This window comes from Cajanus cajan, chromosome 9, assembly GCF_000230855.2.
Source record: "Cajanus cajan strain Asha chromosome 9, NIPB_CcT2T_4, whole genome shotgun sequence".
NCBI classification, from domain to species: domain Eukaryota; kingdom Viridiplantae; phylum Streptophyta; class Magnoliopsida; order Fabales; family Fabaceae; genus Cajanus; species Cajanus cajan.
Window position 1 is genome coordinate 8962098 of NC_138525.1, and position 72089 is coordinate 9034186.

At 38.7% G+C, this 72089-nt stretch overlaps 1 protein-coding gene, 1 non-coding gene and 1 pseudogene across 2 annotated transcripts; all 3 read right to left on the minus strand.

The window, feature by feature from the left end:
* Positions 1-24105: 24105 nt before the first annotated feature.
* Positions 24106-29207, minus strand: LOC109794014 (uncharacterized; annotated as a pseudogene).
* An 8978-nt stretch (positions 29208-38185) lies between these two features.
* LOC109813831 (uncharacterized) lies at positions 38186-54536 on the minus strand. The gene is made up of 4 exons (XM_083064110.1): positions 54510-54536; positions 41469-41921; positions 39129-41219; positions 38186-39082 (listed from the first exon to the last, which is right to left on the minus strand). Exons 1-4 carry the CDS (start codon positions 54534-54536, stop codon positions 38186-38188), a joined length of 3468 nt encoding a protein of 1155 aa, XP_082920236.1.
* A 5191-nt stretch (positions 54537-59727) lies between these two features.
* On the minus strand, positions 59728-59834 carry LOC145952242 (small nucleolar RNA R71). The gene has a single exon (XR_014429920.1). It is a non-coding gene; the product is annotated as a small nucleolar RNA R71 (small nucleolar RNA).
* Between the last annotated feature and the right edge of the window lie 12255 nt (positions 59835-72089).

Consider the following 72089-nt stretch of genomic DNA (forward strand, 5'->3'; position numbering starts at 1 on the left):
CTCCACCAACGTCAAAGGACGTCAGCCAAACATAAGGCATTGCTCAACTCAAAGAGAGAGCATCTGTGTCCACACCCCAAGGATTCAGAAATTACCCATGGGTACCAACAATGCAATGCAAGTTGGGGCACAGGAACCTATGAATGACTGCACATCCCCTAGACGGATCCCTGCGTTATCCAGCCCTCAGTGGCACAAAAATCAAAAACAATCGTCGAAGCAGCATCGTGGACTGTGGAGACAAAATCCAGAATCCCCAGCGGATAACAGCCTACACAGAGGCAGCAAAAATCAGAAAATCAAAAAGAGATACCCGAATAAGGACAACCGGGATACTCCACTTACGTCGAAAGGACGACAGCCAAGCATAAGGCATCGCTCAACTCAAAGAGAGAGCATCTGTGTCTACACCCCAAGGAGTCAGAAATTCCCCATGGGTACCAACTAAGCAAAGCAAGTTGGGGCACAAGAACCTATGAATGACTGCACATCCCCTAGACGGATCCCTGCGTTATCCAGCCCTCGGCGGCACAAAATCAGAAAAGCAAACCGTCGAAGCAGCATCGTGGACTGTGGAGACAAACTCAATTCAACTGCTTCATGTTAAGAAGCAGCCACATGATGAGTGGCAACCCTGGAGAGGGTAAACTCAACCGCCTCATGTTGAGAGGCAGCCATATGTTGAGTGGCAAAGTCTGGAGAGACGGTACTCACCTGCCTCATGTTGAGAGGCAAAGTCTGGAGAGACGGTACTCACCTGCCTCATGTTGAGAGGCAAAGTCTGGAGAGACGGTACTCACCTGCCACATGTTGAGTGGCAAAGTCTGGAGAGACGGTACTCACCTGCCTCATGTTGAGAGGCAAAGTCTGGAGAGACGGTACTCAATCATCGGTGATGTTAACACTGGTGTCTAGCTTCCGGCTCGGGCGGCGAGTGAAGTTAGGTCTGGAGAGACGGTACTCAACCATCAGCGTCATCAGAGGTGCGTTGGTGTTCAACTTCCGGCTCGGGCGTCGAGTGAAGTTGACCCTGGAGAGGGTAAACTCAGCTACCGAGGATGTCAGAAGCGCCGAGGTATGCATCAACCTGGAGAGGCTACTCAACGATTTTCTACCGGAAGACGCTACAAGTCGGAAGGATGGCATTCCCCGGACAATTGGGTCAACTCCTTTACTGGTCAACTGGTAAACTAAAAGGCCATTTGACCAAGTAAAGGGGGGGCAGCTGTAGACCCCTAAAATTGTCCGGGTCGGAAATAAGACTCGAAGACCCTCAAAGATCAAAGGAAAGTCAACCAGGAGGACTCCTAGAAGGCCAAAGGATGACTATCTGTAGGTTTAGAGGTCTTAGAGTAGCAAAAATAAGCAAATAGGAAGAAATAAGCTCAGTACGGCCTGTTTGAGACTCAGTACGGCCCGTATTGAAGTTTTGAACTTCAATACGGCCGTACTGAAATAAATACGGCCGTACTGAAGGTTTTGAACTTCAATACGGCCGTATTGAATTCAATACGGCCGTATTGAAGAACAAATCTTCAATACGGGCCGTATTGACCCCCAGTGCCCGTACTGCGCCTGTTTCCTATAAATAAGACGTCATTGGACGTCATTCCACACTTTTACACTCAGTTGTAACCCTCTTCTTGAGTATTCTGGGTTTTTTTGAGCAGTGCTCTGCCTAGAAATCACTCGGAGAGTTGATCCGACGAAGTTCTTGAGCCCCGAGCCATTTTGCTTGAGGATCGAACCTAGTCGAAGGGAAATCCTCCGGATTTCCATAGTTAAAGTTTTATAGGAGGGAGCGAGCGGGCTTGTAGAGCGAGGGAACGCCAAAAAGCTTCCCAGTTTTACGAAATATATAAAAGCACGCTTCAAAGGTTTCTTCTTAAATCCTTCCTTTTACTGCTTTCTGTGTGCATATTTAAACTGTCATCATGTAGATAGTTAATTTATAATTGCTTAGAATAAATAGGGGTAATTTAGTAATTTTACGCTGTTATTTTAGAAATAATCTGTCATAGGGAACCCGAAAGGGGCGCTGTGGGGTTCTAACACCTTCCTCACGCGTAACCGACTCCCTTACCCGACTCTGGTTATAATGGCCGAAGTCGATTTTTGAATCGATTGCCTTAAACTTCTTTTTCCAATGTTTTGAGTAAAACATTGGTGGCGACTCCATGAACCCTTCCTTTTATGAAAACCGCTAATCCATAGAGGGTCCCGCTTGGGATTAACATGGATTGGTGAGCCTTTTAATAAAATTGCTCATTTGACGAGGTCTCAGTTTGAGAATAAGTCATTCTAAGCAATCCATATTTTTTAAAACAAAAGAGTCCAACCATCCTTCGCGAATGCCGAAAGCCCCGTTTCGGGCCGGTGGCGACACTCCCAAGGATGAATATCTTATGCCCATTGCTAAAACTATGATAGACGTTGCTGCAGGTAATGAAATTATGAGTTTACTTGATGGTTATTCTGTATATTGTTAAGTCTCAATTTTACCTCTTTTTGGATGAGACTTATACAAGATTTAATGATCAAATTCTTCCATTCTTTGTATCATTGCATTATAATTGTTCTCATTTTGGTTTCTTTTGTATATGCAGGTATTCAAGTAGAGAATTGAGGAAAAAAAGGGTTAAAGGAGTGGAAAACCTAAGAAGCTAAGGAGCAGAGAAGAGGCTCTGCGCCGGGCTCAATATAATCTGCGCTGGGCGTGACAAAAACAGAGTATTTCATCTCTGCCAGGAATTAAGCCGGGCGCAAAAGGAATTAAGCCGGGCGCATTAAGCCGGGCGCAAAAGGAATTAAGCCGGGCGCATTAAGCCGGGCGCAAAAGGAATTGCGCCGGGCTTGTGCTGAGACAGAGAGTGCTTGACTTCTCTGGAAGAACTTGCGCCGGGCGTGAAGAATTGTGCGCCGGGCGCGGAACCCTAATCTGATCTCCCAGGCTCGTATTTAAAGCCATTTTCGGGGTTCTTTTCCCCTATTCACACATTGGGCGCGTTTTGGGAGCTGTGGAAGGGATTCTCGGAGCTTGAAGCCGTTCGTGTGTGGGTCATTCCTTCGGTTCTTCCTTTCCTCTTCCATCTCTATTTTAGTTTTCCCCTCTTTGTTTTGAGAGGTTCTATCCATTGTATTGGGGTTTTGATGTAACCAACAAACTCTATTGTAATCCTTTTGTGTTTAATGTTATTTATGTTTTGTTCCATTCCTTGTTGTGTATGATTCTATGCTTAATGCTTGCTTTGGCTTGATTACCCTTTGCATGATTTAAGGTTTCATTGAGTATTGGGAAATATCCTTGAAACTAGTTATGAACATATGCCTAGTGGGAATTGTACCTAGGGATAGGGCTTGACCCATTAGTAGTCTTAAAACCCTAACCGGTAATGCGGGTGGAGGTATTGAGTACTCAAGGGATTGATATTCAATATTTTGCACCTAGGCTCTTTCTCTAAGGAATTAGGTCTGAGTAAATTTAGGATTGACTAGGCAATGAATTCAACAAGAGATTAAGGATACATTAGTGTTACGTCCGGTGAAACCTGACCCCCACAACCTCACATTACCACAATACCATTCCTTACCTTTTCCACTCACAAAACAATATTTATTTACAGCTTTCATTCCAATAGTCACAATTTTGCATTCACTGCACAAACTATGAAATTGGAATTATTCTTTAGTCACGAATAGTCAATAAATGCTTATATTACCTTCTAATCCCTGTGGATACGATATTTTTACTACTTGTACGGCCGGTATACTTGCCGTGTTTGAGACCGTTGATAGAATTAAACGAACTTACAAATATTAACAAAAGTGTTTCAACGGAAATCTCAACATATATAACCAGATTTATATTGCAGCTAATGATGTATCGAAAACTGCTTTTCGATGTCTAGGTGCGTTGGGCGTGTATGAATGGGTGATGATGCCATTTGGATTAAAAAACGCAGCTGTTACTTATCAAAGGGCAATGAATTTGATATTCCATGATCTAATTGGTAAGTTTGTACAAGTTTATATTGACGACATAATTGTTGGATCGAAACAAAAGAAGGATCACTTATACCATTTGAAGTTATCTTTCGAGAGAATGAGAAAACACGGTTTGAAAATGAATCCACTAAAATGTGCTTTTGGTGTTACAGCAGGAGAATTTCTAGGATTTATCATACACTAGAAAGGGATCGAAGTGGATAAGAACAAAACCAAAGCTATCATGGATACTAAACCTCCACCGAACAAGAAGGAACTTCAATCTCTCATAGGTAAAGTATTTTTTGAGAAGATTTATATTGAATTTGTCTGGTAAAACTAAAGTATTCTCTCCCCTGTTACGTTTAAAAAAGAAGCAAGAATTTCAATGGAATGAAGAGCACCAGAAAGCGTTCGATGAAATTAAAGTTTACCTGGCTAATCCTCTAGTGCTTGCACCACTCTCTAAAGGGAAGCAACTGAAGTTGTACATTTCAGCTAGCGATTCGACTATTACGGGCAAGGGGGTTTTTGAGTTTTCTTATAAAGAGGAATTACTAATTTCCCCTTTCCTTTGTCCTGCTTCTTCGTTGTTGAAACCTGCAAGCAAGAAAGAAAGTTGACAAGAACTCGAAGAAGGTAAATCTCAAAAGGACAAGAAATGAATGTCAAGAGTTCTTACTGTCTTAGTACTGCCCGAATCCACTCTTTGTTTTTTCGAGGTCTCAATACTCTAAAATACGAAAATCCAAGTATTAATGAAGATCGGAAATGCTAATGAAAGAATAACTCGAAAAGAATTATACCTTAGAGCGTATTGAGACCTTATCGGTAGCGGTCTTCCATTTTTGACCCTTCAAGGATGTCCCCTCGAAATCCTCATCATCATTTTCCCAGTCGAAAGTCTAGTCAGCGTGTTACGGAACACGTTGAGGAATAGCAGCTGTAAAACAACATGAGAAAAGAAAGAGAGTGAGTGGAGTATAATCAAAAACTCGAGAAATTCCCTAGTTTTAGTTATTTACCAGGGGAGGATTAGTGTTATCGACCCAACATAAAGGCCACCATCTCCTTCGGGGAAAATCATACGGGGAACATCACGCATAAGTAACTCGATCCTTTACAGGGATTGCTTTATGTTCGAGGTAAAATGGGTCGAGCATTTTTACCCAAGGAGGGTAAGATATTTTGCTAAACCAAAAAGGGCGTTTGGAAGAGGAGGTATCCTCTTAGGGCAAAAATTTTCGAAAGTGGTTTTTCCTTTAGGATTAATTACCTTTTTCGAGTGAATGTTCCTCTGTATCATTTTTGATAAGAGACGGACGCATCGAAGATTATTCGACCAATGTTGTCAGGTCGATAACATACTTTAAAAAATTGCTCAAACTGATAAATAAGAATTCGATTCTTGAAAGTACCTGGTTGTTTGGGACCCTGCGAAGAAAATGGAGAGTTAATCAGCTTCTTTAAAAATGCATCAAAATCAAGAAGTTTATCTACATGATATGTACACCACCAGCGAAGGTAACATCTTGAGACTAAGAAAGAGGGGGAGAAACGGCATGGGGTGAGTCGAAGTTCATTGTCAGGTCGAAGAATAAACTGTAAAACTTCCTCATAGTTTCCTGTGTTGACACAGATGTCAGAGTCAATACTTTCTTTTCTCCTAAAGGAAGAGGCTTCATCTGACAAAGACCAAATTGGCGAGCAAACATTTGAGGCTGGTAGGGATAAATCCTAACATCTTTTTGCCTCATACCGAAATAATCATGTCCTAGGATAAAAATCTAGCCCAAATCTCGACAAAAGCTGGTCTGATATTCCAAGCTTGATTATTTTGTCGAAGCCAAGATGGACCTGTCAAGGTAGGTCGAATGAAGGGAGCCAAATCCTCACTAAATTCAGTAAAGCTTAGAATGGCTTTAATATATATTTCAAAATTATCAACTGAACGCTTTCGAGGGGTCAAAGTGGTTAGACGCGCACCCTCAAGGTCACAGGTAGGTGTAAAGGTGGAAGTGAGGGATAATTTTTTCTCGAAAATGGCATTAAGCCATAGTTGTAGTAGCCACAATGGTCCAGAAAGATTTTAAGGTCCAGTCTCTCGAAAAAGGATTTTAGAAGCTTCATCGAGGCAAGCGTATAAGGAGGCCAATAAAAGCTTACTTAAACAAACTTTCTTTTCTAAGTGCAAGGCTTGGGTGAGGCTGAAATAGTATTTTGGAACCTGAAGTCAAGGAGTACAAAAAACGCAGGCAGATAACCAGTACATTAAAAAGGCGATATGTTCAGAAGTCGAAACAGGGGTCCGAGGTTGCTCTACATGGGCATTGATGAAAGCCAGATATGTCTTCTTATCCCATGTGATGGAAAGATCTTTGATCGAAATCTCGTCCTCGAAGACATCTGGGTGGAATCGATCCCCTAAAGCGGTTAAACCAGTGATTACAGCAATGTCCAATAACGTAGGGCAAACGAATCCACAGGGAAACTCGAAAGCTCGCGTTTCCCTATTCCAGAAGAAAATTGCAGACAAAAGCATTTGTGGGTCGAACAGATGTAAGTCAAATTTCGCAAGCTGAATGAACTCAAAGATACCAGTTTTGACCCATGAGGAACTCATTGCACTTTCCACATGAAGTAACCATTCTAAATGCCTATTTTTAACCGGGGAAAAGCCCTAAAAATCTTGGTAGTGTCTTTAAACAAAGAAAGGTCTATCGCTGGTGAATGAATAAAGGGTAAAGTGGACGAATCTTCAGGTAACAAGGTGTTGCTGAATTTCTTCTTATTTTGACCAATAAATGGCCCTAGAAAAGCATGCATATGACCATTCTCAAGGGAGAAAGGAAGAAGTACCTGAGAATTATAAATCTTGAGGTTGGCTTCCTCCATGCCAGGAATTGGTATGAAGTTATCATTGCTCTCAGGGACAGTGCAAACTTGTGCATTGCTCATCAACAGAGGAATGGATTGAGTAGAGGTTGCAGTCGTCATTACAACCTAGGATGTGGCAACGGCCAACGTAGGGGACGAAGCAGAAACCATAGCCGGATCAGAAGCAAAAGCAACGATAAGAGACACAGTGGAGGCTATGGCGGCGGAAGTGGTGTAGACCCCTAAAATTGTCCGGGTCGGAAATAAAGCTAGAAGACTCTCGAAGACTGAAGGAAGATCAGCCAGAAGGACTCCTGGAAGGCCCTAGGAGGGTTCTCTGTAGGTCTAGAGGTCTTAGAATAGCTTAAAATAAGGAAATGGAGGGAATGAAGCCCAATACGGCCGTACTAAACTTAATACGGGCGTATTGAAGCTTCAATATGGCCGCAGTGAACTCAATACGGCGTATTGAAGTTTCTGAAACTTCAATACGGCCGTACTGAAATCAATACGGCCGTATTGAAGCTTCAATACAGCCGTATTGAACTCAATACGGCCGTATTGAAATTTCTGTACTTCAATACGGCCGTATTGAACTCAATACGGCCGTATTGAAGTTCAAAAATTTCAATACGGCCGTATTGCTCCTGTAGGCCGTATTGCGCCTATTTCCTATAAATAGGAGGCCATTTGGACGTTCCTCCACACTTCTGAACATAGTTTCAGCCCTCTCCTTGAGTATTCTGGGGTTTTTGAGCAGTGTTCTGCCCTAGAAATCACTCGGAGAGTTGATCCGACGAAGTTCTTGAGCCCCGAGCCATTTTGCTTGAGGATCGGACCTAGTCGAGGGGAAATCTTTTTGATTCCCTTAGTTAAAATTTTGTTCTAGGAGAGCGAGGAGCGAGCTTGTAGAGCGAGGGAACGCCAAAAAAGCTTCCCAGTTTTACTCAATATATAAAAGCACGCTTCAAGAGGTTTCTTCTTAAGTCCTTCCTTTTACTGCTTTCTGTGTGTTTATTTAACTGTCATCATGTAGATAGTTAATTTATAATTGCTTAGAATAAATAGGGGTAATTTAGTAATTTTACACTGTTATTTTAGAAATAATCTGTCATAGGGAACCTGAAAGGGGCGCTGTGGGGTGCTAACACCTTCCCCACGCGTAACCGACTCCCTTACCCGACTCTGGTTGTAATGGCCGAAGTCAATTTTTGAATCGATTGCCTTATCCCTTTTTCCAATGTTTTGAGTAAAACATTGGTGGCGACTCCACGAACCCTCCTTTTACGAAAACCACTAATCCATGGAGGGTCCCGCTTGGGATTAATATGGATTGGTGAGCCTTTTAATAAAATTGCTCGTTTGACGAGGTCTCAGTTTGAGAATAAGTCATTCTAGCAAAAATCATTTTTTAAAACAAATAAACGAGTCCAACCATCCTTCGCGAACGCCGAAAGCCCGTTCCGGGCCGGTGGCGACAGATGGCGACTCCACTGGGGAAGCCTCGAGAGTCAGTCCCATTTAGTGACAGATTAATTTTAACAAATAATAGTTAAAATTACTTCATTACCCCTCGCTTGTATGATAATATGTTTTATCTATTTGGCTTTTAATAACTGTTGTATGTTTAAATTTTCGCAATTGTTTGAAATACAAACTGTACACAAACCTTTGCACACAACAGTTCCCTCTATACCCGGGGGCATGAGTGGTAATCCATAGGGAGTGGATGTTAGTACGGCCGGTTGATGGGTCTATAGGAGCCTATGAGACCGTTGTCGGAAAGCATCACTCAAGGTGATAACCATGAACTCGAATCCGACGGTGCGTTGGAGCTTTCCATCGACCTACGATGAGAGGAATTGGGTCCCTATAATGGGGGCACCTTGGGGGCCTTTGACCAAGTGAGAACAGTTAGATCCTCCTTGAATATGCACTTTTCTGCAGGAGACCCCTACCTCGTAATTCGCTCGTGACTGTTCGTGGATGAGTGAATTGTGTGTGCATTGTTTATGTGACATTGTATGAGCATACATTGCATTCTTTAAACATACAACATTCCTTTTTTCAAAAAAAAAAAAATACAAAACACCCAAAAATACAAAAAAAATATATATATTAAAAAAAAAAAAAAAAAAAAAAAAAAAAGGGTTATTTATCCAAACCAAGCAATATCATGCATCATTTTAGGGACATCCCGAAAACATGATAATGCTTAGTTCAATAAACACAATGCATGCATAATCAACATCATCATCTCATATCATGCATATAGATCATGGAGGGATCTAGGTTTGCATTTCATACATCCCTCCTAGTAATTCATTAATAAACATTAATAAAAAAGAAAGGATTAATCGATGCGTATGTTCAAAGAATGGATCGCACGCCGTTCGTTATCAAGAGTAAGCCAACAACCGCGCCAAGCGAGCGCACATCAACTCCGTTGTTGGTAATCAAGACAGACAAAGGGGAAGGTCCAACACCGTTAAGGATCATCGCTCCAAGGCCTTTTCCCTACGAATCGAATAAGGCGGTGCCATGGATATACGACATCCATTCTTCTGCCGACAGCGATATCTCTAACATCGCTGGACTTGGGGGCATGACTAGGAGTGGCAGGATCTACACTCCCGAAGATCTTCATGATAAAGCTCCCAAGAATAAAGGAAAAGAAAAGGAGAAAACCGAGGAAAGAGAATCCGAGGAGGAGACAGACGAGCTGTTAAAGTTTATCCGACAGAGCGAGTACTCCATTGTGGATCAACTCCATAGGACACCAGCAAAGATTACGCTGTTGTCATTGATCCTAAGCTCCGAACCGCATCGGCAAGCTCTGTTGAAAGTCTTGAACGAGGCATATGTGTCGCACACTATCTCCCAAGACAAGTTTGAGGGGATTGTTAGTCACATCACGGCTAATGATCACCTCACTTTCACTGATGAAGAGATCCCCGCCGAGGGACCAAATCACAACAAGCCCTTGCACATCTCTGTAAAATGCAAGGAATATCACATCGCAAAAGTCTTGGTGGATAATGGATCTTCCTTGAATGTGATGCCTAAAAGAACTCTCGATCAAGTGGCAATCAAGGGAGTCCAAATGCGCCCGAGTAACATGATCGTTCGAGCCTTCGATGGTTCTAAGAGAGGAGTGGTGGGAGAGATCAATCTTCCAATCCAAATTGGACCCACTATCTTTAATGTCGAATTCCAAGTGATGGACATTACTCCGGCATACAGCTGTTTCCTTGGCCGACCTTGGATTCATGATGCAAAAGCTGTACCCTCTACGCTCCACCAGAAAGTCAAGTTCATAGTGGGTGACAAACTGGTGACTGTACAAGCTGAAGATGACATACTCATCAGCAAGCCAGCTGCTATACCTTACGTGGATGCAGCAGAGGAAGCTTTAGAAACCGCCTTCCAAGCATTGGAAATTGCCAATGTTGAAACGTTTCCCCGAGAAATGAAGAAGGTAGCTTACATGCTCACAAAGAACGGATACTTGCCAGGACAAGGATTAGGCAAGGACTCCCAAGGAATCCCGGAGCTACCCATTATCAAGGATAATCCGGGGAAACAAGGGTTAGGATACAACCCTGTTAAAGATCAAAGAACGAAGAGGAATCAAGATCCTTCTCGACGTTCTTTAAGCCAGATCTTTAGGAAGGCCGGTTCACAAGCATCAAGGCCGGTCGTCGTCATCAAGTGCTCTTCTCCTTCCGATAGGGATGTATAGACCTGATGACTATTAGAGATTACTCCTCGGGGACAGCCCGACCTCCGAGCTTCAATAGGGCACATGTTTCCTCTAGATTATAATAAAATCATTCTTCATCATTTCTTATTGCTTCTTTCCTTGCTTGCAATAAAATTCTAAACCACATTATTTAACCCTGTTTGAATAAGCATGAATGAGGTTAAAATCGTCTTAATAATCAATAAACCCGCATCATTTTTTATGTGGAAATGTGCATGACAGCTTGGAGCACCTTTTTCTTGGCCTCAATAAGTGCCATCATGGATAAAGAAATCCTAAAGATAATAAGCTCGGCAGAAAACCCAAAAAGGGGGCTGCGCAAAAATAAGAGCAAAAGACCCGCTAGGAATCCCACGAAAGGGTGACCTAGGCAAAAGTTAGGGTTGCGAAAATGAACAAAAACAAAGGTCCGCTAAAACGCCACAAAAGGGTGTTTTAGGCAAAAATAAGGACAATCAAATAACGAAAGAAATCCATGATGGTACCATGAACCGAATTCAAAAAGAAAGGTTCAAGGGAAGTTATCCAAAGTTGTCAAAGCACAATCATTAATAACAAAGATGTGCTTAACCTCATAAGTGTTTAATCAAACAAGCCTAAACACTTAAGCCTACCATTGGCCAAGCCATTCTTACAAAATCCATTTTTCAAAAAATAAAATAATCCCCTCTAAAACACAAACTTTTGAAAAATATACCCTTTCCTTCTTTTCTCTCTTGTCCCAACGATTTTTGAATAATCTAGTGGAAACATGGAGATATAGTAGTCAATAGGAGGGTTGACACATCTTCTAAAGGAAGGGAAGAATCATTTGGTTGATAACACCAAAATAATACGCATCATTCCTCGGTTACAGAAATCGGCAGCGCACAGCCCGTCTGGAGGAATGGCAAAATCTAAAAAACGCATCGGTTAATTCTTTTGAAAAAAGAATCAAATAGAATTAGGTGCATCACACTGCATACATGCATACAGATGATAGGTGTACTGGAAGATCACTTATTCTCTGTTTATTGAAAAAAAACAAAAAAACAAAAAATATAAACTTCAGAAAAAACAATGCGCCCGTACCATGTTCAGTACACCCGTACTAAAATTGGGGTTATGAACAAATTTTCAATTCAATACGGGCATACTGAAATGGATACGGCCGTATTGGCCATAAAGAAATTTTCAAAGACCTCTTCATGAGGCAATTGCATAAAATACAAAAATAGAAAAAATTGCTTGTGTATGACAGCAGCAAACAAAATGCAAAGATTCAGAAAATCGACAGCGTCATACAGAATAACTGAGCCTGGAGAGGCTTGCCGAAAGAATACTCTTACAATAACTGAGCCTGGAGAGGCTTGCCGAAACAATACTCTCAGAATAACTGAGCCTAGAGAGGCTTGCCGAAAGAATACTCTCAGGATAATTGAGCCTGGAGAGGCTCGCCGAAATAATACTCTCAGAATAATTGAGCCTGGAGAGGCTCGCCGAAATAATACTCTCTCAGAACAACTGAGACATTTCTGTACAGAAAAAGCCGAAAAACAACAGAAAAGGCAAAAATACAGAAAAAGCCAAAAATGACAAAAAAGGCAAAAATACAGAAAAAGCCAAAAAATGACAAAAAAGGCAAAAATACAGAAAAAAGCCGAAAATGAAAAAAGCAAGGATAAAGAAAATCCAACAAAAAGATTTCACATCTTTCAGAATAATTGAGCCTGGAGAGGCTTGCTGAAATAATACTCTTTCAGAATAATTGAGCCTGGAGAGGCTTGCAGAAATAATACTCCCCCGACTGTACAGAGTAAATGAGCCTGGAGAGGCTCGCAAAAATAATACTCCCCAGAGAAACCTCAGCTCGCGCTCAGAACAAATCCCCAGCAAGAGCTATCAAAGCAAGATCGACAAAATTCCCAATGGAAGAACGATCTCCCAAGCAGAATATCCAAGTCAAAGGACTTAAACTTCCTCAGTGAAGATAGCTCTCCAACTCAAGTGTTGAGTGAGGCTAAGCCTGCAGAGGCTCCTTAAATAATACTCTGGGATACAGAAGATCCCTCATTCCCCAATCGCCTACTCAGAGGCATCCCTGCAAAAGGAGAAAAATCAAAAAACATCAATAACCATTCCCCAAGCGGAATTTGGCACTCAGCCAAACACTGAACTCTAAATCCCCAGTCGCCTACTCAAGAGGCACCCCTTCAAAAAGAGAAAATCCAAAAAAGATCAAATAATCATTCCCCAAGCGGAATTCGGCATTCAGCCGATCATTGAACGTCAAGATGATCCGCCTAACAGAAGAGGCCAATCAAAAATCATCACAACAGAATCCCCTAGCGGATAACAGCCTACACAGAGGCTACAAAATCCAAAAAATTAAAAAGAGTCACCCGAATAAGGATAAACCGGGATACTCCACCAACGTCGAAAGGACGTCAGCCAATCATAAGGCACCGCCCACATCAGAAAGGGCATCCTTGTGTCTGCACCCCAAAGGAATCAGAAATTCCCCAGTGGGCACCAACTACGCAATGGAGAGTGGACACAAGAACCTATGAGTAACTGCACATCCCCTAGACGGATCCCTGCGTTATCCAGCCCCTAGTGGCACAAAATCGAAAAACAACCGTCGAAGCAGCATCGTGGACTGTGGAGACAAAATCATCACAAATCCCTGGAAAGGAGATATTCACGCTACCCCCGTCGTCACAAACACGGAGGTATGCAGCTTCCGGCTCGGGCAATGAGCGAAGCTATCTCTGGAAAAGGGGTACTCACCGCTTACCGTTGTCACAAAGGTATTTAGCTTCCGGCTCGAACAAAGAGTGAAGCTAAGCCTGGAGAGACGGTACTTACAGCTTCCAGCTTGGGCAACAAGCAAAGCAAGGCCTGGAGAGGCAAAACTCACACTGTTCACCGCCGTCACAAGGGTATTTAGCTTCCGGCTCGAACAAAGAGTAAAGCTAAGCCTGGAGAGACGGTACTTACAGCTTCCAGCTTGGGCAACGAGCAAAGCAAGGCCTGGAGAGGCAAAACTCACACTGTTCACCGCCGTCACAAGGGTATTTAGCTTCCGGCTCGAACAAAGAGTGAAGCTAAGCCTGGAGAGACGGTACTTACAGCTTCCAGCTTGGGCAACAAGCAAAGCAAGGCCTGGAGAGGCAAAACTCACACTGTTCACCGCCGTCACAAGGGTAGTTAGCTTCCGGCTCGAACAAAGAGTGAAGCTAAGCCTGGAGAGACGGTACTTACAGCTTCCAGCTTGGGCAACAAGCAAAGCAAGGCCTGGAGAGGCAAAACTCACACTGTTCACCGCCGTCACAAGGGTATTTAGCTTCCGGCTCGAACAAAGAGTGAAGCTAAGCCTGGAGAGACGGTACTTACAGCTTCCAGCTTGGGCAACAAGCAGAGCAAAGCCTGGAGAGGCGAAACTCGCACTACCACCGTCATCACAAGGATACTTAGCTTCCGGCTCGAACAAAGAGTGAAGCTAAGCCTGGAAAGACGGTACTCAACCATCAGCGTCATCAGAAGCGCATTGATGTTCAACTTCCGGCTCGAGCGTCAAGTGAAGTTGACCCTGGAGAGGGTAAACTCAGCTACCGAGGATGTCAGAAGCGCCGAGGTATGCACCCACCTGGAGAGGCTACTCAACATTTTTCCACCGGAAGACGCTGCAAGTCAGAAGGTCGGCGCATCACCCGGACAATTGGGTCAACTCCTTTACTTGTCAACCGGTACACCAAAAGGCCGTCCGACTAAGTAAAGGGGGGGCAGCTGTAGACCCCTAAAATTGTCCGGGTCGGAAATAAAGCTAGAAGACTCTCGAAGACTGAAGGAAGATCAGCCAGAAGGACTCCTGGAAGGCCCTAGGAGGGTTCTCTGTAGGTCTAGAGGTCTTAGAATAGCTTAAAATAAGGAAATGGAGGGAATGAAGCCCAATACGGCCGTACTAAACTTAATACGGGCGTATTGAAGCTTCAATATGGCCGCAGTGAACTCAATACGGCGTATTGAAGTTTCTGAAACTTCAATACGGCCGTACTGAAATCAATACGGCCGTATTGAAGCTTCAATACAGCCGTATTGAACTCAATACGGCCGTATTGAAATTTCTGTACTTCAATACGGCCGTATTGAACTCAATACGGCCGTATTGAAGTTCAAAAATTTCAATACGGCCGTATTGCTCCTGTAGGCCGTATTGCGCCTATTTCCTATAAATAGGAGGCCATTTGGACGTTCCTCCACACTTCTGAACATAGTTTCAGCCCTCTCCTTGAGTATTCTGGGGTTTTTGAGCAGTGTTCTGCCCTAGAAATCACTCGGAGAGTTGATCCGACGAAGTTCTTGAGCCCCGAGCCATTTTGCTTGAGGATCGGACCTAGTCGAGGGGAAATCTTTTTGATTCCCTTAGTTAAAATTTTGTTCTAGGAGAGCGAGGAGCGAGCTTGTAGAGCGAGGGAACGCAAAAAAAGCTTCCCAGTTTTACTCAATATATAAAAGCACGCTTCAAGAGGTTTCTTCTTAAGTCCTTCCTTTTACTGCTTTCTGTGTGTTTATTTAACTGTCATCATGTAGATAGTTAATTTATAATTGCTTAGAATAAATAGGGGTAATTTAGTAATTTTACACTGTTATTTTAGAAATAATCTGTCATAGGGAACCTGAAAGGGGCGCTGTGGGGTGCTAACACCTTCCCCACGCGTAACCGACTCCCTTACCCGACTCTGGTTGTAATGGCCGAAGTCAATTTTTGAATCGATTGCCTTATCCCTTTTTCCAATGTTTTGAGTAAAACATTGGTGGCGACTCCACGAACCCTCCTTTTACGAAAACCACTAATCCATGGAGGGTCCCGCTTGGGATTAATATGGATTGGTGAGCCTTTTAATAAAATTGCTCGTTTGACGAGGTCTCAGTTTGAGAATAAGTCATTCTAGCAAAAATCATTTTTTAAAACAAATAAACGAGTCCAACCATCCTTCGCGAACGCCGAAAGCCCGTTCCGGGCCGGTGGCGACAAGTGGATGCAGCAGAAGAGGCCATTGAAGCACGAAAGTAAAGGAAGGGACTTGGAAAGGAGGATGAGGAAGCAAAAACACTCAGAGGTCGCCGGAGAAGTAAATCAAGGAACAGGTAGGAGAGAATGCAGAGAAAGCTTGGGCGCGAAGGAAGATAATAGTGAAAGTATTTTAACCCTAAGGTAAAAATAAGATTTTGAATGTTTTTGTGGGCCTGAGACAAATGGGCTTGGCAAATAAATTCAAATAATTAATTTGAAAACTTGTAACAACCGCCAAAAGATATTTCCCCAACGACAAATTTATGGAGTAGAGTGAACACGCGCCGTCAGGGTAATCAATGTCCCATCAAACTGTCATTAGCTTTAAATGAGACAAGGATAGGTTTTAATCGAAGAAATATAACGTCACACTATCCAAACGTCAATAACAACCTTCGATAGGAATTCGAATCTTTCTGGCTGATGTACACATCAAGATTGAATTCCTAGGGGGCATTTGTTGAGACTACTCGAAAACCATAAGAGTCGAAAAGTTGTATTGACAGTGATACTCGAGAGAAATATAAACGTCAAATCAATACCTGCTGAGAACACATGAAGTCCTATCTATTTGTGCTTGATGTATAGTTGAATAAGAATAATAAGGACTACTCGAAAAATAGACGGAGGTTTATGAGGCTATCCTATAACAATTAGGTAGTTATGCGAGAGCGGTTACCAAAAAATAAATCGAAAGATAAAAAACACGTTAGAGAACGGTTATGGGAAGTTACGCTTTAAAGTACGTGTAGAGCAGTTATACACCCACGACCCATGCACACAAAAAGAAACTGCTCTCGAGAGCCTCTATAAAGAGGCAAAGTTTGGCTTTTGTGGAGGTCGGAAAAGTCATACTTAAACTAAACCTTCAAGCATTCTCTGCCTACACACATGGCTTCTATGCGAGGAATTACCGATGAATAAATCCGTGGGCAATTATTTTTATTAATAATTTATTTTAAAAATAATAAAATTAATTTATAAGTACTAATGATAAATAAAAAATAAATTAGATAAAAAAAATTAAAAAAACATATAAAATTCTTCTAGTTAAAGAAAAGTCTCTAAAAACACTATAGTACAAAAAAGACATTTGTTCTTTATATATATAGAAGTTAATTATTCTTTGATTAGTTACTAATTTTAATTTAATATATGTTTATACAAATTTTAAATATGATTTATTAATTTAACTATAATATTTATTTTTATATATAATTTATTATAAATTTTAATTATATATAATAAAAGTGAAACTTGTGAAATACACAGGCTAAAATATTAATATTTTTTAATTTATATAAATTTATAATATTATACTATATTGTAATTTGTGAAATATACTGAAATAAGAGGGATCCAAAGATTATACAAGTATGAGATTGTATAGTTGATAATAGGGATGGCAAAAATATCCGTATTCGTGGGTATCTGTAGGTAAAATCCTCTACGGATTATAAACAGATAGGCTAATTGGGCACCTGCGGATAATGGGGACGGATAATTTTTTACTCGTTTATAAATGGGACGAGGGCGGGTATGATGATATTCATACTCACGGGTACCCGTTTAATAATATTTTTTTAAATATCTTAATTATTCTTGTACCACATAACCCTAAAACTACATCCTCTCATCTTATTTTCTTTCCATAGCCGCACAGCCCACACATTAGTCATCAAGATTTATGTATTTTAAGTTATTTACTTTCCATTTAAAATTATGAGATTGAATTATTGTAGTTTTTTGATATTAGACTTTTACTTGTGAGATTGATGTATTTTAAGTTATTGATTATCTTGCATTTTAATTATTATTTCAACAAAATTAACGTTAAATACAAGTTTAAAATTAACATTGAATTTTTATTTTTAATATTTCAATGACATTAAATATAAACTTAAAATTATTTCTAATATAATTTTTTTAATTTCTTAAGAAATTTATAAATATCCATGGATATTCATGGATATCCGTGGGTATTCAATAAATTCATGAATACAAGCTTAATGGATACCCGTACGGATATGGAGTGGGTATGGGACTAATTTTCATCTCACGGGGTGGGGACAGGTTTACTATTACCCGCCCCTATGAGACCTTATTGTCATCCCTAGTTGATGATGACTTAAAGGAATTAATGTGTACTATCTATATAAATGAGATACATTTACTCTTTGGTAGCTTATTCCTTAAGAACTTCACAGTTAAACATACTTGACATTGAGTAATTTAGGGAATGGGTGACCTTTTGGGAAGTTTTCTAAAAAAATGCGAGTGACGACAAGTCATGTTGAAAAGTCTTGTGTTGATTTGTGGGGTTTGTGGGGTCAATGTTTAATCCTAAAAGCGGACAAATATCTCAAAAAGGGTTATCCATGGAGGATTCTAATCGGTGAAGGGTTCTAACCAACGAGGAGTTGTGTAAATGTCGTGGAGTGGAACTGCTAAAAGGCCAGATATGAGGGATGTTGCACTGAATAACGGTGTTATTTAATATAATTTTGAAATGATTTTTTAAAAATATTATCAACAATACCCACGAATTTTATCCGTGGGTAATTCTGTCAGAAAGTTACACATAGATTATAATTTGTGGGTAAATGTTTTAGACGAGCAACTTACTGATAGATTATTGTTCGTTTGTAATCCGTCGAAAATAAAGTGTTACCCACAAGTTTTTTGGATTACCCACAAATTTTGGTCGTCTGTAATTTCGAAATTTTTTGTAGTGAACTCGTGCTTAGTGTGGCTGAGGTCGGGAATACTTGGGATCTCATGTCTAGTGTGACACAATGCCACAGTCGACCTTACTCCAACCTAAGACGATTCTCTCTCCTCACATCTGATTCTCCTCCTTTGGCACTTGATGCCAATTTAGGTAGAGGCAATTCTCCCACCTCACGTATGACACCGTTCAAACCACGCATGAAGCCACTTCAACTCGAAATAATTCTCTCTCCTCACGTCCAATGCCACCAATTCTACACCCAACGTAAGCAAAACATAAGCCTTGTGTTGAAGGCACACCTAGTGCAATGATGAGTTATGCATTGGTAGACTCACAAAAGCGTCTCTCATTCACCTAAAAATTAGTAAACCAAGCATGCAAAACACTAACCAAAAAGTATACATCATCCTGAATTCATTTAACACCATAATTTCAACATGCAACAACAGATAGGATGAAACCATCAATTTCATACTCATATGCCCAAACACAACAAAACAATCATTCCATCTCAGATTCATTCACACCATCATGTATTTAACATCATAGAGTCAAATGCAACTCAAACTCCAACACCAATATGGGTTCTAACTTCTTTTACCTCGATTCTAAGCCAAATGAGAAAGTAGAAGAGGAAACAGAAGGGAAAATGAGCTTTGAGAAGATTCGCACCAACCCACAACCTAGATCATCGGCTATAAGCTTCAAATCAACACTCCAACAACAATCTTACGAGCTTAGGAAATCTAGAAGAAGATGAAGAAAGGTTAAAATCTCCAAAGCTCCTCCCTCTAGAACCTCCATAAAGTTCTGAAGAATATAAATTTATGAAACGTAATTCTTAACATAAAGTTTATATACTTCTCCCCTTAAGATTAAACAGGACATCAAGTTAGAGAAATTCTCTATCTTGCCTTGTACACTACGAGCTACTACCCCTAACTACTTTGCTTAAACTATGGTTGTTGCAAGGCCTCAAAATAGAGTAGATGGAGAGAATACAAGATACTGAAAATAAAGACTTTCTCATTCATTATTATTAAAAGATACAATAGTATAACTATTTATATGGAATTTTATAGCTATTTTTCTATTAATATCTCAATAGAGTAACTAATTTTATTTTATTGGATTATTATACAATAGAGAAAACCCACTATGTGAGGTTGGTCAGTGACCAGAGGGGGACACGACATGATGAAGAAGAAAGAAGAAGAGAAACTAAGAAAGTGAAGAATACAAATGTCCCTTTTATAGGAGATGACATTGTAGAGGAGATGAAACTATCTCTACACTCCACTCTGCAATTTTCTTATTTTGGGAACACCACTTCTTGCAAATACTTACTGTACATTCAAATCAGAGAATAAAATAAACCTCTCACCTAAACTCAAACATTTACTTCAAATATTAAACATCAAAAACACATAAAAAAAACAAAAGACTTTGCTTGACAAAAGACCATAATCACACTCCCAATAATGCTTCGTTTATGATATTTTTTTTCACTCTTACAGGTCATTTTAACACACAAGTTCCTAATACCACTATGTTAGGAATTGAGATGAACACTCATGCACACATACCCACAAAATATAGTGGAGAAAATACAAGAGATTGAGAATAAAGGCTTTCTAATTCATTATTATTAGGCTTTCTAATTTATTATTATTAAAAGATACAAGAGTACAACTATTTATATGGATTATTGTGACTATATTTTTCTATTGACATCTCAACAGAATAATCAACTCTTTTTGATTGGTTTATTATATAAAAAAGGAAACCCACTGTGTGGGGTTTGTCATTGATCAAAGGGGGAAGTGAGAAAGTGAACAATACATATGCCCCTTTTTATGAAAGATGACATTGTAGAGGAGATGAAACTACCTCTACACTTTACTTTGCACTTTTCTTTTTTTTGGGAACATCACTTTTTTTTTTCTTTTTCTCATTCATTATTATTAGAAGATACAAGGGTACAACTATTTATATGAAATTTTGTAACTGTATTTTTCTATTAACATCTTAATAGAGTAACTAAACTTATTTTATTGGATTACTATACAACAGATGAAACCCACCGTGTGGGGTTGGTCAGTGATCAGAGAGGGACGTAATATGATGAAGAAGAAAAAAGAAGAGAAAGTGAGAAAGTGAAGAATGTAGATGTTTTTTTTTTTTTTTTTTTTTTTTTTTTATAGAAGATGGCATTGCAGAGGAGATAAACTACCTCTACACTCTACTATGGACTTTTCTTTTTCTTCGAACACCACTTCTTGCAAATAGTTATAGTGTGTTTGGATCCGCGTTTAAAAACCATGTTAATGCAGAAGTAAGAAATTTTTACTTCTTATTTTCACGTTTTTGACATGAATTAAGTGTAGTGGACGTGAAACCAAACGCGCAATTACTGTATGTTCACATAGAAAATAAAATAAACTTTTCATCTAAATTCAAACTCAAACTCTTCATTTATTAAACATCAAAAAGAAAAGATTAAGCTTGGCATAAGCCACAATCACACTCACAACAATGCTTCAAGTCACTGTTTATGATTTTTTTTTTCTTCATTCTTATAGGTCCCTTTCACATACATTCTAGGTGGCTCAACGCATATTCTCTCACCTTTTGCATCCTTACCATGACTCAAAATACTCTAAAACCCCTAAAACAAGCAAGGTAATTCTTCGTGGAAACCATTTGCCATATGTAATGTAGGTAATGTTTCTTTGATGCTATTCTTTTTTTTCCTTTTCAATTTTGTGTGCTATTTGTTGTTGTTTCTTATTAATAATCCAATTTCGTTTTATTTTTTTTAGTACAACACAGAATTGATTATTGTGTGGTTAAGGCATAGGTCCATGACGGTCATTGGAGGGTTTGTTGTTTCACTCCTCTGCTTTTCCGAGTAAGTCATGACATTTGTGTTTCATGTTGTTTTATTTTCTTATGTACGAGTTAGTGGGTTTGGAAACTAGATCTTGCTAATGAATTAATATTTAGGAATTTTTGTTTTGGAAATCAGAGCTGGTACCTAGAGGTGTCAAAGTTAAAGGCAAAGCATGAGCCTCTTCAAAGGACCAAAAGGTGAATAGATTAATTCCATGCATGCAATAAGAATAAGTTGCTTCTTTTATAAAATGTTTCATATTTGATCCGATTGACTCAATCAAATTATTTGAAAAGGCTACTCTTTTATGGATAATTTATTTTTATTTGTTTCTCACAGAGTGTTCTTCTTAATCAACCTCTTGGAACTAGGAAGACATTATTAGCAAAAATAAATTCCCAGCAATATAAATGTTAATTTCTTACAGGTTCTAATATGTTACTTGTGTACCAAGTGCCTGATAGGTCTTTTGATTAAAAAAATGTATTTTTTTAATTTTTGGTTATATCTAGTGCTAAAGTCAAAAAAACGTCTTGCTTAAACCACAAGAATAATTAGGAACATATTAGGATATGGCTACTATCTTTAGGTATTGAGAACTTCCATAACACAAAACATGTTTTTTTTCCCCATAACTAAGTAGAAACTCTTTAAATTAATAATATCAGGACCGGAAAAATTTATTAATTTAGAGAGTTATTAATTTATCAATAAATTAATAATTATTAATTTAAAGAGTTAAGTAATTATACTGTACATATCAAATAAAAAGGCAAATTAGTCTATGCCTCTTAGAATTACGTTGCAGCAAACCTTGGGACTCAACGTAAATTAGTAACTTTTGAAGTACATATGCATTGAAAATCAATACGTAATGATTTTTGAAGTACATGTGCATTGGAAATCAATAATGACTTTTAAAGTACAGTAAATGTAAACAAGAGGAACAAATGTGTTCAATGTATTCTTAAGCAAGTTTGACATATATAAATTACATGAATGTGTTAGAGTATTCAAACCATATCTCACAAGATGGCTTCTCATCTAAAACGTGTTGCAAAATTAACTATGTCACATCAAATACATAAGGATTTGTGTGAGTATAAGAGAGATAATCCTGCAAGTACACAAAAAGACTTGCTTAATAGAGTAATATATTTTTTAAAGGAAAATAGACAACTATTGAATCATATTTCAATAGAGTGTAATATATATTTTTTTCAGTTTCTATGAATTATTAATTTATGATTTTCTTGGGACCGAAAATTATAAAGGGATCTCCTGAAAAATTATTATCTTATTATTTTATCGAGTTTTTCAATTTTTTACATTGATCCAAGTCGGGACCGGACAAATTTATTATTTTAGAGAGTTTATTAATTTAATGAGTATTAATTTAAAGAGTTTCTACTATAGCTATTAATTTCCATCATTTGTGTAGGCTTGCAAATTTTCATTGATGAGATCGATGCCATTTGTGGACAATGTTTCAAAGGGGTACAAGTGTTGATTGTGAAATTCAAAGAACCCTCGTGGAGCTATTTAACCAGCAGGATGGATTTGATAAGCTTGGAAAGGTGAATTCCCTTTTTATATGTTCATTTTTTATAACACTATTGGTTAATTAGAAAGTTTACTAAACATTTACATATCTCTGTAATCTGTATCGTTTATACCTATGTAATAGTTGTTATGGTTTGATGTTGTATTTCGGTCTAAATAATTTACGTGCCAAACATGATGTGTGATTCATGATCTAGCCCTTAAAGGGCAAATCATGATATGTTTATCATGATCCACCCTTACTTGTCGTACGTAAACAACAAATTCTTAAAATCACCCATTTTTCCTAACATGTTCAAGAAAACTCCAAATGTACTGCATACACATTTCGACTTACAAATCATCCATACAACTGCAAATTTAATGAAAACAACCCACATACAAATCCACAAACCCAACAAAAAATAAAGTTTTAGCTCCCCTTACTTCTAGATCAAAGAAAAAAGTGAAAGGAAGAAGAACAAACTCCTAACTATTACCAAAAGCTCCACACAACACAACCACGAATCTGATTCTTGGCTAGGGAGCTTCAAATCACCACCATTTAGCCACTCAATCTACTCTAAGGGGAGAAAATGAGAGATTTTGTGAAGTTGAAAAAGAAATTATTCTCTAGAAGTTTTAGAACTTCTCTCTTTAAATTATCTAAGTTTTTCTTAAAAATAAACTTATGAAACTTAAAGTTTTTTTTAAAAAAACTTATATACATTCCCTTATAGATCAAAATTGATATTTGCTAAAAAAAATCCTAAACAACTAAAACTTCTTAAGAATTTCTTAATTCTCATAGTTTCTAAACAATAGAACAACACTCACCACAAATCACTACAACTTATAATTTAACAAAATGAACAACTATTAAATAAAACATACCGTGTTACAACTTAACCTTTTAGTAAACAAGAATGTAATTAAAAATACTGTATTTTACAAAATTTCTTGTATTGGTCTAGATTGTCTTTTGATTTAAGTTCATAAATGGTCCAATAAAAGTACTGGTTACAATATGGCAAGACATCCAAGCAAAAGTTGACGACTTAAATGCTATACACATAGCAAATGTTTGTCTAATGTCAACACAACGTTTGCGAGTCTCCTTAACCGTCAGAAGCAACTTCGGCTTCTTGCATTCACAATAGCAGCCAAGATGCTTTATTTATATGGAATCATTGAAGCGGACAAAACCTCAATCGGCTTAACAGTATCCACTATACAAAACTGAAGGAAAATATTAGCGATTCTAATCTCCAATACCTTTGTTGTTATTGCAATAAATGAAGCTTTCTGCTTGAACATCAAAACTTTCTATACGGAAGCTCCTAGCCCTCTTGCATAATACTTTCACGAATCCAGCATATCAAGATTGTTACGACAATGAAAGTCAAAATGTATTCTATATGCCCTGTGCCATATACTGATTCAGTGAAAACAGTAAGTCACTTTTGCTTTCTCTGAAGACATTTTATTAGTAAACCAGGTCCAACAATTGTGGCAGTTAAGCTAAAACGACTTCACTAGCTATCATCTCTTGAGACGATCTTTTGAAGTTTTACTTGATTTGTTAACGTGCTATATATGAAGCATAATCTGTGACAAGTCCTTTTTCAAAATTAAACATGTCGACTTGACCAGAGCCTTCATGCTTTGAATGACCATCTAATAAAATGTTGTATGTAATATCATTTGGAGCCACCCCCAAAGTAAGCATTGCATCTAACAGCATTTTAGCATTTTTCATCTGACCTTGCTTGCACAGTCCATTCATCAGCGCATTATACGTGACAACTCCCGGCACATGCCCATTACTTTGCATCTCCTTCTTACAAAAAGCAATCAACAACCATGGTGTATGTCGGATCATCCGGTTTGAAACCAGCACTCATCATATCTCTCAACATTCTCTCCGCATCATCAACTCTCCCATCTCTACAAAGCCCGGAGATAAGTGCAGTGAAAGCTACATCATCGAGCTCAATCCCCTCTTCAACCATTCTCTTTTTTAACTCCAACGCAGATTCCATGTCCCCATCCTTGCAACATCCATCTATCAGTGTAGTGAAGGTGATCTTGTTAGGCTTCAAACCACTCGCACTCATCTCACTCACAAGCCGCCTCGCCTCCTTCAAATCTCCAGCCTTACAAAGCCCATGGATCAATGCATTGTAAGTAACCAAGTCAGGTCTAACGCCCTGAGCCAACATCATCTCAAAATTCTTCAAAGCCAAATCAACCTTCCCACCTTTGCACTGGCCATCAATCAAAGTGGTGAAAGTAATATTTAATATATATATTTAATATTTAATTTATATATATAAATTAAATATTTATTTAATTTATATATATAAATTAAATATTTATTTAAATATTAATATTAAAAAGTGAAAATATATAAAAAAATAAAATAATACATATTTATAAAATTAAAATAATAATATTTTTTATTTTTATTAATATTAATATTATTTTATTATAATTAGTATCATTATTATTTATTATGATTCTTATTATTTTTCTAATATTTATTATTATTTTTATCATTATTTATTATTTTTTTAAAATTATACTTATTAAGATAATTTTATTGTAACTATTATTATTTACAATAAATAATATTATACTCATTTTTAATCCAAGGATAAAAGTATAAATTATATATTCATCTATTAAATTTTTAATTTTTTATCTATCATTAAATTTAAAGTAAATATTTAAATTAAATTATTTTTAATTAATATTTTATAATTTTTTAACTAAAATTTATATATTTATCTTTTAACTAAATTAATTATAAATTTTTTTAATTTAAGGGCAAAATAGTAATCTTACATAATTATCAATTAAAAAATTTATTTTTATCTATCACATCAATCAATTCACTCACAAACTTTCACAAATTTTTTCTACACTTTCTACTCACTTTCCCTTAATCCAAACAACCTCACTTTCCACTCACTTTCCCTTCAAATCTTTCCTTTTCCACTTCCCCTTTTCCATCTTCAAATCCAAACAAAGCCTAAAAGTCAAAACATCGGGACTAACCCCCTCACTCTCCATAACACCCTTCAACGTATAAAACCCTCTTCCACACTCCCGCATCTACAGTACCCGCTGATCAAAGTGTTGAAACTAACAACCATGGGCCTCACACCCCTTTTGGGAATTTCATCGAACGCCAACCGCGCATTCCCCAAGTCACCAACTTTGCAAAACCCATGCATGAAAACTTTGAAAAAATAAACTCTTGGCGGGAACCCACGATCCAAAACCTCCAAATAAAAGGCCCAGGCCCAGGCCCAGGCCCGGGAGTGTTTACTTCCAACAAGCTTCAACCTCGTCATGTGCCGAAGCAGATTCTCGCAACCCTTAACCGGGAAAGGAAGGTTATTCTCCGTAACCAACCTACAGCAGTGAACAGCGTCGTGTAAGAACCCAGAATCAGCGTAGACGCAGATGAGAGCGTCGAAGAGGAGGCCAACAACGGGGTGGTGGCGAGGCATGGTTCGGAGAAGGGAGGAGAAAAGGGAAGAAGCGGAGTTGGTTCCTTTGCGGGAAACGAGGAAAGAAAGAAGAGAGTGTGCCTGAGGGAGCATGCAGTGGAGGGAGAGGAAGTGGAGCATGGTGTAGTAGGAATGGAGGGTGTGGCGGAAGGGAGGGCGAGAAGCGAGGTAGTTGAAGAAGGAGAGGAGTGAGCAAGGAGAGAGGGAGAGAGGGTTCAGAGTGATGAGGTTGCTGACGTGGCGCGGCGTCAGCGATGGGAGGATGCGTCGGAGTTTGGGGTTCTGAGAGTAATCATGGCGTTTGGTTTCGGACTCGAGAATGACTTCGGAGATTGCGTGTAGAAGGTCGTCGTGGTCTTTGTAGGAAGGGACTCAAACTCGTGACGATGACGCATTAGAAAATGTGGGGAGTTACAATTCGGTTCCTAAAAAATGATAAATTAAAAAAATGATTAGAATAATTTGATAAGATTAAGTCACCTAATCTACTCAAATATGTTAGAAGATATTTGTAGATGAATGAGTGATGATGCATTAATTGTGATGTGTGCATATGATGTAGTGTGAGTTGATTATTACTCATATGTCCTAGATGAATACCTTATTATATAGTATGATTATGGTGAATGTTAGAATTGTTTGGGTTTTTAGCTTTCAAACATGTTGATGTTTTGTTGATTGTCATATGATGTAAACCATGAGTCGTTGATTGCCTGGTTTGTATGTTAGTTAGTAGTATAAATGTTTTTTTTTTTCATATACTTATATTCTTTTAAAATTTAACTTAATTTTATATGTTTTTCTTATGGTTTAAACTGTGATGATCATAAATTTTCATGAGAATAAAGTAAGGTTAGCTGGAGTGGGTTTTTGGAAGTACTACTAGGTCATATATTTATTGGTGGCATAGCCTTTGATTACTTTTATTAGTTTATATAGACGTTACTTAATTGGCAACTTCAAATTTTATATTCGATACTTGTCGAATTATTGTATGTATACTTGCATAGTTATTTTAGTTATATTCACGTGTTTACATGTTATAGTGTAATATCTCATGATATTTTTGATAATAATCCTAAGTGATTAATTAATTATCTTTCCACTATTAGTAATAGATGATCCATAAGTGTAATAACCTTTGTGGATCGTTACACATCTTACCTCATATCAACAACTAATTAATGAATTAAATGTTCATCTAACAGGAGAAAAAATCGCAATATATATATATATATAAGGACAAAATGCGTGAGAAAAAATATCATTCAAGATAAAATTCATGAGATTGGATAACTTTTGAAAAAAATACAAATAAGCTAAAATAAATGAATTCAATATCATAATATATATATATATATATATATATATAAATAATAAAAATATGAAGCAAGTAAAATAAAAAAAAATATAACAATTCACTTACTCCAAAAGTAAATCTTAATACACTTACTACATATTCTATAACGTATATTCTATATTAACTTTTAATAATTTAACCGTTAAATTAAAAATTATTAATATATATACAAAAATTAAAAATATTTAATATTTTGTTTCATTAATTAAACTAAATAGATGGTCATAAAAATATTTTATACATTATTTCAATCTATATAATAAAAAATTATATAATTTTAATTTTTTTAAAATTTGTAAAGTTGATCTATACACAACAACTTTTAATTTAATAGTTGGATCGTTAAAATTTAATATATAACATAAGTTATTGAATGAAATAAGTTTACCAAAACCTACTCTTGCAGAAAGTAAATCTCTTCTCTCTCTTTGTCACTACAAGAAATTGTCATAAAGTAGTAACACACATCCTATAGTGATATTATACATGTTACTAAAAATAACTTTTACCTACACAATAACTACAATATAAGTTGATATATTATTAAAAAGTGTGGGTATAGGCTATAGTGACAAACAAAATATATTGTTAAATCTCATTCAAAATTAACACTAAAATTGTGTGTAACTATATGTCAAATATACATATACCTACATATATTGTACCTATAATGATACTTTTTGTATGTCACTATATGTAACATTTCTCTTAGTTTGTATATGTGTTGGTGCACACATGCATGTGTACATGTGTGTGGGTGAGTAGGCACTACTAGAAAAATTAAAATTAGAGAGGGAAAAAATCCGTTACTAATCTTCATAAAATTCGTCACAAATAAGTTAGTGACGGAATTTGTGACGGAAATGATTCCGTCACAAAATTTGGCGTCACAAAATATTTAGTGACGGATTATTTTCTCCGTCACAATTAGTGACGAAATTAAGGCATCACAAACAATATAATTTCCGTCACTAATTTGTAACAATATATGTTTAGAAATTAATAAAAATCCGTCGCAATTTGTGAGGGATTGAGAGGTATGAATCCCTCACAAAAATTTGATGAATCCCTCGCTATTTGAGAGGGATTAAATCCCTCGCTATTTGAGAGGGATTGAGAGGTATGTGAGTCCGTCACAAATTGTGATGACACAAAATCCCTCACAAAGAATCCCTCGCTATTTGAGAGGGATTGAGAGATGAAAGAATCCCTCACTATTTGACAGGGATTAATTCCCTCGCTGTTTGAGAGGGATTGAGAGATGAATGAATCCCTCGCTATTTGAGAGGGATTAAATCCCTCGCTGTTTGAGAGGGATTGATAGGTATGTGACTCCGTCACAAAATCCGTCACAATTTGCGACAGATAAAATCCGTCACTAACTGGGTTGTGAATCCCTCACAAACTGGGCATCTTTGATGACTAAATTTGTGATGAATAATTGCGAAATCTGTCACAAACCGTTGTACTGAATGAAATCCATCGGTGATAAATAAAATCCGTCACAAATTGCAAATTATTTTTTTATATATTTGTAAAGAATATATTTTTCTCCTATAATTGTGATTAATAAATAATTTATTAATTAATCAAAGAAGTTGAATTTATTGTGTAATTGTTTAAAAAATTAACAAAATAAATACAACAACAACAACAACAACAACCAAGCCTTTATCCCACTAGGTGGGGTCGGCTATATGGATCAAACGACACCATAAGGATCTATCATAAATCATTGTAGACCCCTAAAATTGTCCGGGTCGGAAATAAAGCTTGAAGACTCTCGAAGACTGAAGGAAGATCAGCTAGAAGGACTTCCAGAAGGCCCAAGGAGGGTTCTCTATAGGTCTAGAGGTCTTAGGATAGCTAAAATAAGAAAAGTGGGAGGAATGAAGCCCAATACGGCCTCCCAGAGGTTCACTACGGCCGTATTGAGTATTTTGAACTGCAATACGGCCGCGGCGAACTCAGTACGCCCGTATTGAAGTCTTTGAACTTCAATACGGCCGTACTGAGTTCAATACGGCCGTATTGAAGTTCAAAACTTCAATACGGGCCGTATTGACCCCCAGAGGCCGTATTGCGCCTCATCCCTATAAATATGACGTCAATTGGACGTCATTAGACACTTTTACACTGAGTTTTAACCCTCTTCTTGAGTATTCTGGGTTTTTTTGAGCAGTGCTCTGCCTAGAAATCACTCGGAGAGTTGATCCGACGAAGTTTTTGAGTTCTGAGCATTTTGCTTGAGTCTCGAACTAAGTCGAAGGGAAATCCATCGGATTTCCAAGTCAAAAATTATTTCTTCTAGGAGAGAGCGAGCGGGCTTGTAGAGCGAGGGAACGCCAAAACGCTTCCCAGACTTTATTAATAGAAAGCACGCTTCAAAGGATTCCTCTTTAAATCATTTCTTTTACCGCTTTCTGTGTGTACATATTTAAACTGTCATCATGTAGATAGTTAATTTGTAATTGCTTAGAATAAATAGGGGTAATTTAGTAATTTCGCACTATTATTTTTAGAAATAATCTGTCATAGGGAACCCGAAAGGGGCGCTGTGGGGTGCTAACACCTTCCCCACGCGTAACCGACTCCCTTACCCGACTCTGGTTGTAATGGCCGAAGTCGATTTTTGAATCGATTGCCTTAAACTCTTTTTCCAATGTTTTGAGTAAAACATTGGTGGCGACTCCATGAACCCTTTTACTACGAAAACCACTAATCCATGGAGGGTCCCGCTTGGGATTAACATGGATTGGTGAGACATTTAATAAATAAATTGGATAAGATCGACAAGGTCTCAGTTTGAGAACAAGTCGTTCTAATAATCCAATACATTTTCAAAACTAAAATAAAAGCGAGCTCGACCGTCTTCGCGACCGCCGAGGCCCGTTTGGGCCGGTGGCGACAGATGGCGACTCCACTAGGGAAGCTTCGAGAGTCAGTCCCATTTAGTGACAGATTGTTTTTAACAAATAATAGTTAAATATTACTTCGTTACCCCCTGCTTGTATGATAACATGATTTATTATATGGCTTTAATAACTGTTGTTTGTTTAATTTACGCAATTGTTTGAAATATAAATTGCACACAAACCTTTGCACACAACAGTTCCCTCTATACCCGGGGGCATGAGTGATTAACCATAGGGAGTGGATGTTAGTACGGCCGGTTGTCGAATGGGTCTATAGGTGCCCGTAGACCGTTGTCGGAAAACATCACTCAAGGTGATAACCATGAACTTGAGTCCGACGGTGCGTTGGAGCTTTCCATCGACCTACGATGAGAGGAATTGGGTCCCTATAATGGGGGCACCTTGGGGGCCTTGGACTGGTGAGAACAGTTAGAACCACCTTGAATATGCACCATTTCTGCAGGATACCCCTACCTCGTGATTTGCTCGTGACTGTTCGTGGATGAGTGAATTGTGTGTGCATTTTTTATGTGACATTGTATGAGCATACATTTGCACCTTTTAAACATACAACATTCTTCTTTTTAAAATAAGAATAAATAGAAATAAAGATCTTCTAGTACATGGTGTTAACATCTACCTTCATTGCATTCATATAGGTAGTTTCCCTTTTCACCCAAAAAATATACAAAAAAATATACAAAAAAGATACAAAATATTCAAAAATAAAAAATATTATTTATCCCAAACCAAGCAATATCATGCATCATCTTAGGAACATCCCAAAAACATGATAATGCTTAGTTAAATAAACACTATGCATGCATATTCACCACCATCATCTCATATCATGCATATAGATCATGGAGGGATCTAGGAGTCATTCATTTCATACATCCCTCCTAGTAATTCATTAATAAACATTAATAAAAAGAAAGAAATAATCGATGCGTATGTTCAAGATGGATCGCACGCCATTTGTAATTAAATGCAAACCAACAACTGCGCAAAGCGAACACACGACAATGCCGTTGTTGGTAATCAAGACGAATAAAGGGGGAGGTCCGACACCGTTAAGAATCGTCGCTCCAAAGCCTTTCCCCTACAAATCGAATAAGGTTGTGCCGTGGATATACGACATCCATACTTTTGCCGACAGTGATATCTCCAATATCGCTGGACTTGGGGGCATGACTAGGAGTGGAAGGATCTACACTCCCGAAGATCTACAAGATAAAACCCCCAAGAATAAAGGAAAAGATAAAACCGAGGAAAAAGAATCCGAGGAGGAGACTGATGAGCTGTTAAAATTCATCAGACAGAGCGAGTACTCCATTCTGGATCAACTTCACAAGACGCCAGCGAAGATCACTTTGTTGTCGTTGATCCTAAGCTCCGAACCGCATCGGCAAGCTCTGTTGAAAGTCTTTGAACGAGGCATATGTGTCGCATACTATCTCCCAAGACAAATTGGAGGGGATTGTTAGTCACATCACGGCTAATGATCACCTCTCTTTCACCGATGAAGAGATCCCCGCTGAGGGACCAAACCACAACAAGCCCTTGCGCATCTCCGTAAAGTGCAAGGAATATCACATCGCAAAAGTCTTGGTAGATAACGGATCTTCCTTGAATGTGATGCCCAAAAGAACGCTTGACCAAGTGGCAATCAAGGGAGTTCAAATGCGCCCGAGCAACATGATCGTTCGAGCTTTCGACGGATCTAAAAGAGAAGTAGTGGGAGAAATCAATCTTCCAATCCAAATTGGACCCACTATCTTCAATGTCGAATTCCAAGTAATGGATATTACTCCTGCATACAGCTGTCTCCTCGGCCGACCTTGGATTCATGATGCGAAAGCTGTACCCTCTACGCTCCACCAGAAAGTCAAGTTCATAGTGGGTGACAAACTGGTGACTGTACAAGCTGAAGATGACATAATCATCAGCAAGCCATCCACCATACCTTATGTGGATGCAGCAGAGGAAGCTTTGGAAACCGCCTTCCAAGCATTGGAAATTGCCAATGTTGAGACGTTTCCCCGAGAAATGAAGAAGGTAGCCCATATGCTCACTAAGAACGGATACTTGCCAGGACAAGGATTAGGCAAGGACTCCCAAGGAATCCCGGAGCTACCCATTATCAAGGATAACCCGGGGAAACAAGGGTTAGGATACAACCCTGTTAAAGATCAAAGAACGAAGAGGAATCAAGATCCTTCTCGACGTTCTTTAAGCCAGATCTTTAGGAAGGCTGGTTCACAAACATCAAGGCCGGCTGTCGTCATCAAGTTTTTTTCTTCTTTCGATAGGGATGTATAAACTCGATGACTATTACAGATCATTCCTCGGGGACAGCCCGACCCCCGAGCCTCGATAGGGCACATGTTTCCACTGTGATTATAATAAAATCATTCATTATTATTTCTTATTGCTTCTTTTCTCGCTTGCAATAAAATTCTAGACCACATTATTTTTAACCCTGTTTGAATGAACATAAGTGAGGTTAAAATCGTCATAATAATCAATAAACCCACATCATTTTGTGTGGAAGTGTGCATGACAACTTGGAGCACCTTTTCTTGGCATCAATAAGTGCCATCATGGATAAAAAGAAATCCTAAAAATATAAAAGAAGCTCGGCAGGAAACCCAAAAAGGGGGCTGCGCAAAAATAAGAGCATAAGATCCGCTAGGAATCCCACAAAAGGGTGACCTAGGCAAAAATTAGGGTTACAAAATAATGAACAAAAACAAAAGCCCGCTAAAACTCCACAAATGGATGTTTTAGGCAAAAGTTAGGGCAATCGAAAAATAGAATAAATCCATGATGGTACCACCAATTGAATTCAACAAGGGGCTCAAGAAAAGCTATCCAAGTTGTCAAATCACAAACGTTAATAACCAAGACGTGCTTAACTTCATAAGTGTTTAATCAAACAAGCCTAAACACAATAAGCCTACCTTGGCCAGCCATTCTTACAAAAAACCATTTTTCAAAATAAAATAATCCCCTCTAAAACACAAACTTTTGAAAATATATCCTTTCCTTCTTTTCTCTCTTGTCCCAACGATTTTTTAATAATCTAGTGGAAACATGGAGATATAGTGGTCAATAGGAGGGTTGACACATCTTCTAAAGGAAGGGAATGATCATTTGGTTGATGACACCAAATCTCAATATAATACGCATCATTCCTCGGTTATAGAAGTCGGCAGCGCACAGCCCGTCTTGAGGAATGGCAAAATCCAAGCAAAAAATGCATCGGTTAATTCTTTTGAAAAATGAATCAAATAGAATTAGGTGCATCACACATTATACATGCATACAGATGATAGGTGTACTGGAAGATCACTTATTCTCTGTTTATTCAAAAAAAAAAAAAATCAAATCAAATCAAATCAAATCAAATCAAACTTCAGAAATAACAAATGCGCCTGTATCATGTTCAGTACACCCGTACTAAAAATAGGGTTATGAACAAATTTTCAACTTAATACGGGCGTACTGAAATAGATATGGCCGTATTAGCCACAAAGAAATTTTCAAAGACCTCTTCACGAGGCAATTGCATAAAAAAAAGAAAAAATAGAAAATCGCTTGTGTATGACAGCAGCAAGCAAAATGCAAAGATTCAGAAAATCAACAGCATCATACAGAATAACTGAGCCTGGAGAGGCTTGCCGAAAGAATACTCTCAGAATAACTGAGCCTGGAGAGGCTTGCCGAAAGAATACTCTCAGAATAACTGAGCCTGGAGAGGCTTGCCGAAACAATACTCTCTCAAAATAACTGAGCCTGGAGAGACTCGCCGAAATAATACTCTCTCAGAATAATTGAGCCTGGAGAGGCTTGCCGAAATAACACTCATACAGAATAATTGAGCCTGGAGAGGCTTGCCGAAATAATACTCCTTCAGAATAACTGAGCCTGGAGAGGCTTGTCGAAATAACACTCGTACAGAATAATTGAGCCTGGAGAGGCTTGCCGAAATAATACTCCTTCAGAATAACTGAGCCTGGAGAGGCTTGTCGAAATAATACTCCTTCAAAATAATTGAGCCTGGAGAGGCTTGCCGAAATAATACTCCTACAAAATAACTGAGCCTGGAGAGGCTTGCCGAAATAATACTCTCTCATAATAAATGAATTTAATTTCTTTAGCACTTTTAATTTCTGTACAGCAAAAGCCAAAAACATAAAAAAGGCAAAATACAGAAAAAGCCAAATCAGAAGAAAAGGCAAAATACAGAAAAAGCCGAAAATGAAAAAAGGCAAGGATATAGAAAATCCAACAAACAGTTTGTACAGAATAACTAAGCCTGGAGAGGCTTACCAAAATAATACTCCACATCCTCCACAGTATGCAGAATAACTGAGCCTGGAGAGGCTCGCAGAAATAATACTCCCCAGAGGGAACCTCAGCTCAAGCTCACGGAAAAATCCCCAGCGAGAGCTATCAAAGCAAAATCGACGCAATCCCCAATGGAAGTGCGATCATCCAAACAGTATATACAAGTCAAAGGACTTAACACTTCCTCAGTGGAAGATAGCTCTCCGACTCAAAGCGCTGAGCGAGGCTAAGCCTGTAGAGGCTTCCTAAATAATACTCTGGGATACAATAAGATCCCCAAATCCCCAATCGCCTACTCAAGAGGCATCCCTGCAAAAAGGAGAAGAAAAGAAAAAAAATATCAAAAAAATATTCCCCAAGTGGAAAGCGGCATCCAGCCGAGCACCGAACTTCAAGACTATCTGCCTAACAAAAGAGGTCAGTCAAGAAATGAACGACAAAATCCCCCAGCGGGTAACAGCCTACACAGAGGCTACAAAAATGAAAAAAAAAGAGTCACCCGAATAAGGATAACCGGGATACTCCACCATCGTCGAAAGAACGTCAGCCAATCATAAGGCACCGCTTTTCTCAGAAAGAGCATCTTCGTGTCTACACCCTAGGGAAACAGAAATTCCTCGATGGGCACCAACTATGCAAAGGAAAGTTGGGACACAAGAACCTATGAGTAACTGCACATCCCCTAGACGGATCCCTGCGTTATCCAGCCCTCAGTGGCACAAAAATCAAAAAACAATCGTCAAAGCAGCATCGTGGACTGTGGAGACAAAATCGAAGTCAAAACGACAGAATCCCCCGTGGATAATAGCCTACATAGAGGCTACAAAATCAGAAAATCAAAGAGAGACACCCGAATAAAGATAACCGGGATACTCCACTTACATCAAAAGGACGTCAGCCAAACATAAGGCATCGCTCAATTCAAGAAAAGCATCTGTGTCTATACCCCAGCGAGTCAGAAATTCCCCATGGGTACCAACTATGCAAATGCAAGTTGGGGCACAAGAAACTATGAATGACTGCACATCCCCTAGACGGATCCCTGCGTTATCCAGCCCTCAGTGGCACAAAATCAAAATCAAACTGTCGAAGCAGCATCGTGGACTGTGGAGACAAAATCATCTCAAAGCCTAAAAGGCAATACTTAGCTACCCAGATGTCCAGAGCACCGAGGTATGCACAAGCCTGGAGAGGCAATACTCAGCTACCCAGATGTCCAGAGCACCGAGGTATGCGCAAGCCTGGAGAGGCAATACTCAGCTACCCAGATGTCCAGAGCACCGAGGTATGCACAAGCCTGGAGAGGCAATACTCAGCTAACCAGATGTCCAGAGCACCGAGGTATGCACAAGCCTGGAGAGGTAATACTCAGCTACCCAGATGTCCAGAGCACCGAGGTATGCGCAAGCCTGGAGAGGCAATACTCAGCTACCCAGATGTCCAGAGCACCGAGGTATGCACAAGCCTGGAGAGGCAATACTCAGCTACCCAGATGTCCAGAGCACCGAGGTATGCACAAGCCTGGAGAGGCAATACTCAGCTACCCAGATGTCCAGAGCACCGAGGTATGCACAAGCCTGGAGAGGCAGTACTCAGCTACCCAGATGTCCAGAGCACCGAGGTATGCACAAGCCTGGAGAGGCAATACTCAGCTACCCAGATGTCCAGAGCACCGAGGTATGCACAAGCCTGGAGAGGCAATACTCATCTACCCAGATGTCCAGAGCACCGAGGTATGCACAAGCCTGGAGAGGCAATACTCAGCTACCCAGATGTCCAGAGCACCGAGGTATGCACAAGCCTGGAGAGGCAATACTCAGCTACCCAGATGTCTAGAGCACCGAGGTATGCACAAAGCCTGGAGAGGCAATACTCAGCTACCCAGATGTCCAGAGCACCGAGGTATGCATGAGCCTGGAGAGGCGACGACTAATACTCAACCTGGAGAGGCTACTCAACAATTTTCCACCGGAAGACACTACAAGTCGGAAGGATGGCTTATTCCCCGGACAATTGGGTCAACTCCTTTACTTGTCAATCGATACACCAAAAAGACCGTTTGACTAAGTAAAGGGGGGGCAGCTGTAGACCCCTAAAATTGTCCGGGTCGGAAATAAAGCTTGAAGACTCTCGAAGACTGAAGGAAGATCAGCCAGAAGGACTTCCAGAAGGCCCAAGGAGGGTTCTCTATAGGTCTAGAGGTCTTAGGATAGCTAAAATAAGAAAAGTGGGAGGAATGAAGCCCAATACGGCCTCCCAGAGGTTCACTACGGCCGTATTGAGTATTTTGAACTGCAATACGGCCGCGGCGAACTCAGTACGCCCGTATTGAAGTCTTTGAACTTCAATACGGCCGTACTGAGTTCAATACGGCCGTATTGAAGTTCAAAACTTCAATACGGGCCGTATTGACCCCCAGAGGCCGTATTGCGCCTCATCCCTATAAATATGACGTCAATTGGACGTCATTAGACACTTTTACACTGAGTTTTAACCCTCTTCTTGAGTATTCTGGGTTTTTTTTGAGCAGTGCTCTGCCTAGAAATCACTCGGAGAGTTGATCCGACGAAGTTTTTGAGTTCTGAGCATTTTGCTTGAGTCTCGAACTAAGTCGAAGGGAAATCCATCGGATTTCCAAGTCAAAAATTATTTCTTCTAGGAGAGAGCGAGCGGCTTGTAGAGCGAGGGAACGCCAAAACGCTTCCCAGACTTTATTAATAGAAAACACGCTTCAAAGGTTTCCTCTTTAAATCCTTTCTTTTACCGCTTTCTGTGTGTACATATTTAAACTGTCATCATGTAGATAGTTAATTTGTAATTGCTTAGAATAAATAGGGGTAATTTAGTAATTTTGCACTATTATTTTTAGAAATAATCTGTCATAGAGAACCCGAAAGGGGCGCTGTGGGGTGCTAACACCTTCCCCACGCGTAACCGACTCCCTTACCCGACTCTGGTTGTAATGGCCGAAGTCGATTTTTGAATCGATTGCCTTAAACTCTTTTTCCAATGTTTTGAGTAAAACATTGGTGGCGACTCCATGAACCCTTTTACTACGAAAACCACTAATCCATGGAGGGTCCCGCTTGGGATTAACATGGATTGGTGAGACATTTAATAAATAAATTGGATAAGATTGACAAGGTCTCAGTTTGAGAACAAGTCGTTCTAATAATCCAATGCATTTTCAAAACTAAAATAAGAGCGAGCTCGACCGTCTTCGCGACCGCCGAGGCCCGTTTGGGCCGGTGGCGACAATCATCTCTCTAGATAAGGCATTGATCTCCATGTCCTTTAGCACTGTTTCCCCTATAGTTTTCCGAGGCCTTCCTCTCCTTCTAGCTCCCACAGTAACTTCCATCTCATCGACCCTCCTCCACACATGCCCAAACCATCTAAGACGGGACTCAACCAACTTCTCCACAATAAGTGCAACCCCCACACTTTCTCGGATGCAATCATTTCTAATCCGATCTTTTATCGTGTGTTCGCACATCCACCGTAACATCCTCATCTCGGCTACATGAAGTTTTTTCTCTTGTTGCCCCTTTGCAGCCCAACACTCGGTCCCATATAATATAGCCGGCCTAACAGCAGTACGGTAGAACTTTCCTTTAAGCTTAAGAGGCACCTTTTTATCACATAGCACCCCGGACGCCCTCCTCCATTTCATCCAACCCGCTTGGATCCTATGATGTACATCGCCTTCCAACTCTACATCTTGCTGAACAATAGATCCCAAGTACTTAAACCTTGGGACTTTTGTTATTGCTTGCTCTCCAATCTTCACCTCCTGAGTTTCCCTTGTGTTCCGCATGCTAAACATACACTCCATATATTCCGTCTTACTTCGACTTATCCGCAAGCCATGTTCTTCCAGGGCTTGTCTCCATCTTTCGATCTTCTCATTTATCTCTTCCTTAGAGTCTCCCGTAAGAACAATATCATCGGCAAAAAGCATGCATCGGGGCACTGGCTCTTGGACATGCTCAGTAAGCGCGTCCATAACCAGTGTAAAAAGGTAAGGACTTAAAGTAGACCCCTGATGAAGTCCTATGGTAATAGGAAACTCCTCAGACACCCCACAATACTTGTCGAGGTACTCTATCATAGGCCTTCTCCAGGTCTACGAACACCATGTGTAAATCCTTTTGTTGTGTCCGATATTGCTCCATCAATCGTCGTAGTAAATATATTGCCTCCATAGTCGATCTCCCTGGCATAAAACCAAATTGGTTTTCCGTTACTTGTGTCTCTTGTCTTAACCTTCGCTCAATCACCCTCTCCCAAAGTTTCATAGTGTGGCTCATAAGCTTAATCCCTCTATAGTTTGCACAATCTTGAATATCCCCCTTGTTCTTATAAATAGGGATTAAGGTACTCCTACGCCATTCTTCCGGCATCTTGTTTGATCGCATGATCTCATTAAACAACTTGGTGAGCCAACTTATGCCCTTCGCTCCTAAGGTTTTCCAAACCTCTATCGGGATATTATCCGGTCCCACAGCCTTACCATTTTCCAACCTTTTCAACGCCTCCCTTACCTCAACCTCTTTAATTCGACGGCAGTAGGTATAGTTTAGGCCCTCTTCCCGGCGGTCTACCCTATAAGATTGCAAACGGTCCTGACCCTCATTAAAAAGCGAGTGAAAGTAACTCCTCCATCTTTCCTTGATATCCATATCCGACACTAGTACTCTTCCCCCTCCATCCTTAATGCACTTTACCTGTTCTAGGTCTCTTGTCCTCCTATCCCTACTTTTAGCAAGCCTATAGATGCTCTGTTCCCCTTCCTTTGTGCCTAACGAAGTGTATAATCCATCGTATGCTCTAGCCCTTGCCTCGCTTACCGCTTTCTTAGCCTCACGCTTAGCCGCCTTATAATTTTCCCAACTCTCTGCGTTCCTACCTGTGGACCAAATTTTGTAGCAAGTCCTTTTCACCTTAACTTTCTCTTGGACATTTGCCTCCCACCACCATGATTCCTTGCCCCTGGGTCCACATCCTCTCGATTCCCCCAGGGTCTCCTTTGCAATCCTCCTGATCACTATGGCCATACCCTCCCACATTTCATTTGCATTGCCCTGCTCATCCCAGCTTCCTTCCTCTAAGGCCTTTCGTAGGAAGCATCCTTGATCATCCCCCTTTAACTTCCACCACCTGATTCTCGGCACCTTGTCCTGGCCTTTTCTTTCCATCCTTCTCTTAACTCTAACATCCATGACCAACACTCGATGCTGGGTAGTCAGGCTCTCGCCAGGAATGACTTTGCAATCCATGCAAAATTTCCTGTCTGATTTCCTTACAAGAAAGAAATCGATCTGAGAGCATACCATCCCGCTCTTGTACGTGATAAGGTGTTCCTCCCGCTTTTTAAAGCACGTATTGACTATTGTAAGATCAAAAGCCAAGGAGAAATCTAGGATGGTTTTGCCTTCTCTATTTGCTACTCCTAAGCCATGTCCTCCATGGAAACCTTCGTATCCCCGAGAATCGCTCCCGACATGTCCGTTAAGATCCCCCCCTAAGAAAATCTTCTCTCTCATAGGTATTCCTTGGATAACCCCTTCTAGATCCTCCCAAAATTGCACCTTGTGGTGCTCCTCCGACCCAATTTGAGGCGCGTACGCGCTAATGACATTGATGGTATCCTTCCGTGTGACTAGCTTAAGGGCTAAGATCCTATCTCCGACTCTCTTCACCTCCACCACGTCCTTCCTCCACTCCTTGTCCACTATGATGCCAACCCCATTCCTCGCTCTTACCTTCCCGGTGTACCAAAGCTTAAAACCCGAAGAATCCAATTCCTTTGCCTTTTCCCCTATCCATTTGGTTTCTTGTAGGCACATAAAGTTGATCCTTCTCCTAATCATCGTGTCTACTATTTCCATAGCCTTACCGGTAAGTGTGCCTACGTTCCATGTTCCTATTCGAATCTTGGTCTCGTGAACTAGCTTCTTTACCCGCACCCGTTCACTAGTATGCGGGAACCCTTGTATATTTAACACTGCATCCGGGCGACGATGCAGCGGCCCTTGCACATTTGACACTGTACTCGAGCCATACAGCGCGTTGCTTCCGGGCAACGACCTAGCATTATCCAAATAACATCGTTGATCCATATCATAGAGATTCGACGGGGGTTTTTTACGCTGGCTTGTCGAATAGCCTAACACAACCTTCACCTTTTCTCCGGGCTTAGGACCGGCTATGTAGTGCCAAAAACACTGCATAGGCAGGTTTAAAAAATTAAGAAAATAAATAATTAAGAAAAATTTCTCAATTCTATAAAAACATGTAACTAAATACAAATAATACAAGAAAGTCAAGCATACCATAGATACAAATAACACCAAATATAACAATTAACAAAGTATCCCTAATGTATGATAAGTACTATAGTAAAACTTAAACATAACAAATTATAAGTTTAAAGCATAGTAAACATAATAGTAAAAGATAATGCATCCCTAAACATCTATATCATGATCATCATCTAACTCATTATCATCAGATTGTACTGTGTCAGCATCATGTGTAGGAGGAGGTTGGAGAGGACGAGAAGATTGAGAAAACATCTCCATAAATTGCTTCAGCTGCTCACGAACCAACCGAGACTCTTCCTGTGAAGCACGAATCAAATCTGCATGGCTTTGCAATTGTTCTTTTAATGATTTGTTTTCTTCAGACAAATTTGAAACAAGATTTTTCATTTGTTGATACTCAGGAGTTAAGATACCCTCTAAGAATGTAGAAGAAGAAGGTTTATACTTCCCAGCCTCTGAACCTAAACCAAATATTCTTCCTTTATCGTTCACACCACCAACAACATCATAGAAAATACTATTTTCAGATTGCACACTAGAGGCAGCATGATCTCCCGATAACTGTTGTGACTCTCTTTCAGATAACCATCTTTCATACTCATTCTATAAAAAGAAAAGTAAGAAACAAAAGTATATAAACATTAATAATGACAATAGAAGATCTCATGAATGTCATGAATGATGCAAAGAATGGTTTATAAACATTAATAATGACAATAAATTGAAACAAATAATTAATATAAGGGATCAAAATAGGATTTTAGCCATTATTTAAATTACTTTCATTTCAATTTTTATGATTTAAAAAATGGTTTTTAATAAATTAATTTAAATTTTTAAATTTTTAGTTTGAATATAATAATTTGAGTTTACCATGATAAAATTAATTTTAAAAATATATTTATATGTTGAGATTTTTAAATTAAATTTTATAAAAATAAATATTAACCAATTTTAAAGTATTTAATAATTTTAAAAATTAATATTAGATAATATTTAATAATTTTAAATTTTTTTTTGAATATTCAATAATTAAAAAAATGAAGAGATATGGTAAAATATATAAGTGAAATAAGAAAAACAAATATGAAGAATTTCAAATTCTTACTATTTTGGAAGAATTTAAAATTCTACTAATTTAAGGAATATCACAAATGTTTGAATTTCAAATTTTTTATAAATTTTTTATTCAAACAAGGTATTTTAACTCAAAAAATTTAAAATTATTCAAATAAATAAATTTCTCCACTTAAATTTTCCATCCAAATACATTATAAGACTCTTGAAAATTGATAAAATCTTTCAGATAACACTAAAATGAGAGAAAAAGTAAATTTTTTAAAAAATTAAAAAAATATAATTTTCAAAGACGATATTATGGCAGTTTTCGAATAATACTATAAGTAAATTTCCTAGATCTAACTAACACCAATAACAATAACTAACGATGATTGAGAACAACCAACCATAAATACATAAATATAGTTTTTTTTAGGATTGTGGTGAAGGATTTTCACACACTACAAAAAAGGGCATGTGGATTCGGTGGCTGAAAGAGGTAGAATTTGGGAATGAGTTACTAATTCTACAAATGAAAGGGATGCATGTGGCTTCAGTGGAGGAAAGAGGCAAAAGACATGAACAAATCAGAGAAAGTTGGAGGAAAAGGGCAAAGGAGATGAACAAGATAGAAAAATTAAAAACTAGCACATTATTCAATACGAATCTATGTAGCATGACATATTGCAACACATTAACGTAGTATATTCAAATATTAGATTAACTATAAAATTAAACATAGAAAGTCTTTTTCGGTTGGACACGGGTTATCATGATTTTTATTTTTCTAACTTGTAGCCGTTCGACATTACCCATTTTAAACCATTTTCTTTTGTTCATGCAACCCGATTCTCAAAATCGATCGTTTGAAAATCTTCTTCTAAATTTGGATTACATGGGTTACAGATAGGTTCCGGAATATTGATCACCTCTAGTGTTCATTACTGACCTTATAGGTATCATTCGTTTTGGTGTTTATCGTGAGTTGGACAATTGCTGGGGGCTCTATTGTTGGAAGAGTATGAAAATTAATGTTATTTACTATTTAGTCTATATAATATAAAAAATAATTATATAATTAAGTTATATAAAAAATAACTTAGAGAAAATAAATTAATTGTAAAGTATTAATTAATAATTATTTGTTTAATCAGTCAAAAAAATTATTCTTAATTTTAGAAAAATAAATTAGTAATATTAATTGTAAAAAAGTAAAATGTGATATATTATTAATCTTTTCCTCTCTCACTCTCTCTTTCTCTCTTCCTAATCAGAGTGAACTTCTATAAATGCTATAGCTAACGTAAAATCATAATAAATAAGAGTTGTCTTTAACTATCTCTTTTTTTTTCTTTTCCCTTTATTTTTCTCTCTTAATTTTCATTCTATTTTTTAAATTGTGATTTATCTTTGAAACACTCTTCATACGGTGCGTGACATTTTACACAACATTTTATTGGTCAGAATTTTTCATTAGTTAGAATTCTTCGTGGGTAGTTCTTCCGCTTTTAAGATCAATATATAATTAACCCTATAAACTAATACAAGACTTTCTAGTGTGCTTTGTCTTCACTCGCACACACTTGAAATTTTTTTCCAAAAGGTCGCCCATCCTTAAATTTTCTTCAAGTTAAACACACTTAATTGTGGTGTTTTTTTTTTGTGATGAATTGTAATGTAGTAAGGATATTTTTGAGTTTAGTTGACTTTAGAGAGAGAAGAGTATATAAGAGTTTCTCTCAGAAGGAAACTTCATAAGTTCATTCTCAAAGAAATTAGAGAGAAGTTTTAGAGAGAAAGACTCTGGGTCCGTGAGCTCCTTTCTCTCTCAAATTTCTCTCCTTGTTCTTCTTCTTCTCTAGATCACTAACTTCTTCTGTCCTCTCTTGAAATTCATGCTAAGAAGCTTGATTCAGAAGGATTGAAGTTCGGGAGTCGAGCTCGAAGAAAAGTTTTTCTTCTTCCCAAATTCTTGGCTGTTTGGAGCTAATCTTCAGGTGAGGGAAGCTAGATTGTAGATTTGTTGGTTGTATATGAGTTGAGAACTCATTTGGTGCATGAATGTTGACAAATCAGTGGTTGGATTGATCAACATCTCATTTTTTTCGGAGTTTTGGGAAAAATGGGGTTTTTGATGATTTTGATGCCTTGAGAAGTTGCATGTTGAATCTGAAGTTGTTTTTGAGCTGTATGAAGTCTATACATTTCATTTCATGGATTGCATGTGGTTGAAGTTGTTGATTTTCAAGTTTTGAAGGAATTTTTGAGGTTTTTGGAGGTTTCTGGTTGAACATGTGCCAGGCCCAGTTCTTACATCGGGCGTGCATTCATTTGAGGCCACCATTATCAAATCATGTCGGGCGTGAAGCTGGTCGCGCCGGGTGTGGAGACTCTTGTGAGTCTCTATTTGAGTTTGCGTCGGGCGTGATTTGAATGCGCCGGGTGTAAGTATGTTTGGTCTTTAAGTCTTCATGAAAGTTGTAGCCTTGGATGTTAGCTTTCCAATGGTGCTGGAAACACCCAAAAAGAAGGTCTAGAACTCCAGATATAGTTGTTTTAGTGAACAGGGGTCAAGTTGCTAGCATTGTTTATAGCTGTTGCAGTTTTTAGAATTTTTAACAAGGTAAATGATGGAATTAGGAATTGGTGTCTTCATGAAAGTTGTAGGAAATCTTCTTATCCTTCATATCAGATAAGAATGAGCTTGATAGGAGTAGTATAACTTCATATATGATGTTTTATGTGAAGGTTTCCATTTCACAATAAGTGATTTGGTTAAGTTGAAAGTTGTTTTGGGTGCTTAGGTTGATTGATGTTGTTTGGGTGTGTAAGTTGGCATCATAGATGGGTTGTAAACATGTAGTATGAGTTGTGTTATGTGATATGTTGTTAAAGTTGCTATATGTTGCATATTTGGTGAAACTAAGTTGTTTTCATGTTGTTTATTGTTGAATTATTAATAAGTTGAGATGTATAATTTGATGTGGTTTATTGTTGTAAAGTTGTTTAAAGTTGTTAAGTTGCATTGAGTTGATTTAAAGTTATCGGATGACTATTGTTATAAAGATGAATGAAAGGTGTCTACAGTTGTGAAGTTGTAAAGTTGATCTCGTGTTGACTATAGTTGCTCAAGTTGTTTATTTAAGTAGTATAAAGATGCCTATTGTTGTAAAGTTGAAAGTTGCCTTAAAGTTGTTGAAGTTGAGACTTGATGACTATAACTGCTTATTGTTGTAAAGATGGTTATTGCTGTAAAGTTGTTATGATGCCTATAGTTGTAAAGTTATAAAGTTGGGGACATATGGTAAAGATATATGTCCTATGTTGAGATACATAGTACTAATGTGATAAGTTGAAAGTTGTTTTAAAGTTGAATCCCTTAGTACTGTGTGGGCGATATGGAAGTAGTTGATCTATGTCATGGTTGAATGACTAGTTTGAGTAAGGTATATAGTTAGAGATGTAGTCTTTAACTAGGTATTAAAGGGTGCATGGTACTTGGAGGGCAGTGGGTGGGCTAATTCCATATGTGGATTGGTTATGCAAGCCAAGGCCGTGGTAGGTGTCGCCACCGGCCCGGAACGGGGTTTCGGCAATCGCGAAGGATGGTTGGACTCGTTTAATTGTTTTAAAAATGTGGATTGCTAGAATGACTTATTCTCAAACTGAGACCTTGTCAAACGAGCAATTTTATTAAAAGGCTCACCAATCCATATTAATCCCAAGCGGGACCCTCCATGGATTAGTGGTTTTCGTAAAAGGAGGGTTCGTGGAGTCGCCACCAATGTTTTACTCAAAACATTGGAAAAAGGGATAAGGCAATCGATTCAAAAATCGACTTCGGCCATTACAACCAGAGTCGGGTAAGGGAGTCGGTTACGCGTGGGGAAGGTGTTAGCACCCCACAGCGCCCCTTCCGGGTTCCCTATGACAGATTATTTCTAAAAATAATAGTGCGAAATTACTAAATTACCCCTATTTATTCTAAGCAATTATAAATTAACTATCTACATGATGACAGTTTAAATATGCACACAGAAAGCAGTAAAAGGAAGGATTGGAAGGAAACCTCTTGAAGCGTGCTTTTATAAAAATGAACTGGGAAGCGTTTTGGCGTTCCCTCGCTCTACAAGCCCGCTCCTCGCTCTCCTAGAACAAAATTTTAACTAAGGGAATCAAAAAGATTCCCCTCGACTAGGTTCGATCCTCAAGCAAAATGGCTCGGGGCTCAAGAACTTCGTCGGATCAACTCTCCGAGTGATTTCTAGGGCAGAACACTGCTCAAAAACCCCAGAATACTCAAGGAGAGGGCTGAAACTATGTTCAGAAGTGTGGAGGAACGTCCAAATGGCCTCCTATTTATAGGAAATAGGCGCAATACGGCCTACAGGAGCAATACGGCCGTATTGAAATTTTTGAACTTCAATACGGCCGTATTGAGTTCAATACGGCCGTATTGAAGTACAGAAATTTCAATACGGCCGTATTGAACTCAATACGGCTGTATTGAAGCTTCAATACGGCCGTATTGATTTCAGTACGGCCGTATTGAAGTTTCAGAAACTTCAATACGCCGTATTGAGTTCACTGCGGCCATATTGAAGCTTCAATACGCCCGTATTAAGTTTAGTACGGCCGTATTGGGCTTCATTCCCTCCATTTCCTTATTTTAAGCTATTCTAAGACCTCTAGACCTACAGAGAACCCTCCTAGGGCCTTCCAGGAGTCCTTCTGGCTGATCTTCCTTCAGTCTTCGAGAGTCTTTTAGCTTTATTTCCGACCCGGACAATTTTAGGGGTCTACAGCTGCCCCCCCTTTACTTAGTCGGACGGCCTTTTGGTGTACCGGCTGACAAGTAAAGGAGTTGACCTAATTGTCCGGGTGATGCGCCGACCTTCTGACTTTGTAGCGTCTTCCGGTGGAAAAATGTTGAGTAGCCTCTCCAGGTGGGTGCATACCTTGGCGCTTCTGACATCCTCGGTAGCTGAGTTTATCCTCTCCAGGGTCAACTTCACTCGACGCTCGAGCCGGAAGTTGAACGACAATGCGCTTCTGATGACGCTGATGGTTGAGTATCGTCTCTCCAGGCTTAGCTTCACTCTTTGTTCGAGCCGGAAGCTAAGTATCCTTGTGACGATGGTGGTGGTGCGAGTTTCGCCTCTCCAGGCTTAGTCTCGCCCTTTGTTCGAGCCGGAAACTAAGCACCTTTGTGACGATGGTGAGCAGTGTGAGTTTTGCCTCTCCAGGCCTTGCTTTGCTTGTTGCCCAAGCTGGAAGCTGTAAGTACCGTCTCTCCAGGCTTAGCTTCACTTTTTGTTCGAGCCGGAAGCTAAATACCCTTGTGACGGCGGTGAACAGTGTGAGTTTTGCCTCTCCAGGCCTTGCTTTGCTTGTTGTCCAAGCTGGAAGCTGTAAGTACCGTCTCTCCAGGCTTAGCTTCACTCTTTGTTCGAGCCGGAAGCTAAATACCCTTGTGACGGCGGTGAACAGTGTGAGTTTTGCCTCTCCAGGCCTTGCTTTGCTTGTTGCCCAAGCTGGAAGCTGTAAGTACCGTCTCTCCAGGCTTAGCTTCACTCTTTGTTCGAGCCGGAAGCTAAATACCCTTGTGACGACGGTAAGCGGTGAGTACCCCTTTTCCAGAGATAGCTTCGCTCATTGCCCGAGCCGGAAGCTGCATACCTCCGTGTTTGTGACGACGGGGGTAGCGTGAATATCTCCTTTCCAGGGATTTGTGATGATTTTGTCTCCACAGTCCACGATGCTGCTTCGACGGTTGTTTTTTGATTTTTGTGCCACTGAGGGCTGGATAACGCAGGGATCCGTCTAGGGGATGTGCAGTTACTCATAGGTTCTTGTGTCCCAACTTTCCATTGCGTAGTTGGTGCCCACTGGGGAATTTCTGATTCCTTTGGGGTGCAGACACAAAGATGCTCTTTCTGATGTGAGCGGTGCCTTATGATCGGCTGACGTCCTTTCGACGTTGGTGGAGTATCCCGGTTTATCCTTATTCGGGTAACTCTTTTTAATTTTTGGATTTTTTGCTGCCTCTGTGTAGGCTGTTATCCGCTGAGGATTCTGGATGTTGATTTTGTCTCCACAGTCCACGATGCTGCTTCGACGATTGTTTTTGATTTTTGTGCCACTGAGGGCTGGATAACGCAGGGATCCGTCTAGGGGATGTGCAGTCATTCACAGGTTCCTGTGCCCCAACTTGCATTGCATTGTTGGTACCCTTGGGGAATTTCTGACTCCTTGGGGTATAGACACAGATGCTCTTTCTCTCTGAGTTGAGCGATGCCTTATGTTTGGCTGACGTCCTTTGACGTAGGTGGAGTATCCCGGTTATCCTTATTCGGGTAACTTTTTTTAATTTTTTTGATTTTGTAGCCTCTGTGTAGGCTGTTATCCACTAGGGGATTTCGTCGTTGATTTTGATTAGCCTCTTCTGTTAGGCGTATCGGCTTGACGTTCGATGTTTGGCTAAGAGCCGGATTCCACTTGGGGAATATTTATTGATATTTTTGATTTTCTTCTCCTTTTTGCAGGGATGCCTCTTGAGTAGGCGATTGGGGATTTGGGGATCTTATTGTATCCCAGAGTATTATTTAGGAAGCCTCTACAGGCTTAGCCTCGCTCAGTGCTTTGAGTCGGAGAGCTATCTTCCACTGAGGAAGTGTTAAGTCCTTTGACTTGTATATACTGTTTGGATGATCGCACTTCCATTGGGGATTGCGTCGATTTTGCGTTGATAGCTCTCGCTGGGGATTTTTCTGTGAGCTTGAGCTGAGGTTCCCTCTGGGGAGTATTATTTCTGCGAGCCTCTCCAGGCTCAATTATTCTTTGATGTGGAGGATGAGGAGTATTGTTTCGGCAAGCCTCTCCAGGCTCAGTTATTCTGTGCAAACTGGTTGTTGGATTTTCTGTATCCTCGCCTTTTTTATTTTCGGCTTTTTCTGTATTTTTGCCTTTTTTATGTTTTTGGCTTTTGCTGTACAGAAATGTCTCAGTTATTCTGAGAGAGTATTATTTCGGCGAGCCTCTCCAGGCTCAATTATTTTGAAAGAGTATTATTTCGGCGAGCCTCTCCAGGCTCAGTTATTCTGTATGAGTATTGTTTCGGCAAGCCTCTCCAGGCTCAGTTATTTTGAGAGTATTCTTTCGGCAAGCCTCTCCAGGCTCAGTTATTCTGTATGACGCCGTTGATTTTCTGAATCTTTGCATTTTGTTTGCTGCTGTCATACACAAGCAATTTTTTCTATTTTTTGTATTTTATGCAATTGCCTCATGAAGAGGTCTTTGAAAATTTCTTTATGGCCAATACGGCCGTATCCATTTCAGTATGCCCGTATTGAATTGAAAATTTGTTCATAACCCCAATTTTAGTACGGGTGTACTGAACATGGTATGAGCGCATTGTTTTTTCTGAAATTTATATTTTTTATATTTTTTTGTTTTTTTTCAATAAACAGAGAATAAGTGATCTTCCAGTACATCTATCATCTGTATGCATGTATGCAGTATGATGCACCTAATTCTATTTGATTCTTTTTTCAAAAGAATTAACCGATGCGTTTTTGGATTTTGCCATTCCCCCAGACGGGCTGTGCGCTGCCGACTTCTGTAACCGAGGAATGATGCGTATTATATTTGAGATTTGGTGTCATCAACCAAATGATCATTCCCTTTCTTTAGAAGATGTGTCAACCCTCCTATTGACCACTATATCTCCATGTTTCCACTAGATTATTCAAAAATCGTTGGGACAAGAGAGAAAAGAAGGAAAGGGTATATTTTTCAAAAGTTTGTGTTTTAGAGGGGATTATTTTATTTTTTGAAAAATGGATTTTGTAAGCATGGATGGCCAAGGTAGGCTTAAGTGTTTAGGCTTGTTTGATTAAACACTTATGAGGTTAAGCACATCTTTGTTATTAATGATTGTGCTTTGACAACTTGGATAACTTCCCTTGAACCTTTCTTTTTGAATTCGGTTCATGGTACCATCATGGATTTCTTTTTTTTTTTGATTGTCCTTATTTTTGCCTAAAACACCCTTTTGTGGCGTTTTAGCAGACCTTTGTTTTTGTTTATTTTTGTAACCCTAACTTTTGCCTAGGTCACCCTTTCGTGGGATTCCTAGCGGGTCTTTTGCTCTTATTTTTGCGCAGTCCCCCTTTTTGGGTTTCCTGCCGAGCTTCTTTTATTTTGAAAGATTTCTTTTTACCCATGATGGCACTTGTCGAGGCCAAGGGAAGGTGCTCCAAGCTGTCACACACACCTCCACAAAATGATGTGGGTTTATTATCATTAAGATGATTTTAACCTCATTCATGCTAATTCAAACAGGGTTAAATAATATGGCCTAGAAATTTATTGTAAGCAAGAAAAGAAGCAATAAGAAATGATGAAGAATGATTTTATTATAATCGTAGCGGAAACATGTGCCCTATTGAAGCTCGGAGGTCGGGCTGTCCCCGAGGAGTAATCTCTAATAGTCATCAGGTCTATACATCCCTATCGGAAGGAGAAGAGCACTTGATGACGACGACCGGCCTTGATGCTTGTGAACCGGCCTTCCTAAAGATCTGGCTTAAAGAACGTCGAGAAGGATCTTGATTCCTCTTCGTTCTTTGATCTTTAACAGGGTTGTATCCTAACCCTTGTTTCCCCGGATTATCCTTGATAATGGGTAGCTCCGGGATTCCTTGGGAGTCCTTGCCTAATCCTTGTCCTGGCAAGTATCCGTTCTTTGTGAGCATATGAGCTACCTTCTTCATTTCTCGGGGAAATGTTTCAACATTGGCAATTTCCAATGCTTGGAAGGCGGTTTCTAAAGCTTCCTCTGCTGCATCCACGTAAGGTATAGCAGCTGGCTTGCTGATGAGTATGTCATCTTCAGCTTGTACAGTCACCAGTTTGTCACCCACTATGAACTTGACTTTCTGGTGGAGCGTAGAGGGTACAGCTTTTGCATCATGAATCCAAGGTCGGCCAAGGAGACAGCTGTATGCCGGAGTAATGTCCATCACTTGGAATTCGACATTGAAGATGGTGGGTCCAATTTGGATTGGAAGATTGACTTCTCCCACCACTTCTCTTTTAGAACCGTCGAAAGCTCGAACGATCATGTTGCTCGGGCGTATTTGGACTCCCTTGATTGCCACTTGATCAAGAGTTCTTTTGGGCATCACATTCAAGGAAGATCCGTTATCCACCAAGACTTTTGCGATGTGGTACTCCTTGCACTTTACAGAAATGTGCAAGGGTTTGTTGTGATTTGGTCCCTCGGCGGGGATCTCTTCATCGGTGAAAGTGAGGTGATCATTAGCCGTGATGTGACTAACAATCCCCTCAAACTTGTCTTGGGAGATAGTGTGCGACACATATGCCTCGTTCAAGACTTTCAATAGAGCTTGTCGATGCGGTTCGGAGCTTAGGATCAACGACAACAGCGTAATCTTTGCTGGCGTCCTATGAAGTTGATCCACGATGGAGTACTCGCTCTGTCGGATAAACTTTAACAGCTCGTCAGTCTCCTCCTCGGATTCTTTTTCCTCGGTTTTCTCCTTTTCTTTTCTTTTATTCTTGGGAGCTTTATCATGAAGATCTTCGGGAGTGTAGATCCTGCCACTCCTAGTCATGCCCCCAAGTCCAGCGATGTTAGAGATATCGCTGTCGGCAGAAGAATGGATGTCGTATATCCATGGCACAGCCTTATTTGATTCGTAGGGAAAAGGCCTTGGAGCGATGATCCTTAGCGGTGTTGGACCTTCCCCCTTGTTCGTCTTGATTACCAACAACGGAGTTGACGTGTGTTCGCTTGGCGCGGTTGTTGGCTTACACTTAATAACGAACGGCGTGCGATCCATCTTGAACATACGCATCGATTATTCCTTTCTTTTTATTAATATTATTAATGGAATACTAGGAGAGATGTATGAATGACTCCTAGATCTCTCCATGATCTATATGCATGATATGAGATGATGACGATGAATATGCATGCATAGTGTTTATTCAACTAAGCATTATCATGTTTCTTGGGATTTTCCTAACATGATGCATGATATTGCTTGGTTTGGGTAAATAATCCTTTTTTCTTTGTTTTTTGAATATTTTTTTGGGTGAAAAGGGAAACTACCTACATGAATGTGATGAGGGTAGATGTTAACACCATGCACTAGAAGATCCTTATTTCTATTTATTTTTATTTTACTAGGGATGTTGTATGTTTAAAGAATGCAATGTATGCTCATACAATGTCACATAAACAATGCACACACAATTCACTCATCCACGAACAGTCACGAGCGAATTACGAGGTAGGGGTCTCCTGCAGAAAAGTGCATATTCAAGGAGGATCTAACTGTTCTCACTTGGTCAAAGGCCCCCAAGGTGCCCCCATTATAGGGACCCAATTCCTCTCATCGTAGGTCGATGGAAAGCTCCAACGCACCATCGGATTCGAGTTCATGGTTATCACCTTGAGTGATGTTTTCCGACAACGGTCTCATAGGCTCCTATAGACCCATCAACCGGCCGTACTAACATCCACTCCCTATGGATTACCACTCATGCCCCCGGGTATAGAGGGAACTGTTGTGTGCAAAGGTTTGTGTACAGTTTGTATTTCAAACAATTGCGAAAATTTAAACATACAACAGTTATTAAAAGCCAAATAGATAAAACATATTATCATACAAGCGAGGGGTAATGAAGTAATTTTAACTATTATTTGTTAAAAATAATCTGTCACTAAATGGGACTGACTCTCGAGGCTTCCCCAGTGGAGTCGCCATCTGTCGCCACCGGCCCGGAACGGGGTTTCGGCAATCGCGAAGGATGGTTGGACTCGTTTAATTGTTTTAAAAATGTGGATTGCTAGAATGACTTATTCTCAAACTGAGACCTTGTCAAACGAGCAATTTTATTAAAAGGCTCACCAATCCATATTAATCCCAAGCGGGACCCTCCATGGATTAGTGGTTTTCGTAAAAGGAGGGTTCGTGGAGTCGCCACCAATGTTTTACTCAAAACATTGGAAAAAGGGATAAGGCAATCGATTCAAAAATCGACTTCGGCCATTACAACCAGAGTCGGGTAAGGGAGTCGGTTACGCGTGGGGAAGGTGTTAGCACCCCACAGCGCCCCTTTCGGGTTCCCTATGACAGATTATTTCTAAAAATAATAGTGCGAAATTACTAAATTACCCCTATTTATTCTAAGCAATTATAAATTAACTATCTACATGATGACAGTTTAAATATGCACACAGAAAGCAGTAAAAGGAAGGATTGGAAGGAAACCTCTTGAAGCGTGCTTTTATAAAAATGAACTGGGAAGCGTTTTGGCGTTCCCTCGCTCTACAAACCCGCTCCTCGCTCTCCTAGAACAAAATTTTAACTAAGGGAATAAAAAAGATTCCCCTCGACTAGGTTCGATCCTCAAGCAAAATGGCTCGGGGCTCAAGAACTTCGTCGGATCAACTCTCCGAGTGATTTCTAGGGCAGAACACTGCTCAAAAACCCCAGAATACTCAAGGAGAGGGCTGAAACTATGTTCAGAAGTGTGGAGGAACGTCCAAATGGCCTCCTATTTATAGGAAATAGGCGCAATACGGCCTACAGGAGCAATACGGCCGTATTGAAATTTTTGAACTTCAATACGGCCGTATTGAGTTCAATACGGCCGTATTGAAGTACAGAAATTTCAATACGGCCGTATTGAACTCAATACGGCTGTATTGAAGCTTCAATACGGCCGTATTGATTTCAGTACGGCCGTATTGAAGTTTCAGAAACTTCAATACGCCGTATTGAGTTCACTGCGGCCATATTGAAGCTTCAATACGCCCGTATTAAGTTTAGTACGGCCGTATTGGGCTTCATTCCCTCCATTTCCTTATTTTAAGCTATTCTAAGACCTCTAGACCTACAGAGAACCCTCCTAGGGCCTTCCAGGAGTCCTTCTGGCTGATCTTCCTTCAGTCTTCGAGAGTCTTTTAGCTTTATTTCCGACCCGGACAATTTTAGGGGTCTACAGTAGGCCCATACCAAAATCCTTCTACCCTGACAATAGTACTGGACCTCCGAGTCTAAGTGACGCACTTGAGAAATTACCTATTTTTGTCTATACCTGGTTCTCTTCAGAGTTCCTAATCATGTCTTATACTTGACCTGGTTGACATAGATCAAACGTTGGATTCGGTAGGATTTATGCCACTTAGACTGCTCAACCTTAGTTGTTGAAGATCTCCTAGTTGTATATGCGTGACGACGCATTAGTTGATGTTGCATCCAAGTTGTAGATAATGTATATGAATGAGTTGATAGTTGTTGAATTATTGTGTTAAAAACTATGTGATTGTGTTGTGATGATGAATTGTTGATCACTAGGACTAGAGGAGAAGTTTTTGAAGTTGCTCATCTCATTGTGTGGATTGAGATAGTTGTGGTGTTTTGATAATTTGTTGAAAAACCCTCCTGGGAAGTTGTCCCTTGGAGTGGTGGATGATGTGTTGTTCTCCTCTATGACTTAGTCGGTCCCGTGTGTGGGCAAGGTCGAGACACACGTGTATGAAGCGACCACGGTATAGGGGCTAGGCTGAACTATATCGATTACAAGTGGCCAGTGTGAGTAAAGTATGATGTGTTGAAAATGTTGTTACTATTAGATGATCATATTGTATATCTATTGTGAAGGTGTTGTTGAGATATTTGTTGTTAAAGTGTTGAGTGTTGTATGTTGAACAAGTTAATGATAATGCTAGCGTCGCTAGATTACCTGTGTTATAAATTACTTTTAAACATGTGTTGTTGAGAGGTGTGTAATACATGTGTTGGTTGTTGTTATGATGAATATGGTAACTATTCCAATGGTTTGTATAATAGTTGTGTTGAAGTGTTGATACTGTGTTGATCAGTGTCGATATATTGAATCAAGTTGAAATTGTGACACCCTCTACCCCAACATAATTACAATAGATATAAACCATCTATATATAAATTCTTTCTTAGTCTAATATAAAATAATTATCTCAAGTATCATTGGGTAAAAGATGCACATTCATAATTTTCAACTATAAGTATCAAATTGTCAAGAAATAATAAAATAAAGATTATAGATTAATCCCAGTAAAGGTGGCAGGGCCTCCTAGTTAGGAATTAACTTATAATCTTTTAGTAAAATTATAATATGACAAAAATACACACTTTCAACATAAATAACATAAAAATTACAAAAGAAAAATAATAATAATTTAACAATAAGTCTAGCTAATCCCGATGTCACATCCTATCAGAGCGAAACCCAAACAGAAGCCTAAGCTTCACCACCAACATTCTCAGCCTCATGCTAATTATCTGCATCATAATTTAAATATACACAAAAATAACAAGGGAGTGAGAAACTTCTCACTCAGTTGCAGATATAGAAATAAAAGTTAAATAGCACACACACACACACAATATAATACACATATATAATCAATATCACATATATGCTTATGTATAATGATTTTCTTGACTTGACTCACTAATGTATGCATGTGGCGCCATACAGAAGTTTCAGAATTCATCACTGGTGACCCAAAGGTACACCTATCACTGGTGTTCATACACCTCGTTAGCATGTTATATCACTGGTGTCCCGAAGGCACACCTATCACTGGTATTCATACACCTCGTTAGCATATCGTGGGTGACCCAAAGGTACATCTTGTTAGTCGTGAGTATGCGGCCTCAGCGGTACACCTGGAGTATATATGCATATGATGCATGTCATATGTTCATGGACTCAACATTTAGCACATTACACATATCATATTCATATTTCATAATTATGCTTTATTTCAATAATCTAATTTAATAGTCTAATAGTCCAACAGTCCAACAATTCAATAGTCCAACAGTCCAACAGTCCAACAGTCCAGAGGTTGCTTAGGTATCATATTTTTTATTTATAATAATATATTAAAATTCTTAAATAAAGTAGGAAGCTTAAAAGAAAATATAAGAAAATAAGGAGGCTCAGCCTTCCATTCAAATAATAGATTATAAATTTATAAATACTTAGGAGGCTCAGCCTTCCATTCAAATAACAGATTCTAATATGTAAATAAATAATATATAAAACAAAATACATCAATAATACATATTCAAAGAAATAAACAACAGGCAAGGGATCGGGAGCCAATCCAACAAACAAACTATTTAACAATTATTCCCACACCCCCAAGCGAGATTTCTCACTCCCCCCCTTACCTGGATAAATAAGAATTTGGGCAAAATCTCCTCTCTTCTTTCCTTAAAAAGGAATCAGAATTAGGGCAGAATCTCTTCCTCTTTCTCCTTAAACAAGGCACTAGAGCAGAACCTCCTTTTCTTTCTCCTTCTCTCTCTCCTACTTTCTCTCTCTATTTCTCCAGAATTTCCTTCTCTCTAGAATTCTAAATTTTCAAAACCTTAGGCCCTATTTATAGAAATTTTGAAGTTACTATGCACTATGCATTATTCATTAAAATAATATTATAAATTAGTATGCACTATGCACTATTCATTAAAATAATATTATAAATTACTATGCACTATTCATTATTATATTCAAATTTATTAAAAATTTGAAACCCGCATCCCTCGCAGCCGCCGGTTACTGTGCACGTGCACAGTAAAATACTATTTACAAATACATAAATACGTATTTATGAATAGTGAAAAATGTATACATGAATAGTAAAATACGTAAATAGTAAAATATTTAAATAAAAATATGATAAACCTTCTAATAATCCCAATACATAAAAATAATTATTTTCATTGGATAAAATTTTGGGATGTTACAATACTCCCCTCCTTTTAGAAATTTCGTCCCCGAAATTTTCTTGAAATTGAAATAAATAAACTTCACGCTTCTTGTTTTCTGATTCCTATGCATCCTTACTATTTTATTGATGTACAAAATCTAATTTTACCAAAGGATATCTAAGGGTAAGACGTAAACTTGACAAGCCTATCCACATATAGAATCAATCTCTTAAGCGTCTCAGACAAACTTACAATTAAGGTCTATCATTCACCATCTTACTTCCAAAACGAGACGTCTAATTGCTACGAAATTTCTAATGACTTCTAAAATATATGATTTCTTTTCTCTTCACCTTAGATCACTACTCTTCCGCTGCGCTACTCTGATACTTCTTAGTAGTTCCTAAATAAAAGAGTACTTTCATGTCCTTCCACAAAAATCATTTTTCTTAATTCAAGATTACTAAGTACCCAAATTTATTATTGCACCTCAAAATAACTTCAATTTTCCTATTTAGAAAAGGTTAATGATGTTGTGTATTTTACTCGTATTTTAGCACTTTAATTCACAAGAATTCATAGCATAATCATGCATATCTTTCATGTTTTTAATAAATTTTTATATCATTTTCCTATTTTATGCTTTTCTTGGTATGTGTTGTGTTTTCTCTAAGCAGGATCAAGATTTAAGAATTAAAGAGGAAAAGCTGAGCTACAGGGAAAATCACGGCCGTGATTCTAAATCACGCCCGTGATTCACCAGAGAAAATCATGGCTGTGATTCCCAATCACACCCGTGAATGCCACTGATCCTTCATAGATGTGCTCCAGAGAAGATCACGGTCGTGATTCTCAGTCACGGCCGTGATTCACTTCGCGTCCCAGCTTTTTAAGTTTTATGTTTTTATTTTATCTTTTTAATTTTTATCTTGGTAGTTTTACTTCTTTTTACCCTTTTAGGTTATAAATTAGATGGGGTTAGCCTAGAATAAGCAACTTTTTGGTTTCGTAGATAGTTTTAGTTTTGACACTTGGAGAAGGTTGGGCGCCTGTGCCATCGACTCTAAGGTTTGCTTTTCTTTTATTCTTTTTTTGGAGAATTACTATGAACTCCTGTGAGTAGTTTTCCTTTTTCTGGGATCAGGGCTTAGCCTCTAAGAACCTCTTTATTAATGCATTATTCAGTTTCTTAATATTGTTCCAATTCTTGATCTGTTCTTTTATATTTTATATATGAACTTTAATATTATTGTTTTCATAATAACATTAATTAAGGGTGAACTGAGAGGAGAACTTGATTATAATTATGATAACCAATTAATCTTAATTTTCATAATCATAGATAATTAGGGATGAACTGAGAGGAGAACCTAATTATCGGAACCTAAAGGAACAGACTTGAGTGTTAAATCACGAGAGTTGATTTAAGCTTTCGAGGAGCAATAGATTAACAAAGATCTTAATGGGTTTAATTGAACGTAATCATCACGAGAGTAGAGGTTAATTTTAATTAAACACGTCCTCGTAGCCTGAGAAGGTGCAAGGATTAAATTAGGTTAAGACTACCTTCAAGATGGAATAAAATTAATTAATGAAAATAATAATTCAATAATGTTGGAACTCTTTGTGCAAACCCTAGATTCCAGGAAACCTCCTTATCTTATCTTAAAGTTTTATCTTATTCATTAATTGCATTATTATCTCTTATACCAGCAAATCTAATCTTATCATCTCAAAACAAAAATTATATCTGTTTTAAAATTCAAATTATAAATACTAGTAATTCTAGGTCAAACACGTAGTCCCTGTGATTCGATATTTATTACTTGACGACAACCGTACACTTGCGGTTTTACACACATCAAGTTTTTGGCGCCGTTGCCGGGGACTACGTCTCTTGATTTAAATTACAGTTATTCTAATTCGAATTTTTTTTAAAAAAATAATAAATAAAAAAAAATAATAATAAAAATAAATAAAAAAAAATTTAAAAATAAATAATTTATTTTTTTTTAGTGTTTACTTCTCCAATTCAGATTTCACGAGTCACTTTCTTTTTTTTTTGCAGTGCTTTAGGGTTAATGCAAAAGAGATCTCTACGTCTCGGGAAACCAACACCACTTGATCCTGAGATTGAAAGAACTCTCCTGAGAAGGAAAAGAAACCTTTCTAGAGAATTTGCCATGGCTGCACAACGAGATAATTTACCGCTTCGGGATTACTCTGCACCCGTAGCTCGTGGAATACCTGGAGGGGAGTTGCAAACTGGAGCCACTGTACCAGCTTCTCTGGTGAACATGCTCAAACAGAACACCTTTGGAGGACTACCATCAGAAGATCCTAATGACCACTTAGAGGGGTTCTTGGAAATCTGTGAGACCCAGCAATTTGATGATGAAGTTTCTGATGGAATGCGACTCCGCTTATTCTCACTCACCTTGAGAGATAAGGCAAAGGTGTGGCTAAGAACAGTGCCTAGAGAAAAGTTAGCAACTTGGGAATTATGTGAAAGAGCTTTTCTAGAGAAATTCTTTCCTCCTTCTAAAACTAAAGAATTGAGGAAGAAAATCACTAATTTCCAACAAGGCACTGGAGAGACTATTTATGAAGCATGGGAGCGGTTCAAAGGATATCTTCAAGCATGCCCACAACATGGCTTCAACCGTTGGCTTACCATCCAATTTTTCTTTGAAGGATTGGACCAACAAAGCACCATGATATTAGACTCAGCAGCTGGAGGATCTTTCATGGGGAAACCTATTAATGACTGCATGATTATTTTGGAAAATGTAGCCTCAAATCACAGCCAATACAGTGAAAGAGAAGTCACAGCAAGGAAAGGAACTCCGGGGCGATATGAAGTGAACAATATTGAGTTACTCTTAGCAAAATTTGATACTCTTAATCAAAGATTAGACAAGATGGAAAAAGCTAAGGTTAATTCAGTGGCTACAAATCAAGTATGTGACCTTTGTAGGGAACAAGGGCACACTGCAGTAGATTGTACCTCAATTTTTACTGGAGAAAAAGAAGATACTACTGAACAAGTAGCAGCTTCTCATAATTTCTATGACACTCCTCGAAGAGAGAAGAGTAATCCGTATTCCAACACATACAACCCTGGTTGGAAGAATCATCCTAACTTTTCTTGGAAGAATCCAGTTCAAGAAAGTAGCAATCAGCAACCTAATTTCCGTCCGTCCAATCACTTCATTAATGGGCAAGGAAATCCAGTACAGACACCCTCAATTCAACAAAGTGTTTCAAGATTAGAAAACCTTATGGAGAATTTTGTCACTCATCAAAAACAAACCAATGATTCAATGGCAAATTCTATTCAAAACCTTGCTGTCAAGGTTGAGAATATTACTCTCCACAACAAGATGCTGGAAAATCAAATCGCACGGTGGATGCCTAATTCAAACAATTCTCCAGGTAAGTTCCCAGGTAAAACAGTTGCAAACCCAGCTGAAAATGTTAATGCTGTTACTTTAAGGAGTGGGAAGAAATTAGACGGACCTGTGTCTAATCAAAATGATAATATTGAGATTGATGAAGACGCTTATCCTATGGTTGAAAAACCTGAAAAAGAGAGATTAGAAAAAGAAAAAGTATCTTCATCAAAGCCTCAAACTGTTTATCACCCTCCAATTCCTTTTCCTCAAAGGTTAGCAAGGACTAAACTTGATAGACAATTTGAAAATTTTTTAAATATGATCAAACAAGTGTATGTAAACATTCCATTTGTAGAAGCTCTACAACAGATGCCTACATATGCTAAATTTCTTAAGGATCTTTTAGCTAACCGAAGGAAATTGGATGATAGAGAGACTGTTACATTGATCCATCATAAATTGCCCAAAAAACTTAAGGATCCTGGTAGTTTCTCTATACCTTGTCTCATTGGAAATCTAAGGTTTGAAAAAGCCTTATGTGACCTTGGGGCAAGTGTCAGTTTAATGCCTTTATCAATTTGCAAGAAATTAGATATGGGAGAATTAAAGCCTACAGCAATGTCAATCCAGTTAGCAGATAGATCTATAAAATATCCCATAGGAATTTTAGAAGATGTTCCAGTTAAGATAGGTAAATTTTTAATTCCGGGAGATTTTGTTATTTTAGAAATGGAAGAGGACAAACAAATACCAATCATACTAGGTAGACCATTTTTGGCTACAGCAGGCGTGATAGTAGATGTCAAACATGAAAAATTGTCCTTATCCATTAATGATGAAACAATGGAATTTAATATTGCTAAATATGTTAGACAACCTTCTCTTGAAAATATTTGCTGCAGGGTTGATATATTGCCTAAAGACATGGAGGAAGAAGTCATGAGATCTATTTTGAGGGATCCCTTGGAGAATTTTCTAGTTGGAGGAAAGCACATAGATCTTGAGGAGATTCAACCTAATTATGCTTGTTTGATCGATTCAAGTCCCCTGTGTAAAGAAAAAGATCCTCTAGTAGAAAGTCTTCTTGAGTCTTCAACAGATTGGCAAGAAGAAAACTCTCCAAAGTTAGAACTTAAACCACTTCCTTCATCTTTAAGGTATGAGTTTTTGGGGGCTAATTCCACTTATCCAGTCATAGTAAATTCAGCTTTAAATGAAAAAGAAACTGAAAAACTTCTCAATGAGTTAAGAAAATTTAGAAAAGTTATTGGATATACTATGGCTGATATAAAGGGAATTAGTTCTTCATTTTGTATGCATCGCATCTTCTTGGAGGAAGGATCCAAACCTTCTGTTGAAGCTCAAAGAAGACTAAATCCCAAGATGAAAGAAGAGGTAAAGAAAGAAGTTTTGAAATTATTGGATGCTAAGGTAATTTATGCTATATCTGATAGTCCTTGGGTAAGTCCAGTTCATGTGGTTCCTAAGAAAGGTGGGATGACAGTAGTTAAAAATGATAATAATGAATTAATTCCCACAAGAACTGTAACTGGGTGGCGTATGTGTGTTGATTATAGAAAATTAAATAATGCCACTAGAAAGGATCACTTTCCCTTACCTTTTATTGATCAAATGCTTGAAAGGTTAGCAATGCATTCATACTTTTGTTATTTGGATGGATACTCCGGTTTTCATCAAATCCCTATTCATCCATTAGACCAAGAGAAAACTACTTTTACATGTCCCTATGGTACTTTTGCTTATAGGAGAATGCCTTTTGGCCTATGTAATGCACCTGCTACCTTTCAAAGATGTATGACTGCAATCTTTAGTGATTTATTAGAAAAAGAGATGGAAGTTTTCATGGATGACTTTTCAGTTTATGGTATTTCCTTTGATGACTGTCTATTAAATCTAAATAAAGTATTGCAGCGTTGCTCTGAAGTGAATTTAGTCTTAAATTGGGAAAAATGTCATTTTATGGTACAAGAAGGAATTGTCTTAGGACACCTAATATCTGGGAGAGGAATTGAGGTAGATAGAGCAAAAATAGAAGTAATTGATAAATTGCCTCTTCCAATTGATGTTAAAGGTGTTAGAAGTTTCTTAGGGCATGCCGGTTTCTACCGAAGGTTTATTAAAGATTTTTCAAAAATCTCTAAACCATTATCTAATCTACTTGTGAAAGAGGTACCTTTTAACTTTGATGTTTCTTGTAAGAATGCATTCTACAGGTTGAAAGAAGCTCTCACTACCGCTCCTATTCTGCAAACTCCTGACTGGAGCCTTCCTTTTGAAATCATGTGTGATGCAAGTGACTATGCTATAGGAGCTGTATTGGGACAAAGAAAGGACAAGAAGGTTCATGCTATATACTATGCCAGCAAGACTCTTGATGAAGCCCAAGCCAATTATGCAACAACAGAAAAAGAATTGTTAGCAGTCGTCTATGCTTTTGAAAAGTTCAGATCTTATCTTGTGGGGTCTAAGGTTATTGTTTACACAGATCACTCTGCCCTAAAGTATCTTTTTAATAAAAAGGATGCTAAACCTAGGCTCCTCAGATGGATTCTCCTTTTTCAAGAATTTGATTTAGAGATTGTGGACAGAAAGGGAGTAGAAAATGTAGTAGCTGATCATCTCTCTCGACTTCCACAAGACCAAGCAACAAAGGAGGAACTCCCTATTAATGACAGCTTCCCAGATGAAAAGCTTTTAGCAGTTGTTGTGAAAAACAGTCCCTGGTATGCAGATTATGTGAATTACTTAGCATGTGGAGTCCTTCCTGAAGACTTTAATTATCAACAAAAGAAGAAATTCTTTAGTGACCTTAACAGCTTTATTTGGGATGAACCTTATCTATATAAGAGGTGTAGAGATGGTATCTACAGAAGGTGTATCTCAGAAGAAGCAGCTCCTCACATCATTCACTCATGTCATTCTTCCGCATATGGAGGGCATGCTAGTACATCAAAAACTGCGGCTAAAATTCTACAATCTGGTTTTTACTGGCCAAACTTATTTAAGGATACTTGGAAAATGGTAAATTCTTGTGACCAATGCCAAAGATCAGGGAATATATCCAGGAAACATGAAATGCCATTAAATGGGATTTTAGAAGTAGAAATTTTTGATGTATGGGGAGTAGATTACATGGGACCATTCCCAAGTTCTAAAGGTTACAAGTTCATATTAGTTGCAGTTGATTATGTGTCCAAGTGGGTAGAAGCGATTCCTGCTCAAACGAGTGATTCAAATATTGTCATTAAACTCTTCAAAAGAATTATATTTCCAAGATTTGGGGTCCCACGAGCTGTGATCAGTGATGGAGGCTCACATTTTATTGAAAGAAAGTTTGAATCTCTCTTAAAAAAGTATGGAGTCACTCACAAGGTTGGTACACCTTATCACCCTCAAACAAGTGGACAGGTAGAAATATCCAACAGAGAAATCAAAAAGATTCTTGAGAAGACTGTATCTACAACAAGAAAGGACTGGTCTTTAAGATTAGATGACGCTCTTTGGGCCTACAGGACTGCTTACAAAACACCTATTGGCATGTCTCCATTTAGGCTGATTTATGGCAAATCTTGCCATCTTCCTGTAGAGCTAGAACACAAGGCTTTGTGGGCAATAAAATACTTCAACTATGACCTAAAGGATGCTGGAGAAAAAAGGAAATTGGAACTCAATGAGCTTGATGAAATCAGATTAGACTCATATGAAAATGCTAAGATTTACAAAGAAAGAACAAAGAGGTGGCATGACAAGCATATACATAGAAGAGAATTCAAGCAAGGGGACTCGGTGCTATTATTTAATTCCAGACTCAGATTGTTTCCTGGAAAATTGAAGTCAAGATGGTCAGGGCCTTTTACAGTTCAAAAAGTATATCCCTATGGAGCTGTAGAAATCAGAAACGATAAAGGCGACATATTCAAGGTCAATGCACAGAGATTGAAGTTATACTTCCATGGGGCACACTTAGAAAAATTATACTCTATGGTTCTTCAGGAACCTACTCAAGCATCATGAAAAACAAAAAAAAAAAAAAAAAAAAACCCCTGAGAAAATCACGACCGTGATTCTAAATCACGGGCGTGATCTTCTCGGAAAAATTTTTGGAAAACCCCAGAGAAAATCACGACCGTGATTCTAAATCACGGGCGTGATCTTCTCGGAAAATTTTTTTGGAAAACCCCAGAGAAAATCACGACCGTGATTCTAAATCACGGGCGTGATCTCCTCTGTTTGAATTTTTGAAAACTCACGAAGAGAATCACGGCCGTGATTTCCAATCACGCCCGTGATTCCCTGCTGACGCTCAACAGATACAACCCGTGACTTTTGAAATTCTTCCTTCCCTTATATATTTTTCCCCTCCTTTTACATTCTCACTTCTCTAACTCTGCCCATTCTCTCTTTTCTTCTCTCCCAAACCCTAGCTTCTCACTTCTTCTTCTTCTTCTTCCCTCTTCCTCCCACATTCACTCCTTTCGTTCCTCCATGGCTCCCAAGCGCACCCGTACCGTTGGTTCGTCCTCCACCGCTTCCGATACTCACAGTTACGAGGAAGAAGCAAGTGAAATTCCGCACCTTCCTCCGAGGTTCTATCGGAACGATGAACAGCGTGAGCGGAACGAGGTATTACGCTTCCGCACTATCCATCCTACCAGGTATCTCGACTTCCCATTTATTCGTAAGTTGGGTTTACGTGCTGATATCAATTTCATGTTAACTAACATTGGGTGGACAACCTTTGCTACCATGCATAATGATGTTGTTTATCCTCGACTAGTTCTTGAGTTCTTGAGCTCTCTCCACACGGAAATATTATCTGGGCCAAATTGTTCTGAAGGTTTGATTTCTTTCCGTATGTTTAACCAAGAACACGAATTAACCCTGGCTCAGTTCAATAATATTTTTGGATTTCCCACTGGAGGGAGCACGAGAACCCCAAGTTCTTTCAACCCTGGTTCTTTTTGGTATAGTTTGACAGGTACAAGTAATTGGGTCGCTGGAAAATGTAATTCCTCTGCTTTCCGCCATCCCGCCATCCGTATTATGCACCGCTTTATTGCCTCTACTGTTTTGGCCCGAGGTGATTCTGAAGGAAAGGTTCGTTTGAGCGACCTTTTACTTTTATGGGCTATGATGGAAAACAGAGAGGAGCCTATTGATTCTGGAAGTCATTTGGCACGACAGTTCCAGAGTATTTCCAATACCAGCCACGGTGCGATTGTGAATGGCGGCCTCATTACCACTATAGCCAAACACCTTGGCTATCAAGCTTTGCTGGACCAGTTAGAACCACTCCCTAGAAGCCGTACTATTAATTTTGCTACCTGCTCTTCTATGAACTGCATTGCGAAAGATGAAGATGATAAATACTACTTTGTAGTAACCCAGTCGGGAGTGAACCACCAGTTACCAAATCCAAAATACACCGTGAAGAACCGGGCTACATGGCGGTTTCCACTGGAGCCATTAGAGGACCTACCTCCAGCAGCCGAGGAAGCGGCTCCTGCAGATGAGGAAGCAGCTCTTGAGCAACTCCCTCTACATCCTGGACCTGAGGTGGACAATGCTGCTATCCTAGCAGCTATTCAATCAATGGATAACCGGCTGAAACAAATGGATGAACGCCAGCAGCATTATAATTACATGGTTGATCAAATGTATCAATGGCACATTCAACGGTATCCAGATGATTTTCCACCACAGTGAGATCTTTCTTATTCCTTATTTTACTCTGATGCTTAGGGACAAGCATTCCTTTCTGTTGTGGGTTAGTTGCATATTCATGCATTTTATAATTTTGTCAAAATAATCTATCATGCATTCATTAGCTCTTTGCTTCGGGACAAGCAAATCTTTAAGTTTGGGGTTAGGAGGATGAACGCATTTCATTCATAAAAAAAAAAAAAAAAATCATGCATATATACATATTCAGTTAATCCCAGCTTGAATTTGTGTTTGAAAAGTAAATATTTTTAATGAAATTGTTCGTCTTTGAAAACACTGAATGTGATGAATTGAATCTTGAAGTCTCAGAACAAAAGGTTGAAAAATTAGCTGGTTTTGTGGCTAGCACTTGGTTCTTAGTATTGAGGCTTGAAATGATCGAGAATTATAAAAATAGTCTCTTGAAGATAAATTCTTTTTAATTCGTGCTTAAAAGCTTTTGGGGGGTAAAAAAAAAAAAAAATTCACCTAGCACCCCTTTGAGGTCATAGGTTAGAGGGGGAATATTCTTAACCTTAGAAAACTAAGGGAACTAATTAGCTACTGGGGAATTGTTTAGTAAAATAGCTAGACCCCCTTTGAGGCTACGTGTTCTTGAAATTATCATCCTCTCTACACTGATTGGCTACTGGGGAAATGTTTTAGGTGAGACAAAAACAAAAATAAAAATATTACCCCTATTTGTGTCACAAGCATCGAAAAATTATTTCTGTTAAATTATCTTCATTTGACTAATGAGCTTTACAAGATTTGACATCATGAAATCCTTAGAAACTAAGAGTCGGCGCTAGTAATGAAAGATTAAGATTCTAATTGGACTTTGTGAGACTAAGAGTGAAGATTTTAAATACTCAGTTAATTCTTGATGAATTGTTTTTCAAAGTGTAACACCATGGAAAATACTAAGTTATTTAGTATATATGTATGTATGTATATGTTATTTATGTGGATTTGGAATGTACTTACTTCTATGCATGTTATATGTTAATGTGATTTTGATTAGTTATTTAAGCATGATAGTGATTTTATAGTATGAGATGAGAGGTTGATGTTTTGATAGTTTGTATAGGCATGTGTGTGCATGAATTTGGTGAATGATGCATTGTACACCATTATACTGAACCAGTATTAAGAGGGAAGAAGACTGATCACCTTCCTCCTCATCTTGGTTAAGTGAAGTATTATGGCATGCAACTCATTATTCCAAGCATCTATATCTGAAAGTGATATTTATTTGTGTGTTGACACATGTTGCATTTCATATGGTGGTGAGTTGTGAGTATTGCATGGAAAGGATTAAGATGGGTAGGAGATCGAAGGATAGGAACATAAGATAAATCTGGTCTTTCTGAGTGAATTTGAGGTTGTTTCAGAGCTTAGGGAGTTGAAATACTTCAAGGAATAGGATATTTGAGGTGAATAGGTGCTAAGGGTGAAATTTGGAAATTTTGAAAAAATGGCTATATATAGGGACTTAGGACCGGAGGATTTCATTTGTCAGACAGAGACATATTCTAGAGAGAGAAAGTAGAGAGAGAAAGGCTCTGGTCCGGAGAAAATCTGAGGACATATTTGGGAAGCTTATCAAGCCAGGATCAATCTTCACAACTGGAGTTTCAGGAGTTTTGGCCTCTAAAGCCTTGAAAATTGAGATTGAAGTTTGAGTTGAGATTTGGGGGTTTTGTCCAGATCTTGCATTTCTGAAGTTTCTGAGGTAAGGGTAGTACTTATAAGACTTAATCTGGTATGTAAGGGTTTGAAATATCACATTGATTTCATGTTTTATGCATGATTGAGGTTGGATTGAAATGGGGACGGTTTGGTTAGATTTCTTCATGATTTCTTATGATTTTCATGGATTGATAGTTAATACTCGTCTTTATCGCTTAATATGTTGTGTTTGGATGGTGTTTATACTCTATAATGGTTTGGAATTGTATAAATTTCTTTTGGAATGGATCTTGGGGGTGAAAATTGAGGATTTTCGTAACAGGGGAGGGTTTCTGGAACCAAACCGCTGAGCGGATTTAAAAGCGCTGAGCGCTTTGGGTGCCGAGAGCTAGAGGAGAATTTCTGGAAGCAAAGCGCTGAGCGCTTTGGAAGCGCTGAGCGCCTTTGTACTTTTAGAATTGGACTTTGTAGTCTTCATGCAAGTTGTAGCCTTGGATGCTAGCTTTCCAATGGCGTTGGAATCACTCAAAAAGGAGGTCTAGAACTCAAGATATGTTTATTTTAGTGAAAAAGGGTCAAGCTGTCAGCTTTACTTATAGCTGTTGCGGTTTTTATCATTTTTCACAAAGTAAATGATGGAATTAGGATTTGATATCTTCATAAAAGTTTTAGAAAATCTTCTTATCTTTCATATGAGTTAAGTTTGAGTATGATAGGAGAAGTATAACTCATAATATGATACGTTATATGAAGATTGTCATTTCACAAAAAGGGTAAATTGGTTAAATTGATAGTTATTTTGAGTGTTTATTTATTTACTTTGCTATATTGAGTATTTTGACATGATTTTGGAAAAGATTTCATATAATCTTGGAATATGCTATGTGCATGTGGTGTGGAAAGCTAATAGAACTCAGAGGAGTAAGGTTATGGTATGGAAGATCTATTGGTGAGATCAGGATATAATCTTTGAAAAACTATAAAATTTGTGAGTCCCATGGTGAGGGTTCCAATAAGAAATGGTGTGGATTGTATGCATTGGATTTTAGATTTGATTTATATTTGGCATGGAAATAACTATTTATAAGGTTTATTTCCTTGGTGCGGATATATATATATTATGGATAAATATCTATTTAATGATATTTCATTTTATCGTACTATGGTTGGTTTATATATGCTAACCCTTGCATGTTTCCATGTGGTTTGGACTGTGATGATCTCACTATGTGGGGGAGCAGATCAGGTGTGAGGCTTGGGATAGCAAGAAGTCTTTGGTAGCTGCTTTGAGAAGTAGCTAGGCTTAGAGCTTGACCAGCACCTAGGGTGTCTTATATGATGTTATTATAGGATTACTGTATAATTTTACTAAGACTGACTCTGATATAATTATGTTTGATATTATGAAGACAAATTTTACACTCTAGCGTAGTTGGTTATTGGCCTAGGGCGGGTCGTTACAGTTTTGGTATCAGAGCTGGTCGAGTCTCTTTAGGATTTGTGGGAAATGGTCTTGTTATGTTTCTGTTGTGAGGAAATGGATTTTGAAAGGAATTTCTTATGTGTTTTGGTGTAAACTCATGGGTTCCTTGATCTTTCATCTTGATTAGGATGGTTGGTAGGGGAAACAATTCTAATCCTTCTTCAGGCGTGGATGCGCAACAGATTGCTCAAGCTATGGAGCAAATTGCTGCTGCTATTGGACAACAGAATACTTTGTTGGCTCAGATGGAGACCAACCGGGCTGCAGCTGAAGCAGCTAGGGCTGAGGTACCTAATGAGTATAGGGGCTTTTCAGAGTTCAGAAAAGGGAATCCTCCTCAATTTACAGGTGTTGATGGACCTGAAGTTGCTGACCAGTGGATTGAGGAGATGGAGAAAATCTTCATGGTGATGCAATGTCCCGAGGAGAGAAAGCTAGTTTATGCTATTTATATGTTGGTGGGTGAGGCTAGTTTCTGGTGGAAAGGTGCTCAGGCTATGATGGAAGCTAGAGGGGAGGTGATAAATTGGGAAAATTTCAAAAAGGTATTCCTAGAGAAATATTTTCCAGATAGCGCCAGATATGCTAAGGAAGCTGAGTTTTTGAGACTGCAGCAAGGAAATATGTCAGTACAAGAGTATGTGGTCAAGTTTGAACACTTGGCTAGATATTATTCTCAAGCTATCACTGAAGCCTGGAGGTGTAGGAAGTTTAGTGAGGGTCTAAGATTTGAGCTGAGAAAGACTATTGTTCCTATGGGAATTATGGAGTTTCCAGTTTTAGTTGAAAAGGCAAAAACAGTGGAAATATTTGAAGGAGGAAATAAAATGGCAAAGGGTCCAGAGGGATCATCTGGATTTGGTAGGGGAAAACATCCTCAAAAGAGACTATCTCAGTTTCAAATTGGAAATGCTAATAAGAAACCAATGGGGACTACTACCACAAGAGCTGTTCAAAGTATTAGATGTTATGTCTGTGGAGGCCCACATATGATGAAAGACTGTCCTACAAAGAACTATACGTGTTTTAAATGTGGCAAGGTGGGTCACATGGCTAAAGATTGCAATGTCAAAAATATTCCAGCTAGAGAGAACCAGAAAGTGGATCGGCCTACTGTAGCAGGTCGTGTCTTTGCTTTAACAGGTGCTGAAGCTGAAATGTCATCTGAACTCGTAAAAGGAAAGGGAAAAACTAATGGTAATGATATTTTTATTCTATTTGATTTTGGTGCTTCACATTCTTTTATTTCTTATGAATGTGTGAGAAGGTTAAATTTGGTTGTGAGTTCCTTGTGTGTGGATCTAGTTGTTTCTACCCCAGCTTCAGGGTCTGTTTTGACTTCTGAGGTTTGTTTGAGATGTCCAGTGGAGGTAGAAGGGCGTAATTATAAAGTGAATTTGTTTTGTTTACCTCTATCTGATTTGGATGTGATTTTAGGGATGGATTGGCTTTCTACCAATAAGATTTTGATAGATTGTTCAGAAAAGAGATTAATCTTTCCTACTGTTGAACAAGAGAGATTTATTTCTAGTGGACAGGTGGATGGGTTGTTGAAGGATGGAGCTCTTGGGTTTATGATCCTCTCTTTTATCAGTGTAGAGAATGAGAAGTTGTTGAATAGTATTGATGTTGTTAGAGATTTTCCAGAGGTTTTTCCGGATGATGTTCCGGGGTTACCACCAAAGCGAGAGTTGGAGTTTAGTATTGATCTTGTACCAGGGGCAGGACCAGTATCTATTTCTCCTTATAGAATGGCACCAGCAGAGTTGTTTGAATTGAAAAAGCAGGTTGAGGAGCTTTTGGAGAAGCAGATGATCAGACCTAGTGTCTCTCCGTGGGGAGCACCCGTGTTATTGGTAAAGAAGAAGGATGGTGGTGTGAGGTTATGTGTGGATTACAGACAGTTAAATAAATTGACAATTAAGAATAAGTATCCATTGCCAAGGATAGATGATTTGATGGATCAGTTGAGGGGAGCTTCTGTTTTCTCCAAGATTGATTTGAGGTCGGGGTATCACCAGATTCGAGTAAAGGAGGAGGACATACCAAAGACTGCTTTCAGGACTCGGTATGGTCATTATGAGTATGTTGTCATGCCTTTTGGAGTAACGAATGCTCCAGCTATTTTCATGGATTATATGAACATGATTTTCAGACCCTTTTTGGATAAGTTTGTGGTGGTGTTCATTGATGATATTCTGGTTTATTCTAAATCTATGGAAGAACATAGAGAACATCTGAGGATAGTTTTGCAGGTATTGAAGGAGAAACAGTTATTTGCAAAGTTGTCAAAATGTGAGTTTTGGCTATCTGAAGTGAAATTCTTGGGTCATGTAATTTCTGCACAAGGAATTGCAGTTGATCCTACTAAGGTGGAGGCAGTTTTGAGGTGGGAACGTCCGAAATCAGTTACTGAAGTTAGAGGTTTTGTGGGATTGGCTGGCTATTATAGAAGATTCATAGAAAGATTTTCTAAAATAGTTATGCCTTTGACACAGCTGACTAGGAAAGATCATCCTTTTGTATGGACGGAGGAGTGTGAGAAAAGTTTTCAAGAGTTAAAGGAAAAGTTGACTTCGTCTCCAGTGTTGATTCTGCCAGATCCTAATAAATCTTTTGA

Bases quoted from the DNA above. Each gene is read 5' to 3' on its own strand.
- LOC109813831 (XM_083064110.1), bottom strand. From the start codon at position 54,536: ATGATTAGGAACTCTGAAGAGAACCAG. The intron at 41,220-41,468 runs GTTTAGGGATGC...CTGCCTATGCAG, and splicing joins ATGATGATCATGATATAGAT to TGTTTTTGGCACTACATAGC. The intron at 39,083-39,128 runs GTGTTCGTAGAC...TACCTCGACAAG, and splicing joins AACAAAAGGATTTACACATG to TATTGTGGGGTGTCTGAGGA.